The 56,464-nt window shown below is 32.5% G+C and overlaps 5 protein-coding genes and 1 pseudogene across 9 annotated transcripts; 1 reads left to right on the forward strand and 5 right to left on the reverse strand.

Moving 5' to 3' along the window:
• Window positions 1–7,485: 7,485 nt before the first annotated feature.
• On the reverse strand, window positions 7,486–14,855 carry LOC7455766 (peroxidase A2). Of its 3 annotated transcripts, none has more exons than XM_002299116.4 (5): window positions 14,584–14,855; window positions 14,303–14,494; window positions 13,897–14,065; window positions 13,633–13,806; window positions 7,486–7,871 (listed from the first exon to the last, which is right to left on the reverse strand). In XM_002299116.4, exons 1-5 carry the CDS (start codon window positions 14,794–14,796, stop codon window positions 7,588–7,590), a joined length of 1,032 nt encoding a protein of 343 aa, XP_002299152.4. In that variant the 5' UTR covers window positions 14,797–14,855; the 3' UTR covers window positions 7,486–7,587. The 3 variants fall into 3 exon arrangements, with proteins under 3 accessions (XP_002299152.4, XP_052312837.1, XP_052312840.1); XM_052456877.1 differs by lacking the exons at window positions 13,633–13,806; window positions 13,897–14,065; window positions 14,303–14,494 and adding exons at window positions 8,136–8,304; window positions 8,541–8,732; window positions 8,821–9,038 and having other exon boundaries at window positions 7,486–8,045; window positions 14,818–14,841; XM_052456880.1 differs by lacking the exons at window positions 13,633–13,806; window positions 13,897–14,065; window positions 14,303–14,494 and adding exons at window positions 8,136–8,304; window positions 8,541–8,732 and having other exon boundaries at window positions 7,486–8,045; window positions 14,584–14,853.
• A 3,691-nt stretch (window positions 14,856–18,546) lies between these two features.
• Window positions 18,547–20,016, reverse strand: LOC18094296 (peroxidase C1A-like; annotated as a pseudogene).
• Window positions 20,017–21,336: 1,320 nt separating this feature from the next.
• Window positions 21,337–26,962, reverse strand: LOC7455767 (zinc finger CCCH domain-containing protein 14). Its single transcript, XM_002299117.4, has 3 exons — window positions 25,452–26,962; window positions 24,507–24,567; window positions 21,337–22,278 (listed from the first exon to the last, which is right to left on the reverse strand). Exons 1-3 carry the CDS (start codon window positions 25,534–25,536, stop codon window positions 21,510–21,512), a joined length of 915 nt encoding a protein of 304 aa, XP_002299153.1. The 5' UTR covers window positions 25,537–26,962; the 3' UTR covers window positions 21,337–21,509.
• Window positions 26,963–27,006: 44 nt separating this feature from the next.
• Window positions 27,007–31,168, reverse strand: LOC7455768 (uncharacterized). Its single transcript, XM_002299118.4, has 4 exons — window positions 30,553–31,168; window positions 29,482–29,706; window positions 28,128–28,511; window positions 27,007–27,705 (listed from the first exon to the last, which is right to left on the reverse strand). Exons 1-4 carry the CDS (start codon window positions 31,072–31,074, stop codon window positions 27,241–27,243), a joined length of 1,596 nt encoding a protein of 531 aa, XP_002299154.4. The 5' UTR covers window positions 31,075–31,168; the 3' UTR covers window positions 27,007–27,240.
• A 4,122-nt stretch (window positions 31,169–35,290) lies between these two features.
• LOC7455769 (protein NRT1/ PTR FAMILY 7.1) lies at window positions 35,291–40,632 on the reverse strand. 2 transcript variants are annotated; one of them, XM_024601175.2, is made up of 6 exons: window positions 40,267–40,632; window positions 38,105–38,161; window positions 37,750–37,900; window positions 37,404–37,621; window positions 36,749–37,308; window positions 35,291–36,481 (listed from the first exon to the last, which is right to left on the reverse strand). In XM_024601175.2, exons 2-6 carry the CDS (start codon window positions 38,138–38,140, stop codon window positions 35,626–35,628), a joined length of 1,821 nt encoding a protein of 606 aa, XP_024456943.1. In that variant the 5' UTR covers window positions 38,141–38,161; window positions 40,267–40,632; the 3' UTR covers window positions 35,291–35,625. The 2 variants fall into 2 exon arrangements, with proteins under 2 accessions (XP_024456943.1, XP_024456938.1); XM_024601170.2 differs by lacking the exon at window positions 40,267–40,632 and adding an exon at window positions 38,422–38,589.
• A 6,225-nt stretch (window positions 40,633–46,857) lies between these two features.
• Window positions 46,858–51,613, forward strand: LOC7455770 (enoyl-[acyl-carrier-protein] reductase [NADH], chloroplastic). Of its 2 annotated transcripts, none has more exons than XM_024597920.2 (13): window positions 46,858–47,103; window positions 47,858–48,135; window positions 48,412–48,521; window positions 48,626–48,681; window positions 48,764–48,848; window positions 48,940–48,987; window positions 49,379–49,453; window positions 49,531–49,642; window positions 49,742–49,793; window positions 49,880–49,931; window positions 50,022–50,079; window positions 50,989–51,087; window positions 51,182–51,613. In XM_024597920.2, exons 2-13 carry the CDS (start codon window positions 47,859–47,861, stop codon window positions 51,340–51,342), a joined length of 1,185 nt encoding a protein of 394 aa, XP_024453688.2. In that variant the 5' UTR covers window positions 46,858–47,103; window position 47,858; the 3' UTR covers window positions 51,343–51,613. The 2 variants fall into 2 exon arrangements, with proteins under 2 accessions (XP_024453688.2, XP_002297662.3); XM_002297626.4 differs by having other exon boundaries at window positions 46,859–47,103; window positions 47,822–48,135.
• The last annotated feature ends 4,851 nt before the right edge of the window (window positions 51,614–56,464 follow it).

Here is a 56,464-nt window from a genome sequence, read left to right on the forward strand (position 1 = left end):
TATTATTTAATATGATATCAAAACTTTAATAATCAAGTGGTCATGAATTTAAATTTTATTATTTTTATTTTATTAAAATAAATTAATAAAACTAAGCACAAGTGGATGTTATAAAACCATTCAATAATTTAATTTTTTAAATTGAGATGATTCTTTGACAAAAATTAAAATGAATCTAGTGAATAAATTCTCAATTTTTTCATCTTCTTCCTTTCAGCTTTTATGTCTTTCCCCAATTCTATAACACTTAACAATGTTTGACAAAAAATGCTAAAAAAATATATTTTTGTTTTAATTTTTTTTAGACAAATTATATATATATATATATATATAAAATCTTTTAAATTTGTGAAAATGAAACTTGAGGATAGTTAACGTGTAATTCTCTACCAATAATATATATTCATAAAAGAATGTGAAAAATAAACAGGGGATATTTGTTATTTGATGAAAATGATTTTCGTTAAAACAATGTGGAAGAAATTATATTTATTCTAATGAGAAAATTGATGCTGCTGTATTGTCATGATATTGTACTTTTTGAATATTATCTATGTTCCGACTAATTTCTTATGTTATTAAGACAAGAAAAAGGTAAAAATCACTCATATATTTATTAATATTAATTCTACCATGCGCTTGCTTTGGAAAATTAATAAAAAGAGCCGTGAGGCTTTTATTACATAGAAAATACGAAAACAAAAGGCCTTTTTATAGAACAGCTACTCCGCTTCTCCCACCCTTTACCAGCTTCTTCTCAAGCCCTCCGTCGAACCTTTTCTCTCTTATACCTTATGCCGCAAGCATTACATAAAGTCTTAAATAATGAAAAAAAAAAAAAAAAACATCAGCACTGCCACTCGAACACACACACACACACACACACATATAACCAGATAATAAAAAAAATATTATTGCTTGCAATGTAAATTTTTGGAAATTAAAGGAGTCACCCTGGGTCCGAGGGGACCTCCGCGCCACATAGGAGTGTTCTTTGTTCTGCAGAGAGGATTGAGGCATGTTTTGCGAGGATGGCTGCGACATATTTCACATCGGCACCTGTGTGTTCCTGGAGATTTTCCACTCTCAGCGTCCCTGGATGAGGAATCCAAGAGGATGTAATTGTTCAAGGTAGCTGGTGGAAGCAAATCGGTGTTGAAGTAGCCACCGACTTCTAGTATGGAGCTAGTATTTTGATCAGCAGCGGCAGGGTTCAACACATTATTATTCAAGTTGATTGCATGGGGTTGGCTCCCCGTCTCCTGTGTGGATGGGACGGTGGTCCTCCCATTGCCCAATACATGGGAGGAGGAAGGGGGTCCTCCGACCATCGTGCTATCCTCATCACAAATTGTTCCAGAATGATATATATCAACATGTCCATGGTTAATCTCCTGTTAAGGCAATTATTATTATTATTTTTGTTGTTGGTCTTTTGAAGATTTTTACAACATAATTAAACTTGTGAACGCAAAATGAAAATGAGAGTGATTCAAGAAAATACAATTTTATGTCAGTAAAACAATCTATGTTTTAGATTTTCATAATTAATTAAAGGCTTTAATTTATTTAATTTATATTTTCAAAAATTAATATTCCGAGCATTTCGGTAGTGATTTATAGTAAAAAACACAAGATGATGAGAAATTTGTCGTTCAAGCTATAGCTAATTAATTACGTACTTCCATTAATGATTATTTATAAATTCATATTTTAAAGAAGGACAACTACAGGTTTTCTGGCACAAATTAACTATATTGAAAAATAGTATAATTAACTCGCAACATCATTTTTAATTATATGTGTTCAAATTGACTAATCAGCATCTAGGATTATGTAATCTTTCTCCATATTCATTTATGGTTTTTTAGGATATTACTAATATATTTTTAGTTTTTATATTTGTAGAAATAAAATTGATATGAAACTTGCAAGTTATGCTTAAACAAATGACGATTCTTAAATATCATTAAAAAACAAACAGATAATTGATGTGATTTGACGATGATTTTCATAAATAAATTATCATGAAAGAAAATTATATTTCTTTTGATGTAAAAATCAATTAATAATCGAAAATTAAGATCAAACATCGATATATCATCATTTTAACTATATATATCACACAGTTAATCATATTGTTTGTCAACTGATTTTTTTTTTTTTTAGATTAACTAATTAAGGGAGAATATGATTTTTTTCCCAATATATTTTTATGAGAAAGTTAACTAGAGATAAATATATATATATATATATACCTCATCACTGGTGTTGGGGCCATTGAAGTCGAAGTTGGCAAGGCTAGGAGTCGTCACGGGGACTACTGGAATATTGAATAAATCACTTAGTTTTATTTGATGATTTAATTCATAATGATTTGCTAAACCTAGTTTCAGGTTCAGATCCACCATGTTTCCTGCATTGTTCTTGTCATTGAAGCCACCAATATTTGAGGCAGTTGCTTGATGGAATCGCAGAGAATCCATGATCAGTGTTCCAAGTCTTTTTGTCTGTAAATAAAAACAACCACGTCCATGCAAAATTATCAACCAAAAATACATTATTTTAATTTATTCATTTAAACATATAATTAAATTTGATCTAATCTTGAAAAAGATCAAAATCCAATCTCCAAATGCGACAATTCATAATTAGAGAAAAAAACTCTCTTTTTTCAACGGTGACTAGTAAAAAAAAACCTGAGTTATGAACAAGATAAATACCCTACACATACATACATACATACACAATGCATACATATAAAAAGATCATTTCTACATACAGAAATTAGCAATTCTTATATTATATGTTTGGAGAGGCGGAGTGAAGATTACTACAAGATCAATCACACAAATCCTTTGATATGGACAAAGGCACTCCTAGAAAGAGCACTCAGAGAAAGTATGGTAAGAGGGTGAGGGAGAGGGAGAGGGAGACTTACAATTAGCAAAAGTATCAAACTATTGTGGAAGCAAGAAGATTATTAGCTTACTAGTGGTGTGAGGTGAACAGCATTCTATAGGGCCATATTTATAGGGCAAATTAGGGACATCAATGTGTATATATATATATATATGGAAGGTTGGAAATTAAAGGAAAAACAATAAAATATGATGCAGGATATAGTGAAAGATATAAAATAAGGGTTCTCAAGTTTTAGATACAGAGAAAAATTGTTTAATTTATTATGAAATTCAATAATTTATAAAACTGACTTTAGAAATAATTCAACAATTGTTTATATAACATGAAAATCAACCTAACCCATATGGAAAAAAAAATTAAAAACAAAAACTACCTAGTAAAGATAATTAAAAAATATATATATAAATAACACTACAAATAATTAAAATTTAAAATCAACTTCTTTTAAACCCAATTTAAAATTCTTCATCACCCTTTATAGAACTTGAATCGAGAATTTAACCACGATTCATCAATTAAATTAAAGATTATAATTATTTTTATTAAATATTTGTAAATATTTAAAAAAACACCGACACAATATTCCAATATTCAGTAGGTGAATAAACATCATTTTATCGACCAATATTTACATTGAAAATTATCAACCAAAATATTATTTGTCAATATTGTTTTCGTTGTTAGAGAGGATGGTGTATTCCATCTTTATTGAGCTAGCTATGACCAATCGGCAAATAGAGAGAGATAGAGGCTTTAAATTGTTCAATTGTGCAAGCTATATATGAGCAAAAATAATTAAATTTCCAATTTATTGTTAAGACCCCAAAATGAGGTCACAATTATTTCAAGAAATTTTAAAATATTACTTGAGATATATATATAAAGATGAAAAGGAATTATATCCAATCCTAAGATATTTTCATCAAAAAAAAAAAAACTAATTCTTTCTCTCTCTTATTGCCCTCTCATCTTTATATCTATGTCTTTTTTTTTATATAAAGTAATTAATTATTGATAATTACTCCTTAAGTATTCTAAAATGTTCTCTAGACTTCGTTATTTTTCTTCTTCTTTTGGAAACTATAATATCTAGAATATGTCTTCTTCTTAAGGATATTCTAGTAAAAGGACAACACAACCACTAGGCCTAGCTAGCCAGATTAGGAATATAATTAATCCATTCATGTTTATCTAGCAAATTAACAACAATTAATGCATACTCACTAATTAGGTTAGATTACCTCATATGTTTAAGAAACAGCACGATTTTCCAAAGCAAGACGAGGATAGATATAGCATATTTAACGAAGATCTACGAGATAATGGTTCAACTACTTTTATCTTCCATATATAGTGTAAATGAATTTTCTTAAAAAGAAATTAAGCCGTTAAGTACTGATGCTTAGTTATAAAAATATAATTTTATATTATCTTTGATATAAACAAAATATTAAATTTATTTTTTTATATATATAATTCACATATAATCGTAGCTGTATAGTTTCACAAGTATGAAAACACCCTCAAAATGGCCTCCTTTACCACCCCATGTCAAAACACGTCCACAAAATTAATTAAAAAATTACTTATTAATATCATATGACAAATTCTGGATTGGTTATATGATATTAAAAATTCAATAATTAGATGGGAGAGTCCATGAAAGTTTAAGTCTAAAACACTTTTATTTGAAGAGAATATATTAGAATATTAAATTTTTTTAAAAAAACCTTATCCAACATCTAAGATTTATGAATTTAAAATAGTTCTTTAATGAATAATTAAAAATATAAATCCATCCTATTATTTTTATCATAGAAAGACTCTTCTCAATCATTAGATGAACTCCCTCGATAAATATTTTCACCAAAAAAATTATTTTTTCATTCTTTCTTACTGATACCTTTGGGCTTTGTCCCAGCTAGTCTGTTCCTGCAGTCGGCTAAGATAACAACAAGTAGATTCATTGTTGAATTCCCCAAGCAATAATATCTACATAAGGTTAAAACATCTCTATTTTAATGGATCTTTAATCAAAATACAAGTAAAAAAAAATTATCATTGCTTAATTATTAAATCAAATAGCTAGATTAAAGGCTGAGAATTGATCCATGATTAATTAAGTAAAGTTACAATGAAAGGATATCAAATTTATTTGCTTATCTTGTAATGATATTTATTTTACTTTAATAATTAATAAATTTATAGAAATAAATATTTAAATTCTTGAGGGGAGGTAATATCATATCGATTCATCATTTTTATTTTTAGAATCTTATTTTTTTAATTTTTTATATTCAGATCATCACTTGTTTTTTTTTTTATTTAAGTATCTTGTAAGAAAATTAAACAAAATTTTTCTTAGATTCAACGTGGTTTTTATAATTATATTATAAAATTATTTTATTTGTGATAATAAAATCATAATTATATTTACCGATCAAATAACATTTTAATCGACCAAATTAACCCTATAATTTGAATCAGTAGCAAGACCAGATCTGACAGCTATTATCATAGGGTGATGTTCAAACCAGAATGTGCCAAGTAAGGTTGTCAATTCCGTTCCGTTTCATCCGGAATGGCCGAAACGTTCCATACCAATTCAAAAAACGGAACAAAACGGAACAAATTTCATCTCATTTTAAATCTCGGTCCGTTCCGGATTTTTCGGCTAAATTCCACCCGGAACGTTCCTGTTTCATTCCACATGTTCCGTTCCGCTCTTGAAAAGCCATTGAATCAAATTGAACCTTGTTCAATTTAATTAATCAAATCACCTAATTATAAAAAGTTCTTTTTCATTACAATTTTCAATAACAATGATATTAATAATAATATTGAAAATTATTATTACTATTTTCATTAACAATGATATTAATTTTTTAAAATTAGATTTATCACTAATATATATGATTTATATTCATGTTGTTTTTTTCATGTTTATACTTTGTAGGAATTTGAGCAAAACAAAGGATGCTTTAGATTCCATTAGCCTTGATAACATTAACATAACTTTATATTTAAAATATTTGTGTTAAAACATTTTACTTTCATAATATTTTGATATTTTGTTTAAGTTGAATTATTTTAAATTAAAGATCTATTTAATCTTGATTATTTAGAAATATTTTAAATTTTAAAATTATATTTGTTTGGCATTGTGTTTGTATTGCATAATTTATAATTAATTTATCTTGAATTTGAATTATATTTATTGAATATATATATATATATAGTACAACCCCGAAACGGCACGCTAAAATACTCTAAAATTAAAATATTCTATTTCAATTAAAAAAACAAAACACTTATTAAAACGAAATTTACATCCTTGATTTAATCCTGTCTTGCACAGAACAGATTACATAAAACAAAAGACTAAAATGAGCAGGACAGCACTATCGGAACTCTTATCAGAAGCGCTCGGATTTCTTAGCGACTGAATTGATGGTCTGCCATTAACCAGGCTTGTCCTGGACGGCTGAACCTGACTTGACGCTGGGTGCCGTCAACCACACAAACATTTATATTTAATGCTACGTGATTCAACAAAATTAATTGCAACATGACACTGGAAGAAAAAGGACAAACAAAATTAATTTAATGCGAATACTCTTCTATGCTCAGAAATAGAAGGGTCCCTCCCGTGGTGAAAGTGATTACTGAGATAATTTCCAATTTGACAAACGGACAGAACCTTGGAAAGCAGTCTTTCACCGGCAAACATATTTCTGGGTAATGGCAATAATTGTCCCCCAATTATCACATGATTTTCAGCTTGGTCCCCAAACAAAAACAATTCCCAATTGGATTTGTTATCTATCAAACAATACCCAATTAAGGTTAATTGGATAGTTTTCAAAATAGGTATAAAACTTGGCTTGGTAAGTGACTTGCTGATTTAGAGTCCGACTCGAGCTATATTTTACTTCGAAATATTATGTTTTTTAAATTTAAACGACAGTCTTTTTTTTTTTTTTTCCCTTAAAGAACCATAGCTTTAATTGACTTGTTAATTTATGTGTCATTCTGTGACTCGGTTTTTGGCTGGGTTAACCCCTGAATTGGGTATAATTATGGTTTTCAATAGATTAGGGACTTGATATGACATGTTTTTATTTACAGATTTAATTTAATATTTAATGATAATTTGGGGAGAAAAACCGAATTAATAATCAAGAATCCAGCCACTCCTTCTAATTTTTATCCACCCAAAGTACGTTAAAAGGCATATAATATAATTTAGCTCATCTCTTCTTCAAAAATAAGCAGAAGTAAAAATAGCAATATCATCGTCAATTACATCAGAAAAGATCACATGAAAAATTAAAAACAATTCATTTTAGCACAGCTGTTAACATGGAAAAAAACAAATTATTTTTTTATTAAAATAATATTGTTTTATAAAGTTAATCTAACCAAGTTTAGAATAGATTCTACAAGACCCAACTCGGATTATATTTTTTCTGATTTAATTTAAAACTCAATCACAATGAGGTAAGGATCATAAATTTATCGACTTAACATATATGCATTTTTTAGTGTGTGAGAAAAATGTCAACAAGACTCCATTTGGTATTCATTTTTCATCACTCTGATATTTATTACAGTGCATAAGATCGCTTATTATCACCTGCTTCTTGGCATGTAGCCTATCATTCAAATTGAGCTAACAAGCATGCTATCTGGCCCAGCCAAGTTTGCATTGACTACACTGCAGTTCAATCTGATCTCCCCTTCAGTTCCCGTCAGAGGGCTGAGATTTCCCATTCTTATCATGGACTCCACAAAGCTTTCAAAGAAAGCTGTTTGATTAGCACTGAAAGCGTTAACAAGTGCAATGACATCATCTGCCCCGGGAGTTGAAAACAGTTCTTGATCAGTCTGAAGCAGGCCTCGGTTACATTGCAGATTGGAGTAGTAGTTACTGTCAAAGGCATCAGGTGTTGTGAGATCAAGATCTGTTATCACACTATCATTTCCACCTTGGGGACATAATTCCTGAAGAGCTGCTAGAAAAGGCGGGTCCAATGTTGGGTCAGGAGCACCGGTGCCATTGAAATCATACAATCGGAAGTTGAATGTAGAACATTTTGCCCTTCCAAATGTGTGAGCACCTGAGAAGATAAAAAGGAAATTACATCAAAGGAGAATCAATTATAACAGAGTTTTACAGTTTAGAGTCGAGCCTGACAAACAATACTTACCAGATAGAGCTACCAAATCAGTATTATTATTAAGGCCGACATTAGTGAAGCTCTCTCTGAGTTGATCAAGGGTTAAAAAAGGGGCTGGAAGGGAAGCATTTGCTGCAGCTCGGCTTGCTGTTGTGCTATCTCTTCTTCCTAATGGAACTGTCCAATTTGGACCTCCTGCCTGCAACCATGCATAGTTAGGGAATTAGTACTTTTCAACTCTTAACGTATTTCTATCTTAACTCCTTCTGTCCAAACCGTCATAAAGTCATGTAAAAAATTAAGTAAATCTCAGCTTCTTTCTTTCATTCAATTACGATAAACTATGATATTTGTGTTCTACGTTCTTTGACTAGAATTAGACAACAAGATATTTATTTTATAATTTGGGGGGTTCAGGGGATCATCTTAAGATACCAAAACAACAGATTCTTCAGCTGCAATAGTGAGTATATCAGCACAGGAAACAGTAGCAGGACAGGCACTCTCCAACAAAGCCTTCATTCTATCAACGACTTCAAAACCTCTTGCAGAATTGTTGTTCCCTGCGGCTTCCTTTTCGCTCTCTATAGTATCAGTATTGTCCAACAAAAGCGAACCATCACAGCCCTGAAAATAAAATAAAAAACTTGAGAATCACAACTTAGATAGACGGTTTAATATAATTAAGCAATATAAGATGTTTCAAAGCAATTACATTAACAAAGCAGTCATGGAAGTGGAGCCTGATGAGGCTGCCTCCAATCCGACGATCGCATACCAATGTCTCCGTAATGACATTACGGATAATGCTGCTCACATTTGGACATGTCCGGTCATAAAATGTTGGAGTAAGCTGGCCATGAGCCAATGTTCCTCCAAGCAAAACTACAAAGAAAAAAGCTGCAACTATAGCCTTAGAAAGATGCATTTTTCTCCAATTTCTCCTATGAAAATGTTTTTGTCAATGTTAAAACTTGTATGGGAACTCAACGATGTTATAGTTTATATAGTGATAAAGAGGTTTGGAAGCTAAGACGTGGTTCTTTGAATTTTTTAACAAGAATAGTAGCTACACGGAGGTGGGGTGGGGTGTGGTGTTTGAGATTGTGATGTATAGTATTTAATTTTTAAAATGTTTTTTTATTTTAAAATATATTAAAATAATATTTTTTTATTTTTTAAAATTTATTTATTATATCAATAAATCAAAACGATTTAAAAATATAAAGAATTTAATTTAAATAAAAAGAATATTTCAAAAATTTTGAAAATTTCAATTGAATAGTTGTCGATAATGACATGTTTATCGAGTGATATTAGGTGATGATCACAAAAACAGGTTGGTGGGCTACAATGTTGAATAGTAAATTTATTAAATTCAACTTTAATATGCCTGACTTTTATTTGTGGATGTTGGCAAGCTTAGCTAAAGTACAATAGAAGGATCTAAATTCTACCATCCTAATGAATACATCTAGAGCTTCAACTTAATGATTCCCATTATTATGATGGATTTAAATAATCTTAAATTGCGTAAAATATGCAGTGTCTTTACCGTCTAATACATGTTTTAGAAAGTTTCGAGAAAATAGCATTATTCTAAAAAGATTTTGAAAATATTACAGGTCAAATCTGAGAGGTTTTTTTTTTTAAAAAAAAAACAAAACCTTAGTTCTCATCACCTATAGTTTTTTAAAAAACTCTTCAGTTTTTTTATTAGTTGTCCTATTTCTGGAATTTCTTTTTTTGTGCGAGTTTACTAATTTATCTTTAAACTATGCTAATTTTTTAAAAAACAAGAATTGAAAATATGCCATTTGGATTCCTATTGCAGGTTTTTGTTCAGACAATTAGAGTTTTTTTAAAATAAAAATATAGCTTAATTCATTAAGTGTCATAAATCATAGGACTACTGAAAATTTATATAATCATTAATTTCAGAACTTTAAAAAATAAATTAAAATATAAGTAAACTTACCTAAACATCCAAGATTAAAATAAAAAAGAGCATGATATAACTCCTTGATTGTAAAAGTGTTATTGGAGATTAAATTTCCTCGATCAATACCTTAATAAAGAAAACACAAGAAAGAAGTTTCCTCGATCAATAGATATTTATCAAATAGCCCAGGAATATTTTTTTTATTTTTATTTTATGACTATGCCTTTTGTACTAGCTACTCTTCTATATATGCATATGGGGCCTATACATGTATAGTTAGCTAGTTTCTACCAATGGGACCACCTGCGACATGAAATAGTAATTTTAAACATTTTTCTTGTAAAAACAATATTATTGCATTACCATATATCTTTCATGGCTTGATTGTTATATATATTTTGTTTTGAATATTTATTTTTCAATTTCATCTCTTAAAATTTAATTTTTATATTAACTTTGGTCCTTATTTTTATAATTGTTATTTGCTTTTTCCTTATCATTTTTTATTGAAATTTTTTATGTATCAAATTTGGTCCTTATTCTTTTGATTTTTACTTATTTTATTTGAAATAATTTATGAAATGTTAATTATTATTATTTTGATTTCTTCATCTTTTTTTTTTTTAGATTTGATCTCTATTATTTTGATTATTATTTATTTTATTTGAGATAATTTATGAAATTATATATTTTTTTTCAATTTCATTCTCATTCAACTTTTTAATTTATAAGATTTGTTTCTCATTATTTTAATAAACTTGAAAAAAATAAAACATTAATAAGTTATTTTGCAGCTCATTTTCCATGACATAACCAAACACTGGAAAGTATTTTCCAATTTATTTTTCATTATACTACCAAACATCGAAAAATAATTCACTTTCCCAGAATTTACTTTAAAAAAAAAAACTACTTTCCAGCAAACAAACAGCCAGTAATGTTTCTTTTCTTCGCGTCTTATCTAGATTTCTGCTTCTCGTGATTAAACAGGAAAACTACCACCAGTTTATCTCATGACTCGCTAATTTGGGGCTGTCCTGAGCCAAGTTAATGGAAAATGCTGTTTTTTTTTATTTATAAAAATTATATCTCTTTTTTTAAGTTTAGATTTTGACTTGATTTGAGTCTATCCTCACCCACAACTCAAATTGTTACTGCAATAAAATCTTATAACTATGATTAAATTACATTCCTGATCCATGATTTCTTAGTGATGTTTTAATTTTAAGTTTAGCTAACGAAAGGTAAAACATCCTAAGGAACATCCTAAGGACTGTATTTTATGAAAACTGGTTTTCTGAAAACCTCTTTACAAAATTTCTATTTACCAACACATATAATTCTTGATTTATTTAATTGTATATATGCATAATCTTTTTAATCTATACTTAATTTTTTTATGTGCAAAAATACATTGAAAAAGTCCATATATATAATTTATTATATATATAAAAAATATAACTTACAACAGAACACGAGTAAAATAGCTAACAAACCAGAAATGGAGCATTTTTGTTACAACGAAAAAGGGGAGAAAAACACTGTAACATGTAATAATTTTCTTTAGTGTATTTAATTAAATGTTTTTAATTCATATTGAAGGTAGTTTAATGACGCTCCTTTCCACTTTTATCATCCTGCAACCTATAGATAGGGCGTTTTCGAGGAAGTAGGCCCCAGCCTCTTAATTAGATCGATATCCAGTAGGTAATGAAAATCATCTTCCGGAGCATAAAAAAAGAATTGTTCTTCTAAGGTCCCGGGCTTATCCAGTTGTGAAAAATATTGCAATAATATTCTTTTCAAAAGAAAAAACTAAAAAAAATACTAATATTTAATGAAAATCATTTGTTTAGTATTTTTTACTCATTTTAGTTTGAAAGTAAATAATGATTCGGTTTAGGATGTTAGAAAATCAACAAGACTCCGTTTGATATTTAATTTACATCAAGTTTTCATCACTCTAATATTTATTATAAAGAATTAGTTTTTACTCTGATATATATTTAATTTTTTATATATAAAAAAATACATTAAAAAAATTAGTATTTATAATTTTTTTATAAAAAAATATCTAACATGCAGAAGAGTGAAATAGCTGGATATAATAGAAATTGAGCATTTCTGCCACAACAAAAAAAGGGGAGAAAAACACTGTAACATGTAATAATTTTCTTTAGTATAGTTAATGCTACATAATTCAACAAAATTAATTGTAACAGGACAAGGAAAGAAAAAGGACAGACAAAATTAATTTAATGCGAACGCTCTTCTTTGGTCAGAAATAATTGTCCACCACCTTGAAAAGCAAATGGAAAAGTCCACAACCTTGAAAAGCATTATTTCATCAGCTGACAGATTTCTGGGTAATGGCAATAATTGTCCCCCAATTATAACATGATTCCCAGCTTGTTCCCCAAACAAAAACGATTCCCAATTGGATTTGTTGTCTATCAAACAATACCCAATTAGGGTTAACTGGGTAGTTTTCGAAATAGTTATAAAACTTGGCTTAATATGTTAATTTAGTGATTTGTTGACTTATAGCCTCACTTGAGCCATGTTTTACTTTGAAATACTATGTGTTTTAAACTTAAATGAAATAGTTTTTTTTCCTCAAAAAACTGTGGTTGTTTTAATAAATTTGTTAATTTACGTGCCAACCTGACCTCGGTTTTTGGCCAGGTTGACCCTCGAATTGGGTATAACTATGGTTTCAATAAATTAGAGACTTAATATACAATGTTTTTATTTACAGATTTAATTTAAGATTTAATGATAATTTAGGGGGAAATATGTTATTTGGGAAAAAAAAACCGAATTAATAATCAAGAATCCAGCCACTCGTTCCAATTTTTATCCACCGACAATGATAAAAGCCATATAATATAATTTAGCTCATCTCTTCTTCAAAGATAAGCAATAGCAATATCATCGTCAATTACAGCAGAAAAGATCACGGGAAAAAAATAATTCATTTTAGCACAGCTGTAGTTAACATGGAAAAAAGCAATTTATTTTTTTATTAAAACAATATTGTTTTATAAAGTTAATCTAACCAAGTTTAGAATAGATTCTACAAGAATCAACTCGGAATAATATTTTATCTGGGTTTAATTTAAGACTCAATCACAATTACGTAAGGATCATAAATTTATCGACTTAACATATATGCATTTTTTAGTGTGTGAGAAAAATGTCAACAAGACTCCATTTGGTATTCATTTTTCATCACTCTGATATTTATTACAGTGCATAAGATCGCTTATTATCACCTGCTTCTTGGCATGTAGCCTATCATTCAAATTGAGCTAACAAGCATGCTATCTGGCCCAGCCAAGTTTGCATTGACTACCCTGCAGTTCAATCTGATCTCCCCTTCAGTTCCTGTCAGAGGGCTGAGATTTCCCATTCTTATCATGGACTCCACAAAGCTTTCAAAGAAAGCTGTTTGATTAGCACTGAAAGCGTTAACAAGTGCAATGACATCATCTGCCCCGGGAGTTGAAAACAGTTCTTGATCAGTCTGAAGCAGGCCTCGCTTACCTTGCAGATTGGAGTAGTACTTATTGTCAAAGGCATCAGCTGTTGTGACATCAAGATCTGTTATCACACTCCCATTTCCATTTTCGGGACATAATTTCTGAAGAGCTTCTAGAAAAGGTGGGTCAATTGTTGAGTCAGGAGCACCGGTGTCATTGAAATCATACAATCGGAAGACGAATGTAGAACATTGTGCCCTCCCAAATGTGTGAGCACCTGAGAAGATAAAAAGGAAATTACATCAAAGGAGAATCAATTATAACAGAGTTTTACAGTTTAGAGTCGAGCCTGACAAACAATACTTACCAGATAGAGCTACCAAATCACTATTATTATTAAGGCTGACATTAGTGAAGCTCTCTCTGAGTTGATCAAGGGTGAAAAAAGGGGCTGGAAGGAAAGCATTTGCTGCATCTCGGCTTGCTGTTGTACTATCTCTTCTTCCTAATGGAACTGTCCAATTTGGACCTCCTGCCTGCAACCATGCATAGTTAGGGGATTAGTACTTTTCAACTCTCAACGTATTTCTATCTTAACTCCTTTTTTGTCCAAACCTTCATAAAGTCGTGTAAAAAATTAAGTAAATCTCAGCTTCTTTCTTTCATTCAATTATGATAAACTATGATATTTGTGTTCTTCGTACTTTGACTAGAATTAGACAGCAAGATATTTATTTTATATTTTGGGGGGTTGAGGGATCATCTTAAGATACCAAAAAAACGGATTCTTCAGCTGCAATAGCGAGTATATCAGCACAGGAAACAGTAGTAGGACAGGCACTCTCCAACAAAGCCTTCATTCTATCAACAACTTCAAAACCTCTTGCAGAGTTGTTGTTCCCATTAGCTTCCTTTTCGCTCTCTATAGTATCAGTATTGTCCAACAAAAGCGAACCATCACAGCCCTGAAAATAAAATAAAAAACTTGAGAATCACAACTTAGATAGACGGTTTAATATAATTAAGCAAATATAAGATGTTTCAAAGTAATTACATTAACAAAGCAGTCATGGAAGTGGAGCCTGATGAGGCTGCCTCCAATCCGACGATCGGATACCACTGTCTCCGTAATGACATTACGGATAATGCTGCTCACATTTGGACATGTCTCGTCATAAAATGTTGGAGTAAGCTGGCCATGAGCCAATGTTCCTCCAAGCAAAACTACAAAGAAAAAGGCTGCAACTATAGCCTTAGAAAGATGCATTTTTCTCCAATTTCTCCTATGAAAATGTTTTTGTCAATGTTAAAACTTGCATGGGAACCCAACGATGTTATAGTTTATATAGTGATAAAGAGGTATGAAGCTAAGACGCGGCTCTTTGAATTTTTTATTAAGTAACTTAAATTGTATTAAAATAATATTTTTTAAGTTTAAAAATTTATTTTTTAAATTAGCACATAAAAACCATCTAAAAATATAAAAAAAAATCAAAAATATATTTCAAAATTTTTTAAAATTTCAATTGAATTGTTGTCCATGATGACATGTTTGTCAAGTGATAATAGGTGGTGATCATAAAAAAAAGGTTGGCGGCTACAATGTTAAATAGTAAATTTATTAAATTCAACTTTAATATGCCTGACTTTTATTTGTGGATGTTGGCCAGCTTAATTAGCTAAAGTTCAATAGAAGGATCTAAATTCTACTCTCCTAATTAATATAATTTTATAGAGCTTCAACTTAATGATTCCCATTATATATTATGATTTAAACAATCTTAAATTTCGTAAAATATGGGTGTCTTTCCCATTTAATACATGATTTAGATAGTTTCAAGAAAATATAATTGTTTTAAAAAGATTTTGAAAAATTGTACAACCCTTAAAAAACCATAATTAACACATATGGTATTCAAAATGGGTTTATACGTTGCAAATATTACAGGTAAAAACTACGAGTTTTTTTTGTTTTTTTTTAAAGAAAACCTTAGTTCTCATCACCTATAGTTTTTTAAAAACTCGCAGATGGGGAACCAAGGTTTTTTTCTTGGTTGTTCTGTTTCTCGAATTTTTATTTTTGTTTGTGCGAGTTTATCTTTAAATATTTATGCTAATTTTTTAAAAACAATAAAAGAAATGAAAATATGCCATTTGGATTCCTATTACAAGTTTTTGTTCAGATAGGTAGAATTTCCCCTTCATTAAAGCATGATATAACTCCTGTTAGAGAATAATATAAATCATATTTTAGGACCTTACCTAATAGTTTAAGCTATTGAGTTGAGATAGTTCTTTGACATGGTATAAGAGCTTTGATGACCAAGCGGTCACGAGTTCGAATCTCACCATCCCCATTTATTTAATAAAAAAATTAAGCACAAGGTAATGTGGGCCTGTGCAAGTTTGAAGCCCAAAAAGCTTTCACTTGAGGGGGTGTATTAGAGAATAATATAAATCATATCTTAGGACATTACCTAATAGTTTAAGTTATTGGGTTATGATGGTTCTTTGACATCCTTACTTGTAAAAGTGTTACTAAAGATTAAATTTCCTCGATCAATAATACCTTAATAAAGAAAACACAAGCAAGAAGTTTCCTCAATCAATAGGTATTTATCAAATAGCCCAAGAATATTTTTTATTTTTATTTTATGACTAGGCCTTTTGTGCCACTACTCTTCTATGCATATGGGGCCTATACATATATAGTTAATTTCAACCAATGGGACCACCTGCGACATGAAATAGTAATTTTAAACATTTTTCTTGTAAAAACACTGTGCATTACCATATATCTTTCATGGCTTGATTAATAGCAAACTCCTAGTTAATTTAAGCCGACATTCATGCACACCTTGCAAGCTTTTATTGTTCCTTGCATCCGGAATCTAGCTATAAAGTGAAAGAATTAGTCATGTTCCTTTTCCTGAAGTCTTATCTAGATTTCTGTTTCTGAAAACTACCACCAGTTTAACTCGATAACTCGCTAATTTGTTTATTCAGACCTACAACTCGAGTCTTGATATTACTCAAATAGAATCTTATAGCTGTGATTAAATAAGATTAAATTACAATCTTGATCGATGATGAAGATTTTCTTATTGATGTTTTAACTTTAGGTTTAGCTAATGAAGGGTAAAACATATTAAAAGTGGAATTCTAGAAGTATAGTAGTTTATCTTAGATACATAGACACCTTGTTTGAAGGTTTATATTAAAATATTAATGTCTACAAAAAGGAGAAAAAGATTGTCAACAGATCAAATTATGAAGGAAGAAATTTAAAGCAGTGCTGCCACTACGAGTTAATTTTCTTGCACTGGGAAGATTTCAATACCCGTGAAAAAAAGTTGAAAATTACAGGGATTCGAATTCATGCATGCACCTTCAAAAAAGAAGGGATATATATGAACACGCCTTTACTTGGAATCTGGACTAAGACTTTTAAAAGTAATGTTCTTTTATAAAAATATGCCGTAGAAATTAGAAAGTTCTTCAAATGGTAATTAAATACTTGAAAATGTGTTAGAGAATAATATAAATCATATCCTGGGACCTCACCTAACAGCTTAAGCTTTTGGGTTGAGATGGTTCTTTGACATGGTATCAGAACCTTGATGATCAAGTGGTCTCGAGTTCGAATCTCATCATCCTCATTTATTTGATAAAAATTAAGCACAAGGTAATGTGGGCCTGTGCAAGTTTCAAGCCCAAAGGGCTTTCACTTGAGGAGGTGTGTTAGAGAATAATATAAATCATATCCTGGGACCTCACTTAACAGCTTAAGCTTTTGGGTTGAGATGGTTCTTTGACAATGAGTAATTCATATTAATTTTTGCAGGGGCCGGGGCCCTGCCAGCCACCCCCTGCCTCTGCCCTGCATAGAAGAATACGAAAACTGAAAATCTGGATAAAAATTATAACTATGTATTCATTTTTTTTAATTTTTTTTATTGATATTGAATTGGGCTTATCCAGTTGTGAAAGTTATTGTAGTGGTATTATTTTTTCAAAAAAAAAACATTTTTTAATGTTTTTACTCATTTTAGGTTGAAAATAAAAGAATAATTCGGTCTAGTATGTTGGGGTGTTGAGAGTTTAGTTGTAGTTATTTTTTCAAAGTATTTTTTATTTTAAAAAGTATTAAAATAATTTTTTTTATTTTTTAAAAATTATTTTTAATTTCAGTGCATTAAAAAGATCTGAAAATACTAAAAAAATATTTATTTGAAGTAAAGAAAAAAATTAATTTTTTTTTTAAAATATTTTTAAAATACAAAAACAAATATAGTCCACAAGACTCCATTTGATATTCAATTTACATCAAGTTTTCATCACTCTAATATTTATTACAGTGCATATGATCGCTCATTATCATGTCCTTCATCGCATGTAGCCTTTCATTCAAATTGAACTGACAAGCAAACTATCTAGCCCAGCTGCCAAGTTTGCATTGACTACACTGCAGTTCAATCTGATCTCTCCTTCAGTGCCTGTCAAAGGGCTGAGATTTCCCGTTCTTATCATGGACTCCAAAAAGCTTTCAAAGAAAGATGTTTGATTAGCACTGAAAGCGTTAACAAGTGCGCAATGACATCATCTGCCCCAGGAGTTGAAAACAGTTCTTGATCACTCTGAAGCTGGCCTCTCGTTCAACTTGCAGATTGGAGAAAGTAGTTACTGTCACAGGTATCAGGTGTTGTGGGATCAAGATCTGTTATCGAAGCAGGCCTCTCGTTTTGCACTGAAAGCAAAAGGATTTTTTCTTCACCGCATATTATTTGTAACATATCTATATCTATTCGAGTGGAAGCTTTTTTATCATGCAACTTACTTGTGTTTAATTTTATTAATTTAATTAGAAAAAAAAATGTTGAGACTCGAATTCCAAACCATTTAATTATTAAAATTTTGATTTAATATTAAAGAGTTAATTTAACTTAAAAATTTAAATTGTTAAATAAATTACTTTTTTTAACAGTATTGAATGGTTGAGGCTGGGTACTGTTTTCTTTTTCAGGAAAAAAAAAGGTAACGAGGTAGAGAGACCAAATCAGTATTGTTACTGAGGCTGACATTAGTGAACCTCTCTCTCAGGGTGTCAAAAGGGGCTGGAATGAAAGCATTTGCTGCAGCTCGGCATGCTGTTGTGCTATCTCTTTTTCCTGATGGAACTGTCCATTTTAGACCTCCTGACTGCAACTACGCATATTCAAGGGACTTGTAGTACTTTTCAACTCTTGAACACATTTCAAGTTTTCTTTCTTCCAGTTATTATAAGCTATGAATTATTAAACAAGGGATTTAATTTTTTATATATATATTTTATTTTGGGGGGGTTTGGGGGATCATGTTAACATGCCAGAAAAACAGATCTTTCAGATGCAATAGTGACTATATCAGCACAGGAAGAGGAAACAGTAGCAGGACAAGAAGGCTCCAACAAGGCCTCCATTCTATCAACAGCATCGAAACCTCTTGCAGAGTAGTTGTTTGCATTAGCTTCCTTTTCGCTCTGTATAGTATCAGTGTCGTCCAACAAAACTGATCCATCACAGCCCTGAAAATAAAAATCAACAAATCTTTAGAATCACAAGTTGCATAGATGGTTTAAATATTCTGCAAAAATCGAACAACTACTTCCATTAAAAAAACATGCTGGAAATTTGTTTTAAATAAACAAATTATTATTGGTGAATGAAAAATTAATCTTAAATAATCCTTGATTCTCTCATCTAAAATATTCTTGTTTTTTCTAGATTTAATTATTGATTTATTGTTTTTAATCAATTCTTGATAATAAGAATTAATTCTTTAATTTTTTATCTTTTAAAATTCATTATAAAAAGAGAGGGATGAATTAAGAGTTTTTAACTTCATTTTTTTAGATTTTACACACTCTTCTCCACTTTATTTTTTATGTTTTAATTTTCCTTTCAAATCTAGAATTTATATTCATCTTTTTTAAAGATATTTGAATTACATAATATTTAATTCAAAAATCTTATTTAAAAATACATCTAAATCAAGGTGATGTTGTTGGAATCTTATGAGATATATTACAAACAACCTAGATGTATAAATAATTAAAGGCAATAAAGTTTGAAGAACAAATAATTCATCATTAACAAAAAAAAATTATTACATTAAAGTTCTTCAACAAAAAAATATTATTTTTATTTTAATTCGAGTATAATTATTTTTATTATTAGTATAAATACTAGATTTTTTTAAAAATTTATATTAGTTATAAATTTGAATATATATTTAAATGGAAGTGAAGCCTAACGAAGGGGGCGGCAATCCGAGGATCGGACACCAATGTCATCTTAGTGACACCTTGTCTAATTATAAAATGTTGGACTTAACTGACCGACCATAAGCCAATGGTAGAGTACCTCGAAGAAAAAATGCAAAGAAAAGGGCTGCAAGTGCTATAGCTTTTGAAAGATTCATATTTTTCTCCAATATTTTTCACTGTTCTAAGCATGGGAATTAGTCTTTGAAGCTATGATTTATGCAGTGACGGAGAGGCTTGGAAGCCAAGACACGGTTCCTTGAATTTTCTTGGTACGACCGTAGCCATAACGACATGTAAGTGAAGTGGCATTGATTTTCTTAGGTGGTGATAAAAAATTAAAAAAAAAACTGTCGGTGGATATATTTATTGTTGGTAAGCCAATAAATTTCCTTGGACTTTTCTTACATCTTATAGCATTTTTCAAGGTTGTCAATTCTATTTTATTTTGCTTGAAATGATCAAAACATTTCATATCAATTCAAAAAACGGAACAAAATGAAACAAATTTCATCTCATTTTAAATCTCGGCTTGTTCCAGATTTTTCGGCTAAATTCCACCCGGAACGTTCCTGTTTCATTCCACATGTTTCGTTCCGCTCTTGAAAAGCCATTGAATCAAATTGAACCTTGTTCAATTTAATTAATTAAACTACCCAATTATAAAAAGTTCTTTTTCATTATAATTTTCAATAACAATGATATTAATAATAATATTGAAAATTATTATTACTATTTTCATTAACAATGATATTAATTTTTTAAAATTAGATTTATCACTAATATATATGGTTTATATTCATGTTGTTTTTTTCATGTTTATACTTTGTAGGAATTTGAGCAAAACAAAAGATGCTTTAAATTCCATTAGCCTTGATAACATTAACCTAACTTTATATTTAAAATATTTGTGTTAAAACATTTTACTTTCATAATATTTTGATATTTTGTTTAAGTTGAATTACTTTAAGTTAAAGATCTATTTAATCTTGACTATTTAGAAATATTTTAAATTTTAAAATTATATTTGTTTGGCATTGTGTGTTGTATTGCATAATTTATAATTAATTTATCTTGAATTTGAATTATGTTTGTTGAATATATATATATATATATATATATATATATATATATATATATATATGAACAATACAACCTCGAAACAGCACGTCGAAACACTCTAAAACTGAAACATTCCATTTGAAAAAACAAAACACAGAAATTGACAACCTTGGTGCCAAGAGCCAAGAAGCTGGTATTCATTCCTACACTTGCCGGAAACAATAGACGATGGGTGTCCTCATCCCCCAGCTTCCTTTTAACCTTAATTTCATCCCAAAATCAATTTAATTTAAGCAAACATTTATTAGCCTAGCAAGACCAAGTTTAAGCGATTGAGCCAGCAAAAAGACAGGTAAACTATGTGTCCCACAAAGAAAACCTAAGTTCAACCTGGCAAGCAGTGTCCCGAGACTTCTGTAACAATAGCAGACCAGCCACCAAACATGGAACGAAAAGATAAATAAAATTGCGGACAGAAAAACCTAGAGATGGCATTTGTCAATCTTTGAATCCCAAAATACTCAATAACCACGCCAAATAAGCAAAGGCTATAACAAGAGTATGTCCTAACACAGGAAGAAGAAGAAGTAGAAAGAGACAAGGTGGCAAATGGGAGGTCACATTCCCGACTTGCGCAATTCCTCAGCACCATGTGCAAAATGGCACCTATCCCCAAAAGTGCAAGATCCTTTGTTAAAGTTCTCACAGATCTTGGTCTTGAAGTTGTTTGATCCACCAGAAGAGTGCATTGCTTGGTTTTTTATGGGAGGCCCAGAGGCTTGACCGACATTTGAAATAAGCTGGCGAACCATGTCACTTGCTTGACTGATCTGATCAAATGAACCCTCGAGCTCTATGCTCCTCTTTTTAGGGTCTGCCTCATGATCCCTTATGGAAAGCTTGGCTCCAGTAACACGACAAATATGCTTCGAGTTAACACCGTTTTTTCCAATGATGGCTCCAGCAAGTGATGCATCAATACTGATCTTAGTAGTTGCAGAGGACCCAAAGCTGGCTGCAGCACCATGACCTTGGTGTGGATGCTCCATGTGTCTACTCATCCTGCCTGGAATTGGCCCCATGGCACGAGGATCCTCATATGATGGAGCAGCAGAAGCCTTCCCAAGCTCCCACTCACCATGGGCAAAGTGGCATTTATCACCAAACTTGCAACCTTCAACTGTGTTGTATTTATTGCACAAACGGGACTTCACAGATGGAGGAGAAGAGCGATCTTGATAAGAAAGGGTTGGGACACCTTGATTTCTGGATGCTGGTGGAAGAGCTGGGCTGCCACCAACATTAAGCATCTGAGACACAGCTTTGAAGCCACCAGGAACATAATGCAAGAAATGGCATCCCTCACCAAATGGACATCCAGAAGTACTGCAAAACAGAGGCATAGTAAAATGACCAGACAATGAGAACTTTTTCTGCAGACCAAGTGTATTTAATTACAAAGCTACAATTACCAAATTAAGTGTTGTAAGAGAATTAAATTAGATGTCAAGACTCAAATTCAAAACAGGCGCACAATTATTTTTAAGAGGGAGGGGGCGGCACAGAACAAATCAACAATGAGAACTGACATAATGATTAGCTTGTGCAAAGATCTCTAAAGCACAATAACCAAGCAGAAGTACAGCAAGAGGTAATGAATGTCATGGCAGAGTGCCACCACCAGTCAATGAAACGTGCATAAAAGTGAGCAACCAGCTTTTCATTCAACAAAGACTGTTCTGATGCACCAGGGAAAAAGTTGCCTTGCGTTCGGAAAAAGGTAGCCAAATCCATTGGCTCATTGACATTCCATTGATGCCACTAAAATCTAGAACATATTCCAATTTTATTAACACAGAAAAAAAATGAATTAACCAACATTTGCATAATGAAAAAATATCCATCCTATATTTTTTTTTTAGAAACACTGTTAAAATTGAATAAATAAATCATCACCTTAAAAGAGAATATATTTCACCAATCCAATCATTAAATCTTAATAAAAAATAATCTCAGGCAACCAAATCAAGCAGTGAAGCATAAAAAAATAAAAATAAAAACAAACAAAGCACCAAGAAGCACCAAGAGCATTGCAGCCAGGTAGGTGAGGCAGATTAACCAATCTCTATAAAAAAATAAAAACAAATGACAAAGTGTTTGCAAATTTGGAAAGCAAAATTACAAATCTAATTCAAAACACAGATAGTTAGGGAAGACCTCAAAAGAAGTGAGTAGAAGAATTTATCTAACACAAACACAGAAATTAACATCAATTGTCAATAAGTTTACCCTTATCACACGAAAAAAACAGCTAGTTAAAACAAAGTGCAATATTTGTTATCACGAGAAAACACAACATCTCAGAGAATGATAGGACACATCAACGGCTTGGGAAACAGTTGCAGCAAAATTCAAGAGTTGAAAAAACAAAAGACCTATCACGCAATGAACAGATATCTCAAATTAAAAGAACAAATCATTGTGCCTAGCAGCATTAAAACTAAAAAATCACAAATCTGTGGCTCTATCAGATGCATTTACAGTAACAGAGATCAATATTGCATCAACTCCTAAAACTAAAAGCACCATAACTTGAATCCTCCAAATCTAGAATTTCCTACTCATTGCAACTAGAACCACATCATGCTAATTGTAAATCAACTCTCATGTGTGCTCCCACTTATCTCAATGCCATACCATCCCCCTTAACACCCCCCCCCACCCTTCCTCCCCCTCCCAACTAAAATATCTGTGAAATAATAAAAAATGTTGAAATATTTTCACCACCACCAATCTTTCCAAATTTATCCTTTCCCAAATTCATTTAATCAAGTTCATCAGAATAACATACTGAAATCAATGGGTCAGCTGCTGTCAAAAAAACAAAAAAAAATCTTTCAACATGTAGCAAATGAAGTAAAAAAATCAGGCTGCTATTTTCTTACAGAAAACAATTGAAATGCAATGAAAACATTTTAAAGAACACAAAACAGAGCTAAGATTAAAAGATTATTTCATCCCAAGAAATTTTTTATTTTGACAAGGAGGCATGTAAAGGGCAAAATAATCCTCGTACCGTGATTGTTGCATTCATCAGTAATGTAATGAGCATACAGAACTTTGAAAGAAAATTGACACAACAAACAAAAATCAAAGAAGCCGCAAAACAATGATCAAGTGTATAACACATGGAATTACGCTCATGTTCAACTGTCATGTGGAGCCTGTTTCAGGTTATATGAGCCAGTTGCAAACTACTCATCAATGTATGATGCCTTTTACTTGAAAAGATTAGAGCAAATTATAAGTGGCCATTATAGGTGGGCAAGTTTTGCATCCTGTAAAACTTCTTTCAGTTTACATATGTCGGAGCAAGTAGTTATCCAAAAGTACTCTCTGTAATCAACCGTTTCTGTTCAATTGTCTTGGTTATCATGATTAGGGGAAAACCTGTACCACAACTTTAACTTTCCAATTCATTAGTCCAAATCACACTAATTTCAAACTGAAATTAAAAAAAAGTGTGTAAGAGAGCTTATTTTACAATTTATACAGATTACAAATAGATGTAGCAGCATTTCGACTATTTATTTTAGATAGGTTAAGATTTGAACCTGAAAAACTTTGTGCATGGCTTCGATTTGCTTCCTATACCAGTTGAAAAGGACTCCATTTCTGTTGCACCAAAATTAATTAATTTCTCTCAGTTAAGATTTCAGTTATTTATTAACCTTCAAACTTTATGAAACTCTCTCAACATGTTACTCTTTCTGATTGCCATCAATAACATGACGATTTTATATGATACAAACAATGCAAACAAGTGAAATTTTATTGAAATATTATCAAAATGGATAAGCACCTTGGCCCCATTAAATATTCAAGTACAAAAAACAATCCAATAGCAGTTTTCAAAACCAAAAAGCACCCAAAACATTTCTATCACTCTTTTCTTTTCTTTTTTCAATTTCCCACCCTAGGAAGACAATAAAGCGAGAAGACAGTCTAAAATCTTATCTTTTTAAGCTTTTAATTACCCATTGAAAAAACCAGAATAAATAAATTAATTAATTAAATCTTCAGTTGCAGAAAGATTTCAACCCCGCATTTTACTTTTCTTCTTTTGAGCAATTTCATGGAAAAAAAAAGAATGCCGAGCAAATTCACATATCAAAGTACAGGAACAACAATCAGAGCAATCAAAAAGCAACAATAATAACATAAACATAAGCAGCCACCTATTAAATTCCCAAAAAAAAAACCACTAACCACATTAAAAACTCCACTAGAAATTTAAAACTATATACAATTAACCTAAAAACACAAAAAAAATAAGCTTTTTTCAGAATTGAACTCTTAATTCCCCTCGGAAACTAGCCCAAAAACAGTATTAGCACACTCAATTTAACTACAGATTTTGTTCATTTTAGCAGCCTATTTTTTTATTTTTCATTTAATTCAGAGTCATTAACTGTTTAGTAAACTCTGCGCAGTTCCTTAGTACCCTAACTAACTAAGCACAAACTCTACCAAATATAGGATTGAAAGTGAAACCTTACCTTGTCTGTTCTTTTTGTGGCCACCATTGCCATTAAAAGCAGCGTCGTTTCTGGTTCTCTTCCGGTGACCGCCGCCAAATTCCATTCTCTTAAGTAATTTTCAGATCCAGCAATTCACTAACTAAACTACCACTAATCCAACTCGCTCGGTAAGCTACGAAGGGAAGAGAAATTTGAGAAAAAAATTGCGAAACCCTAGAGAGAGAGGGAAATTGCGAAATCTAGGGTTTCGAAGAAGAGAAGGAAAGAGCGGGGGTGGGAGGGACTTCAAAGGGAAATAAATGAGAAAATTAAAAAAACAAAAAAAAGCGGAATCGAAAATTAGGTTTAAATGGGGTTTATTTATTTTTTTAGAAATTTGAATGAGAAGAGAGGAGAGGCGCACGTGATACGCGCGTGCGTGAGGTGATGTTAGAAATTTGTGATGACCTGCTCACGTGTACTACTTTTCTATCGTCATGATAAAATACAACCAAGAGTTTATTAAAAACTTGATCCCTGGAGCTTGTTAAAAATATTTTTTTAGTCCTTATAATATTAAAAATAATTTAATAGTTTAAACTTTCTCTGTTTAGTAAAAAAATTTTAATGCCTTATTTTTTAATCAGGTTTTCACCTTAACTATTTTTTTTCTTTACTCTGTTTTTCACAATTTAAAAAGAAATTAAGGGTTGTTTGGAGTTTTTTTTTAAATAGATAGAGAAAAATAAACTAGCTTGTATTAAATGACCTGTAAATAAATTAGATTAGAACATGAATGGAAGTGCTAACTTATAAATAAATTGAAAAACATAAAGATTAAATATATTATTTTTTATTTAAAGGCTACAAGAACTGGTCTATACAATCAAATCAAAATAAAAGGTAATAAAAGGGTATAATTGATGTGTAAATAAATCTATGTATTATATGTGTATAAGTGTCTATTGCAATAATTATGGATGGCAACAGGTAAATATGCGTCGAGTTATTGATATTTATACCCTATGATTTATTTATTAAGTAAAATATTCAGATATTTATAAATTATTCATCCGGTCATCCCTATCTATCAAAAAAAGGAGTCAAGTGTTACCTGATTAAATTCCTTTGAAATAAGAAATTAAATGAATCATTGACTCAACCAAACTCAAATAATCCAGTGAGTTAACCTGATTAAATTTAAGATACTTCACAAGTCAAACTCAGTCTTGGTGTTTTAGATCTAGCAACCCAATAACCTGTATCCTGAACCAGATCAATCTCAAACCGAAAATAAAAACCATGATATGGATGATTAAGCATTATCAAATGGGGAGAAAGCTCAGGTCGAATTTTGATTTGGAGAGTCCTAAATAATATCGAAGAAATCGTGAAAATAAAATCTCAGACCTCTAGCTCGTGTTGTTTGCGAAGGCTCTCCATGTTAACTACAGATATCTCAAGTCGATAGAGGTTCAAAGCATTTTCTGAAAATTTGTTCTAACAGTTGTCCTTCAGAGGTCACATTTATCCTTGCGCCCTATTTGTATCAAAACTCAGTAGCCATTATATCCCTACCATTTGATTCAAATCATTTTGCAACTCAACTCAGTAAAATACGATTGATTCTTGAGAGGTTTTCCAACAATACAGCGTGATTTTATAGTTACACTTTCAGTTATCCTCCAAAGCAAAATTGAAATTACCTGTTAAAGCTTTGTGAATAGAACCAGGTGAACAAACAAGCTTGTCTCCTTGACGCTGTTTCCTCTAATGACTAGAGGAAGGGGGATTATGACGATAATGCCGATTACAAGAAAACAAGTAGCTAGTTAGCTCGGAAATCCAGGAAATGATGCAATTTCTGAACAAGCAGCTCATAGGTTCCGAAAAGGGGCTTGCTTTTAATGACCCAATCCTTCTCAAAAAGACCTGCTTTGTTACTTGTGAACATCTCATCGTGGAAAGTAGACACAATGCTGTAGACTGAAGTCCTTAGCACATCCGCCATGGCATAAGCTTTTGCATGTTGAGGGCCACCTTGTTTTTTCGTTGTCACAACATCTCTTCTTCCTGTGTTTGGAGTATTCCATTTAATAGCAGCTGGCCCCATCAAGTGTTGGGGTTGCAAGCTTGTCTTCTTCCCCATGAAAGCTTCAACAGCGAGCAGGCTAGAGATAAGTGTTGAGGTAACAGCAGCATTGCTACCAGTGAGTTGCGCAACCCCAAATCTGTCCTCCTCGTGCGACCATGCAGTCAAGGAGGCAACTGCCCTGGCGCACCATGCATACTTCTGCAGGAATTGAAAACAATTATTAAATTGTCTTCGAATTCACACTGGTAAAATAATTTTTACATAAGGTGGCAAAATTTTCAGTCACAGGCCACCTGCAGTAGAAGAGATTTCTTCCATCAATAAGATACTCAGAAACAAAATCTACAGTCTGATTTTGAAATCAATTTTGAACTCTCTTTGAATGTATCGGATGCATTGCAACAGGTTTTGCTGCATCAGACAAGAAGCTTGCTAACTCCGTTATAAATGAAAGTTAAAAAACAGAGATATTAGCTTACCAACAAGAATATTGATATACTAAAACATTGACAATGTCATCTGTAACAGTGATTTGTTTAGGATATAATAACTGTAAAATAACCACAGCAAACATTCAAAAAGCAGAATATTTCAATGTCATCAGCAACAATGTTCCATACCTGGAAGTTGTTTAGTGGTTCACAGTGCCTTGAATCCAGTTGAGAGTCGGTCGGCGACTGCAATTGATTGGATAGTTGGTGTGCCTTGTCTACAAAACAACCTTCCAAGCCTTCACTCAAGTTAGATGCAAGCTGTTCCAAAGGCCTCAAGCATGCAGCAACAACTCTTTTGTAAGTTTCACCAGTTTCTTCAAAAAATGCAGCTCGGCGCCAAGTATCTACATTATTCTCACAAACCATACACAGATCAAGATATGCAAGATACTGTGGAAGGGAATCTGGAATGCTCTCCTCAAGGGCTGCAAGGAGAGGCTCGCTGGGATTTGTCTCTGCTGCAGCAGAACCTTTTGGCGGTGCAAATAAGAACCTTTTTGTGTGTAGCACCTTCACAGTAACAGCAGGGTGTCAAAAGAAGTAGGGTTTGGGAGAAGATAAGACAATTGTGGCTAATTATCTACACAAAACCTACTGCACCATGATTCAGACCAAGCAACACACCATAACACAAACACATTGCCATCTGCAAAGTTATTTTCATTGCAGGTATGAAACAGTGAGAGGATTCTTACTATTGAAGAAGTAAGAAATGTTAGGAAGCAGTAACCAGAAAAGGAAGTCGTGCATACTACACATGCAGCAGACTGAAATAAATAATAAGATGAAAAAGTCATTCCATATGGTGCCCTATTGCAAGAATATTTCTAATCTGATCCATAAAGATTAAAAAACAAAAGGATAAAAATCCAGGCAGCTTGAAGAAGGATCAATGAGTGACAATCACTACTGATACAAAGGTTTGCTATTTTATGTTCTGTTTAGATTGATAGGACCATTAAAGAGTTATTCTCTCATTGAAGTAGGATATTCAGAGGACGCATTTGAAGACAAATGAATGCTTCAATGGCTGCTCTCAAAACTCAAACCTGTACTAGTGTCATCGGAAATCCAAGATGTTTATCATTTATTGTGTTCTTTTAGCTTCCTCAAGAAAAAAAAAAGAACAAAAAAATTATCATTATTTTGTTCTTTTAGCTTCCTTAAGAAACTAAATTATGTGAATACCTTTAACTGTCCAGGCAAGAAAAATATGGTTGGACATTCAGTTAAATTTTCTCCAATGCATCGAAGTGCTGGACATTCTCCACACACACACACACACATAAAAAAATAAACAGTTTTTTACCAGTAAAGGAAGATATACAAATAGACATCAGATAGCTAGGAGTGATAACTATAAAGCTTGAAAGCCAAAGTCATGTGGCTTTTTGATTCATGGACTAGTTCAAGTCAAGTTATCTGTAATGGTTTTTTTAAAAACAGATGACCTAAAAACAATAAGGACATTTATACTAACCTGATGTAAATGGTGACTCAATTCCCAACAGAAAACCACAGAAAAGCTCCCAATATACAGAATGATCTGCTCAGTGATGAACTGCCCCATGGTCCCTCCACTCTTAAATTGCTCTGGAAGAAACACTTGCAGCACAGATAAGAATAGGTAAGCCACATTTGAAAGCTTTAAAGCTCGTTTAATAGCCAAAGGAAGTCCCATCTTGAAGCTGTAGAAAAGAGGACGCTGTCCACAATGCCAATAATAAATTAGCAATCACAAATCCCATAACTAAAAGAGCAAATGCCACCAATAGATTATCACACAAAAAACAACCAATTAAACAACAACCAAATCTCACTTGAATAATTAGAAAATCCAGAACTCATCATTTTTATGAAAACACACTTGTAAGCACTCTCAAAGTGAAAATTGTAACTTGCTTCCTTAAGAGACACAAAATAAGTTTCCGAAGACAGCTAACAAAATCTTACCCTTTACATTCATCAATCCCATACAAGTACTCAATCAAATATCGAAAGCCCAAATCTCAGTCTCAATAACATACTTCAACCTTATAATTACAGTCACTATTCTTACATAGGTCTTTCGCATCAAAAACCCACAATCCATTTTCAATAACAATCCAAAACAAAAATCAAGAACACAACTTTATAAGCAAAACATCACATTAACAACCAACCCACCATAAGAATCTTCAAAACAAACTAGAGAAATTAACAAAATGCCACACTCACTTGCATTGATCTTCCACATGCTCAAGAGCCCATATTCTTACATAGGTCTTTCGCATCATCAAAACCCCACAATCCACTTTCAATAACAATCCAATAAAAGCATCAAGAATACAATTTTGTAAACAAAACATCACATTAACAACAAACCCAGCATAAAAATCTTCAAAAAAAAACTACAGATATTAACAAAATGTCACACTCACTTGCATTGATCTTCCACATTATCAAGAACCCGTATCTCATTTTCAATAACAATCCAATTCAAATACTAAGATCAAAACTTTATCAGCAAAACAAACATAGCAAAAAAAAAAAAATAGCTACAGTCACTGACCTGAATGATCGGAAACTCCAAAACCCATCTTTTTTTATAAACATCAAACAACCCATACAAAACCCCAAACACAAAACCCCTAAATCCTAACCTCGCAATCAACTCAAACCCATCAAAACCACACAAACACACCACTGACAAAGCCCCAGATATCCCAGCAACCACCACAAACACCACAAATCTCGCCGAAACCAACGCACGACGGCGGAACTCAGGCTCCGCCGGTGACGACACAAAAGCAAAGCGGACGAGACCGGCGGCGAGCTGGAGAGGAGAGGCGTAGGGAAGAGATTGTGGAGATGAGAGGATAGAGAGAGAAGAAGAGAAGAGGAGGTTAGAGAAGGTAAAAGTAAAAAACTTGAGAAGTGAAAAACATAGTTGGGATGGTGAAAATTTGGGAGTGGTAAAAAAGGCGAGGAGGAAGAGTTTTGTGAGGAAGTAAATGGTGGTCGAAGTGAAGGTTTGCCAAATTAGAAACCCTAAGAATCTGTTTTTCGACACCAGTTCTGGCGGCGGAGACATTTTTTCTTGCTTTTTGATGGATTGGAGGAGAAGAAAGGGGGGAGAGAGGGGCTAGTCTAGAGAAGAGTGGAAGAAGCGGGAATGTCAGCTCGAGTGGAACACGGAAAGGGGCCTTAAAGGAGGGCTTTTTATTTTGGGTTGCGTTTTGTTGAAGCTAGGCCCCAATTACTAGATAGTTTTTCGTTGATGGGCTTTAGGCCCAATAAATCCTTGCTTTGTTGTACAAAGTTACGAGTCAAGCTTGTAAGGATGATCCGATACATAGGTATAAACACGGTCTAATATGATGAGTTGATTTGATAAACTAATGATTTAAAAATTTATTTAAATATAATTTTAATTGATTTTAATGGTGGCATAGCTAAATTTAAGTAATATACCTGAATAACTTATAATTTAATTAACCTAGTTAAATTCAGTTCAAATATAATTAGATCAAAACCAAAAATGTATTCTTAAAAAATAATACGACATCATTTTAGATAAAAGAAAATATTTAAATTAACTTAATGGTCTGTGCGCTGATGAAAAATCAGTAAGTCATGTTATTTTTGAAGTCTAAACCCTATAATTCAATGGTAAAAAAAACTTATTTTCCTCATTTGATTTATTGAGGTTGAACTATAAAGCCATGTATTATTATACAGAGAGGTTAACGTAGAGGTACATCATTAAGATTATCAAAGAGAAAACGTTAGTGTTTTTTTTTTTTTTTTTTTTGTCATATATGAATAATAGGATTAGGATGTCGCAATCATGATAAATGCTACTGCTATGATCATTGAGATTGAACTTTAAAGTCATCATATATATATATATATATATATATATATATATATATATATATATATATATATATATATATATATATTCTCAAGTTAATAACAATATTTTTAAAAAATATAAAAAAATTATAAAAAGTTATAGAAAACAGATTAAGTATTTTAGGTCTGGCGACAACTCAACTCTATTGAGTCATGCCGGCAATAAAGCCCAATGTTATTGAGTTTTGTTGGATAACAAGACCCAACTCTATTGGATCCTAGTGGCAACAGGACGTAGGCTAAGAGAAAAGAAATAAAATCAACCTAACCTCAAATGAAAAAAAATTATTATCGCCCAACTTTTGTACAATATAAAAAAAATCTCATCAATTTATTTATTTTTTACCATATGAAAAAAATTAAATAAGAGAAAAGAAAAAAAATCTAAAAAGAAAAAAACATAAATTTAGACATATCCAGGTCTGGTCGAAAGCCGGACCCAATAGCTATGTAACTTGTGCTCCGCCGCGAGTCAAATATTTTTATTTTTTATTAAAAATTATCTATACAAGTTTTTTCAACATATTTTGGTAGTTCAAAAAATATAACAAATCAAAAAGTTTATGCACACATATAATCAAATAAATTAAGAATTATGTGCGTTAATAAATCAATAAAAAATAATTAATGGCACCTAAAAACAAAACTTGAAAAACCAAGAGACAAATGTAGATCAAGATATTGAATCTTGAAAAATAGAACATTAAATTGATTGAATAAAAAAAAGAATAACATGTAAGGCTACACATATTAAGGTCTCTGGGTAGGATAAAAAACATATTTAAAAAACAAACGGGTCTCTTTTGGGTTTTTGACGGGTTGCCCGAGTTTCGGGTTGACTCGGCGGGTTAACCAGTTTACTCTAGGCCAATTGCAAGCCTGAATTTTGAATGAAATAAACTCGACAAATGTTATTGGACCCAGGTGGGCATCAGAGCCCAGTGCTAGTGGGTCCTGCTAGGCAGCATGGCTCAACATTATTGGATCATGCTAGCTGGGCAGAAGGACCCAACAACATTGGGTCCTGCCGCCAAGCCATACTTAATAATTTTTGACACAGAAAACAAAAAAGGCAATGCCCTCCGGCTACACTTTTTGACTAAAGAACGGCAAAGACAACGTCTTTATAGTGTTACAGTGTTGTCCACAGTGCAAACACCCTATGTATATATTGTAGTCCACAGTGCAATGAATCTATATCTATAGTAAATGTACAATATTTTTCTCACACCTTTTAAAGTATAGTATAAAAAAAGTTTCAACAATTTATTTTCTTTTTATGAAAAAAAAATTTACATAAAAGAAAAGAAAATAAATATAAAGAGGAAAAAAAATTGAACTTATCTGGGTCTGGTTGAAAGCCGGACCCAATAGCCATGGGTCTGGCTACGAGCAAGACCCAATAACGTTGGGTTTGGTTACCAAACCAGACCCAACACCTGTTAGAAGCGATTTGGGTCTCGCTTGATAGGCAGACCTAATAGCGTTGGGTCTAGGTGCCAAGCCAGACTCAATTGTTTTTGGCACAGAAAACAGCAAAGACAACGCCCCTAACAATAATTTTTTACTAAAAAACAACAAACATAATGCTTTCATGATGCTACAGTGTCGTCTAGTGTATAAACACTTTATATCCACAATGTAATCCCTGGAATAATACATGTACATAGTAAATACACAATGTTTTTTCCACTTAAGTGAATTTTTTTAATTTTTTTTTGTTTTTTATGAATAATGGGATTAGGATGTAGCAATCATGATAAATGCTACTGCTATGATTAATGATAAATGCTACTGCTATGATTATGAAATGGGATATGCTATAACAGATTTTGCTTTTTGGTTATCATTTTTTTTTATTTTAAATTTTTGTCCAAGACTGCAATAGCTTCGATATGGATAACTCATTCATGAACATTTTTCTAGCTTTATGGAGAATTTCTCAGAACAATGAGTGATATTTTGAAAATTCTTCCATTGAGAAAATTCCCACTGAAATTCTTTTAGCTTAGAGAGAAATTGAGTGCACCAAATTGCAGAATGGTACAGCCATAAAGAGACCCTTTAATTCATGGTGTCAACAAGAGCCCATCAGACCAAGTAAGAGAATAGTCAATCATGAAATAAGTACATGCATGCATTTGGATCTTAGTAGGTTCTTGGATCCATCAGTTATCAGTGAGCAAGGTGAACTTGCCCTAGTCCCTAGGTAAGGTTATTTTTCTAGCACTTCCATGATGACCAGTTGCTGTCCATTCCTTAAAGAGATACGTTTCTGATCTGTTCACAAATCACAACATGGGGTTGTCAAAGAAAATGTTATTCTTTTAGGTTATGTACAAGTCATTCTAGAAAGGAAGTCCCTCTTATCTTCTGCTTTGAATTTCTCTGTTGTTCCTTAAAGGCTGTATGCTTTCAGGAATCTGCATAATTGGCTTCAGGGAAGGTAGGAACTAGCCCTAATGCTCCATGTCATATCTTTCTGCTGCCACAAGAAACAAACTTGTTAGTTCACATCAGAGGCAGACACAAAATATGTTGAATTTATGGCAGTTTCTTGTGTGTTTGCATGTTCGCGCACGCGTGCGTGCTTGTCAGTTTCACGGGTTTAGCCTAGTGGAACGGGGAGAGCGCGCAATGTGTGGTTGATCTAGAACACTAAATTCATCGATCTGCCCTGATCAATCTGTTGGTAAAATGCTGTCATAATTCGACAAGTATTAGACTTATGTGGAGTTTCATAACTGTTGATTGCAATTATTCTGGTGAGCTGATACCAAAGATAAAGCAACATGGATAGAAATAATTTGATGTAAAGATAAGGGCAAGGCAGCACTACTGCATAGCAGCATAGGCCATCTGGATCAATCTCTTGTAGTTCTATGAGAAACTTGTCAATTTCCTCTCCACAACTTATGTCTCCTTACAAAACATGATGTGAAATCCACTAAAAAGACATGGAAGCTATTGCAGAATGGAGCATGACGCTCAAATTCTGTGTTCTGTGTCAATTTAGTTCCACTTGTTGCAGGCTGAGTGAGTCCTGATCCTAAGGCTTAGAGTGGATTGTTTCTTGATGCTGATCTGCTTCCTAGAATTCAACATATTGCATCTGGGGTAGGTGCAGACTGGCCAAAAAACACCACCTCATCTTATGTCAAGATGTTGGTGATCTAAGGGTGGGTCATATATATTATAGTGCACTTGTTCTTTAAACTTGTTTGGATTAAGCCTACAAAGGCTCCGTTAGGCTATAAGCAGTGCACCTGGTGGCGAAACGCAGGCTGCACTAAAGGTGCACCTTGTAACCAAACCGGTTCTAAATATGGAATATGAGCAATTTTAAAGAAAAGGGCAGGACAGCCAAAAGCAGTGTGAAAGTGAAGAGAATCTGATGAGCAAGCATGCCCCACAAGGAACATAGAAATATTACATTCCAATCAAACTTGGATAAACATAACCAAACATGACAAGATCTGATCAAGATCTGCAAAACTTATTTATAATAAATATAACCAAATCCTACAACCAGGAGAAAAAAGCAATCATTCCTTCAACAAGCAAAGGTCAAGCTTTGTTCTTGTCGAAACGAGCCTTCCGAAAGTACTCATTCAAATGTTAGAAAGGATAATGAGAACTAGGAATAACCAACAAGCATATGATGGTTTGAGAACACGGGGAAAGAGATCTTGGCCTCCAAATTTGGTTCAAATTAAGGTGGAGCTAATTAAACTTTTGCAAGCACATCATCTTCTTGCTTTTCCATCTCAATTCCCTGACTGTCATCAATGTTGATAGGCTTGTACCACTTGGCACAGAACAAGTAAATCACGAAATCAAAGGCTGTTAACACTGCAATCAGGAAGTAAAACCTGTCCATGTGTCCTGTGTTCAAGTCATCTGGGATCCATCCAGGCTTGTCACCTTTAGTTGTAATCTTCATCACCATATTAACTAGCATGCTACTGGCATAGTTGCCAAGAGAGATTGAAGCCATGCAAAGTGAGCTTCCAAAACTCTTGATCCCATCTGGTGCTTGGCCATTAAAGAACTCCAATTGACCTATATACATGAAAACCTCGGATGCACCAACAAGAACATATTGTGGAATTTGCCAAAATATGCTTAAAGAGCTGACTTTGTGCCCTTCAATAACATTCTTGAGCCTTTCAATCTCAGTAGCACCCGCTGCAAGCATTGCTAGCATTCCAATGACGAGTCCAATTCCCATCCTCTGAAGCTCAGTTAACCCCTTAGGATTACCACTTAACCTTCCAGCTAATGGCACGAGGATTTGACGATAAATTCCAGTGCAAACAAGGACACTGCAGATATCGAAGGCAGACATGCTAGCAGCTGGGAGGTGAAACTTTCCAATATAGGAATTCATGACATCTCCTTGCTCAACAAAGAGGGATGCCATCTGAGTGAAGACAACAGAGTAAATAATAGTGCATAACCAAATAGGTAACATTTTAAGAACACATTTGGCTTCCTCTACTTGAGTTATTGTGCAAAGCCTCCATGGATTCTTTTGGTGACTCAAATCATCCTCTGTCATTGTTGCTGCCTTGTCCAAAAACCTAACAACATTAAAAAAGAAACAAAATCAGTAATCGTAAATCACTTACCAGTCCCTTTCATGGCATGCTCAAAACTAAAATTTATGGCTATCGACCTTGGAACAAACCTTATTTCCATGTGGTTTTGCCTTTGACAAAACGACCACTTCAGTAGTTGATCTATATGGGTTAGTCTCATAGGAGGAAAATATGGATGATTGAGGCTTTAATGAGCTACTAACACACTTTAAAGAATCATTAATTTATAAGAAGGATTTCAGTACTTACTCAAATTCTTCACTGTGAAAAATCTTCCTGCTCCCTTTGATAGCAGATTCTGGTCCTTCTAGTTCATACAGTTCATCAGCTTTCACCGGGATAACATCCCATTTCCTAGCTGCAGCCACAAACACCTGAGCAACTCGCGGCAAAGGGTTGCCGCAAGGTTTTACGTACTTGTAACCAGGTGCCCCAAACAAGAATGATACCAAGGCTACGACTGCAGAACCTAATGATAGCAGGAAGCCTAGTGTCCATCTGCCATGATCCTCAAAGTACACCAAAAGGGTGTTTGAGAATAAAGATCCAAAGTTGAGTGCAAAATAGAAATAGCAAAAGAAAGCTGCCTTGGAATTTCTTTCTTTCGGTTTCGACTCGTCAAATTGATCTGCTCCAAATGTCGCTATGGAAGGTTGATGTCCACCATATCCAAAGGCTACTAAGTATATAGCCAAGTAGAAAACAACTTGTCCCATCGATGTTGCCGGCACACAGGTTAATTTTCCATCACCACATCCATCTGGTTTGATCAAGAAAAACCAAGATGATACCGATACGAGCACCAATCCCTAATAAACACACACACAATGGTTAGCATATCACATCAAAGTTACAAAACAAATTCAGATTTCAACTTCTAAAACGGATAACATATATTACGCACCGAGACGAATATTAGCTGAAAGATTGCACAGGTCAAGTATCTACCCCAGTATGAATCACTGAGGAAAGCTCCTACGAGTGAGCACAGATAAACTGTGCCAGTCCACTTGCTGACATTATTGGCAGCATCAGCATTACTTTGACCAAGAACTCTTGTTAAGAATAGAACCAAATTCACACCAACTCCAAAGAAAGCTAGTGTAGCCAGGCATTGATTTGCTGCAGCGGAATGGAGTGGAAACAAAACAACAAGATTAGTCGATCGCTTACATTCTCTTACAAGCCATAATTAGTTACGTAATAAGAAGTTGAAAGTTTTTTTTTTTTTCTCTTTTGGTTATGAATACCTAGCAAGATGCTTGCAGCTGTCCACCCTCCAGTTCTCTTCCAAATAAGGGAAGGCTTTCTGTTAGCAATCTCCTGTTCTTCCTCAGTTCTGATTCTCTTCACAGCTACATTTTCCCTAGAGATGATACTACTTTCTCCTGTCACCTGCTTCTATTTATTTATTAAAAAAAAACAAATAATATTGTTATTAATTATAACTCAGTTGCACATAACTGGCCAATACCGAAAAGCGAAAATTAAAATTCAAAAACATGAAATTAAATTCTGTACTAAATGAAACACGGTAGGATCAGGGTATTTAATTACAAATTCTTGAAAATATTTTTATTAACATAATTTTAGTATTTTACGAACCTTTAGCACAGCGTTGGTGGAAGAGAACGAATCCATAGCAGCAACTGAATGTTTGTTCTGCAAAATAAGATCAGAAATCGATCAGAGATGGAACGAAGATATGAGAATTGATGATCATCAAAATTTGAAGGAGATAGAAAAGAGACATAGATAATAATAATGTAATGGCAAGCAACGTAGGACGTCAAGACTACATGCATGGCCACGTTTAACAAAAAGAGAAAATAAGAAATAAACTAAAAGGAAAGGGGGAAAGAAAAAAACTCAATCCTTAAAATAGAAAAGGTAAGGCTCGAGACTGTGCAAGAATACATTACCAGTGCACGATAACTTGTTAGGACTGTTGATCTTGGCCCAGAGGCTGAACACAGGGTTTTAAACTCCTCAAAAGAAACTCACAAACATTCAAAAACAAAAGGAGAAGTACTAGAAGAAGTTTAATGCAGATGAGGAAGATGGATAAGAGTGTGGTGCAAGAGAGTTCGATTTATAGGAAAAAATTGAGAGGAGAGGAATAGAGTGGAGGTTGCAAGTCATTTTCAGAATCCTTTATTATTGCTATTGAAGAAGAAAATATGGGTGGAAAATGGAACAGGGAAGAGAGGTCAACTTAGAAGAGTGTGTGCCACAAATTTGGTCATTTCTTCCATGATCAGATCATAGCCAGTGGGATATTACTTTCATGGGAAAATTAAAGATGCCATCTCCTTCCTTAGAAAATCTTTACTTTTCTCTGAAATTTGATAGTCTTTCCTTAATTTCACTTTCTTCTCAATCTTATCCATTTATAAATTCCAAATAATTCATCACCATGCATGAGTAACAGTCATGAACACTATACTTTCTGCCTTGGATTGAAAAACCACCTCCAGTGAGGCCATATGGTGCAAAAATTTCTCAATTTCGTTATTTATATGAAGAAAAAATCATATCTAAGAAATTTTCAAAATTTTCTCGTGTCAATTGTAAACATCAAGTGAAACACAAAAAATATTTTTCACATGTTATTTTTATTAAATTACAAGAACACGTAAATAAAATATTCATATTAAACTCGGCATAACCAGTTAGATCATTAATTTAGAACAATGTTATCTAACTTAGGCTAGATATAAAAAAATAAGTTGACCTGGGATAATACTCTCACCGAGTTGAGTTTTCTAAAAAACAATTTAAACAGTATCACACTCATCTATATATGACCCGGCCATGTGTTTGGTTTATTTTCAAATTAGATTTAATAATTATGAATAAATACACCCACATTTAAAAATAGATCAAAGTTATCATCTGCCAAACAATTATTAATTAAAATAGATTCATACAATATAGTTATAACATTCAATTTATTTACATTTGTTTGAAAAGGGATACATGAGTTTCCTTAAAATATTCTCTTCTTGTCAAAAAAAAAATCCAAAAGTCAACCTGTACATGTATAGTTGTGTATAGTCTAGAAAGAAGACAAAATTTCTTTTCTGCCACATTTTGAGAAAATAGGACTGTGCAGTAAGAGTAGAACAGTTATCCAGCAAAGGTATAGCGTATAATCAAGGACTCGAAGAAATAAGCTTTATAAGCAATTCTATTTTTTAGCCTTGTTGTTAAGTGTTCTTATCAATATAAATTATAAACACAAAACATATGCCATTGAAGTAATATTGACGCGTAAATCATCTGCAAGTCTACTATTTTGATGCCATATAATTCGTATTGAAGATCTCATCAGATTTTTAATGTCCATGAAAGGTTCTAGTTTCTTACTTTTCTTGCGATTTTAGATTTTCACGTCAATTTTACTTATCCACGTCCATGATTCTTGATGCAATTAGATTATCTATTTTTCTTTGATTAGATATGTAATTAACACCTACATAATTTGACTGATTAATTACCATAATATTCTATGATTTATCTAGGAAAGAAAACGCCTAATTAATAACAAAAGTAACATATTGCAAGTGGATATATATAGTCACATCTATCCATCTATATAAAGACTACTCTATTGCATTCTATAACCTAGCTAGGGCATGATCTTTGACAACTCTCTGAGTAAATAGATCAGCTTGAAGTATTTGATAGGCAACATGGGACCAAGCTAATATTTGAGTCGAAGGAGAATAATTAATGTATTATCACGTAATAATGCAAGAACAAACCTTTTACGAAACCTGATCACAGACAACTTAAATTTTTCCGGGACTGTGACTGGTTCTTGGGATGGTGAAGAGCGTGCGGTACCAATGATTATGCCGGACTCCGGCGACGGTGAAGAACGTGTGTCGATAAGACTTGCTGCCGGTAAGCTAGAAAATCCGAGAAACCCTATTGTCATTTATGTTTAAAAGATGAGCAAAGCTGGCCAATGGCCTCAAACACTCTCAATATTCAATGTGTCAATGCAATGTTAGCTTTGATAAACTATTTTCTTTCATATCACACACACACACGCACAAACCAAACCCTAGCTAGCAAGTGTTGATAGCCAATAAAACTATTGCTGTACTCATTAACGGTAGAGAGAATGGGAGAGACAAGGAGTGTTTATATAGTAATGGGATTATCTTAACAAGTAATTAATCCTTAAATAATGCTAAGTTTGTTTCATCAAGTCAAGGATAATTAGTCTTCTATATTGATAACTAATTCCTAATAAAACTCCTCCTCCTACGTACTCCTTTTCAACTTCTTTGATCACACAAAAATAACGGATCTTTTCGTTTAGATGGGACCATAACATTAATTAATTCTAGTTATCTTATTTATATATCCATTTTAAAAAAGAGATAGATAAATAATAAAAGAGAAAATCAAATCTAGAATCCACAAAAAATAATAAAAACATAAATAATTACTCTCCTTTACATTTTATTTTATTTTGGATTTAGGGTTTGTCTTGGGTGATCGATACATGCCTTAAGATACAAGTTTTTTTACATCCATTAAATACATTAAATACAGATCTTATAATGGTTGATAATTTTTTAATAAGTGGAGAGATGTGTTTTGATAAGAAAAGGAAAATTAGTTTTTTTTTTATAACCATGGATGTTCAAGCTAATTTACACACATTTTAATTAATTTTTAAGGATCTTAAAATTAATGATCAGATAAACCTCAATGATCTTAAAATTTATGTTACTCGAACTAACGATAATCTAAAATTAAAATTAAATTAGTTAGTATTTTGATAAGCCAAGAGATATACATTGATAAGGAAGAAGGCAAATTAATTATTCTTTGTTTGTTAGAGAATTGTTTAAAAAACTCCAACGGTCATTTTCTTTATCATCATGAACGGTCAAGAGATTATTATTAATTAAAATCAAACCTATTGGAATTAGCAAAGAGGTGGACCCATATCAAAAAAAAAAAAATAGAAAAGGTTGGAATTGGAAGTTTCTTAAGAAAAAAGATGTAAATGTCGATTAAGTTATAAACTCATTAGCGGAGTCGGTTTGGTTTTAATCCCCCATTTGATATTGCGATATTTTTTTATTTTTAAAATGTTTTTTAATCTAAAAAAACATTAAATTAAATTTTTTTTAAAATATTTTTTTATAATTTTGATATGTTGATATTAAAAATTAATAAATAAATAAAATAATATTTTGATGTGTTTTTAGTTAAAAAAAACACTTTTAAAAAATAGCACACAAGAAGGAGAAAACCAAAGTTGATAAACTCATTCAATGTCATAAATTAAATAGGTTGGTCCAAAAAAGTGTCTCTTCAATATTTTTTTAAAAAAATTCAAATGATGTCATTTTGTAAAAATGAAAAAGTTAACCAAAATTTAAAAGGATTTTGATTAAGCTTGACTAAATTAACTTTCGATTTAATTCAATAGTGGGAAAAACTCACTATTAAACCATGTATTCTAATAGGATAGGAGTGTGCTATATATAATTTTAAGAAGAACAAAATTCATCACGTTGCTGCTGTGTCCTGTTCCTTGCAGCAAGTGATTTGTTATTCGACTAGGAGGGTGCTCGATGAACAATTTTCAACAGGGACTCGCCAAGCCATGTAGATAAGCTGGTAATGAAAGAGATATTAGGCAGATATTTAACAAAATGGGCTCGGATTTACTTGATAATGCTACTCAAGATGAATTTTCAAAGAAAAATATGAAAAAGAATTTATGGAAGGAGGAGGAACTTGATTTCAGGGCCAGAATCAAAGATGAAAAGGTGATAAGGACCGGGCCATATACATTACACTGTGCAGCCATGACTTATCAAATCAAACAATTTCTAGGGTAGTGTCCATCTCAATTCATCTTATCATTAGATAAGCTGTCTCCCACTCAGACCCGATCTTGATTCTCATGACTCATGAGTCTCGTCTTAATTTTCTCACTGTTTGTTGCAGTATAAAAAACTGTCTTTCACTTGTTAATTATGACTCATTTCCTCTTCAAAATCTTGGCAATTTGGCTAGTCTTTTTCTGGCAATGTGTAGCTCGTATCTTCGTCAACCTTGTTTCTATCAGATCCCAGAGGATAGCAATCTTGTGATTAAACTTGGGATTTCTTTCGCAACATTTGAGGTTGGAATCTTGAGAATTGTTGGATCTTTCTTAAACAAAAAAATTTAGTAAGAGTAAACCGAGATTAGTGTTTGATTAAGCGGTTGAAATCATGTTTAGCTGAAATATTATCGAAATAGAGTTTCGAGCTCTTTTTTTTTAATGATAGAATTAGGATTAGATAGTGCAAGAAGGCCGACACATTATTATATTGGCTTAACAAAGCTCTTAACCACAATTACACATAATTTGACAGAGTTTTACAATGAGATTAGTGTTAATCTTACAAAAGATTTGTTTTTTTATAAATAAATTTTATGAGAATATATATTGTATAAGATTAGCATTATTTTTTTTATGATTGATAGTTGCTGCAATAACTTCAAGTATTTGGTGATCACTCCCTAAAGAAATTGTGTAAAACTTTTTTGTTATAGAAATTAAATTAATATTTACCAAGGTCATCTTGACTTTAAGTCATATAAAAAAAAATTATAATTTTATTATGCGGTTGCTGTTATTCGATGGTGGCCAATGGCATATTTGAACTCCAAGTCTTCACATGATGATGACTGTATTGAAGCAGGATACACCATAGACTAATTTAAGAAGAAGAAAAAACCTATATTGCCCATTTTTTATGACTTGTAAATTAGAATTCGAAACCTATTTTTCGAGTTTTTCTTCCCTAATAGTGAGCAGATTTAGGCTAAATTTATTAAATCTGGAAAATCAGACGATTTAATCTGAGTTGAATCGGGTCAACTAAAATAATATCATTTTAAAAATAAAAAATAAAGTGATATTATTTAAAAAATTAAATTAAAATTTGACTAAATTAACTTATAAGATGTCACATCAAATTAATTTTTATTTAATTTAATTTAAAACCCGAGTGAAATTAGCATGGAAATATATTAATCTCTCAGCCGCATAGGCTAAGTTTAATGACATTTACTAAGTCACTTTCTTGTAGTATTCTCTTACTCCCTTCCTGTTTTCTAAAAAATAATACATAAATATTATCTCTATGTATAATTAAATTTGATTAGACACTAATCTAAAGTTTAATTTTGATATGAAAAAGTTGATCCAAAAATATCACATGACATGAAATTGGGAAAAAAAAAAATATGTGCGTGGGTAAGAGATAAACAACTACATTAAAAGGTAAGAAATAAATTCCATAGCCTCTTTTTTTATGCGTGTAATTCATGCATTTTGCTGGTATCATTTTTTCCACCTTTATTGAAATATTGTCATAAAGGTCATAATCATTTTCTAATGTCCATTTCTGACCTCTAGATTTTGTTGGCTACAGAACCTAGTGGAAATGTACAGATCATAAGATTTTTGTCCGAAACAATCATATTACAACACTGAGAAAGATTTGGTGACCTAGGAAACTACAAAGTGGTGCATTTGAAAAATCAACGAGATCAGCTGATTTGTGTTTTACAAACTCATTAATCACAGCTAAATTTACGGGTCAAATGGATTAATCCAGGTAATTAGTTGAGTTTTAATTATGTCACTTTCATCTTGCTAATATAATTTGATAATATTAATTTTTACTCAATTTATTTAAAACTCAACTCAGACTATATCTTGGATTATGGATTACATGCTTGATCTCTCAGGCCAAATAGAATTTAATAAGACTAATATATATATATATATAAAGACTCAATATGAAAACTAATCTAAAATTTTTAGTGATGTTCATGATTTATACTATTTTTATATTGAATGTAGTGGGGATGATATCACAAACAATAATAATCATATTGATGATTGGAAATGAATATGATAAAGTCATGGGTGGATGTGGATCTTGATCAGGAATGGAAATTTCCACCATGAAAATTTTATACAATAATAATGTTAGACTTGAAATCAATGGATTTGATAATAATGGGTAGCTGATGTGTGTTAATCAAGTTAATTTCAAGTTAAATTTTAGTTATAATTATGATTTTGTTTTAACTCTCAAAATTGAATTGCCTAAACACTACTAGGTTCCTTGTATGCGAGATTTTGTTTTGGTTACACGTTGAAAATATTTTAGAGATGCATTAGTAGAGATTAAATATTTCTTTAGATGATTTTAAAAATATATTTTTACATTGATTTATATAGCGTTTAGGAACGTAGTGCAAACCGTGTTTTCTTAAAATTTAATTTTTTTTTTCTAAAAGTTAATTTTTTTTAGTATGTTTTGCATCGTTTTGATGCGTTGATCTTAAAAATAATTTTTAAAAAATAAAAAAAATTATTTTGATGCATTTCGATACAAAAAACACTTTAAAAAACAACCACAACCACACTTCCAAACAGTAAAAAAAAACTTAATAATTTTTATTAAATGTTGGCCCTAAAATTCAAAATTTACTAATAAATTAATTAAGTTAGCCCTCATTGAGCTAAAGATTAGGTGCCCCAAATCATTCTATTAATTTTTTAAAGATTATTTTTTCTCTCAAAGATTAATGTGTTCTTGGATCAGTGTCCACACACACAGAGATTAATTTTTTTATATTTTACTTGTTCAATACAAATACAAATCATCACAACATAAACAATACATTTCTAAAAAAAGTTTTTTTTAATGATATAATATTATTTAATACTAAAATATGCACTGTTCATATTGCATGTGTCATCCCCATGTTTCTCTTTATGATTTATAGGTCACTCTTCCCATTTTGGAAACAAACACATACAAGAAAACAAAACGAAATGATTCTTGCAGGCAGCCTAGCCTCTACGAGATATGACCCTCAAAACCCAGAAGGTAGACTGCTAAACAGTTCATCATGTGATCTTTGTTTCCAGTTAAAATGGCGTTGTCAAGGGTGGAAGCCACTGCTCAAGCTGTCCCTTCCTAACAGCTCAATTAGGTAAGTGACCCCCCTCTCCCACCATCCTTTGTTTCCAGCAAGAAAGCAGGCTTTTGCTCTCGTGGTCTTCGGACACTCAACAAGCTTTATGATTCCTTTCCTGTAATCATTCTCCCAATCTCAAAGAAGAAACTGAACTCGATAGCCAGCCCGTTTGAAGGCCTAGATTGATATTTGGGTGGGATTGACATGTACATCAGCGAGGAAACTTATCAGTTCAATTATTAAATAATTAATATTAAAATATAAAACTAAAAAAAAATTAATTTTAAAAAAATCAACTCGACCAAGACCAAGGTTAACTTGTTGACCTCGCGACCATGAAAATTTGATTAAGATAACCGCATAGAAAAAAAAAATGATAGGAAAAAAAATCAAATTTAATAAAGAACCTATGAAGAACACCAAAGTCAACCCTTGAAGGATAAAAAAATAAAACAAATAGCAATAAAAAAGTAAGACCAGATTTGATATAAAAATAATTTGAAATCAAATATTAAAAAATAAAACTAAAAAAAATCATAAGAAAATGATTAAAAAATAAATAGAAATTAAAAAAATAATAACTAAATTTGATATAAAAATTAAATGAAATCAAATGAAAAATTAAATGAAATCAAATAAATAAATTAAATTAAAGAAAAAAATATATAAAAAAAAAACTGAGGTGCAATCAAATAAATGAAGAGCTAATAAAAAAAAAAAAACCTTTCCCCTTAGTTAATCTTTTAAATTTTTTATTGGGTTTGGGCTTAACTCAACATTGAATTCGTCATGACAAAACAACCAAAAAGAATCTAGTACAGCTCAAATATTTTTTCTTCGGACAAACCTAGGCCTATCTTGGGCATCTACAAGTTCAGAGTTATCAATGTAGGGCGAAGCTTACAAGCCCAACACATCACACTAACTTTCTCATCTGCCACATTACAGATTACCAGAATCCCACCAAACCAACACGGCGTTTTATGATATCTCAATCACTGCTAAAATCATCATATGACCCCTCCTTTTCATGTACTTGATCAAATCAAGTTCTAAACTTTAAATCATCTCAAATTAACCCCTATAGTTTCAAATAAATGCAATCTTAAATCCTCTTTCCAACTGCACTATACCACATAGAATTTACCTGACTGGTACACAGATAATAAATTAGGATAAAGGGACTAAAATCACATTAAATTAAATGTTAAAGGGTTATTTTAACCTAATCTAAAATAGAGTTTTATTTGATCAAAGTTGAGAAATAGAGGGACCAGACTTTATTTTAGCCTCTTAATCGCACCAGCCTCCAGGGTCCAGGCTATCTAACTAGAAAGAAACAGCAACTAAACAAACAGTCAGTTTTCGACGATTACAATTTTAGCTGCTGCGACTAACGAAGTTCACTTACCCTCGATCTCATCGAAAACCCCACAAAAACCCATTTCTTCATTCTCAAAAAGACTAACTTTCCTTTGTAACTCTGACCAAAAGCAAAAATCTCTTCTTTATTAGCTTTTTAGAACAAAACCCTTTTTTATTAGCTCATCTTTCACATCGGCTCTCAACATTTTCCGAAGGTAGCATATGCATTGGCCCTCGCTTGCTTTCTCTCTTTGTGTATGCTTTTATTGTTTTATTTCTTGCTTGTATGCTCACCTCTTGGTTTTTCTCTAATGGGGTTGGATTTGTGATTAGAATGTGAGATTTGAACTGATTGGGGTGAATGGTTTGGTGGATATTGATGTCGAAGTGCTTGTTTCTATGTTATGTGATGTTTGTGCATGACTTGAAAAATGAAAGATGGGATCTTTTTAGATTTTAAGCACACAGTTTAGCTTGTAGTGCTGCCGTTTAGCTCATATTGTTAATTATCTTGGTACAATCTTGTCTTGTTGCTCCATTAGCTCGGGGTTCCAGTGAAGTATTTTGATTTGCTATTCAATTTTATTTTTGTTTTTGGGATTCATAGATTTTGTTTTCTTGTTCATCATAGGAGTGAGAGTTTTTTAAATGGATGACCAGAAGTCACAAGAATGGAGAGTACAAAGGAAGTTTTAAAAAAGAGAAAAAAATTGCATTGAAAGAAAATAGTGATTTTCCTGAAAACGTAGCAAGCAAATGCATGTAACACAGAATGTTTAACTTTAGGAATTAATATGCTATGATTCATGACTCGTGATCCGTAAATGGATTTCTACCTTTGGCGTGCTTGGTCCAGGCAGGATTTTGAGATGATATTGTAGAGATGGATTTTATGTGATGCAGCATGGAGAATGATCTCTATATATTCTGCAGGTCTCTGTTTTCTTCTAAGAAGTTTAATTTATTTAGAATGGCGGCAACTGCGGCTTCTGGCCTTCAAATGGCAACTGCAAGGCCCTGCATTTCCTCTTCTCGCAGAATGGTTAAGGCAGGTGCTGCTATTCTTGGCGCCAATTCTAAAGGGGCTTCATGGGCTAAGCTTGCGAGTGGTTCTCATATATCATATATCCAGCCTTTTAAAAGGACACTCATGTCGTCTTCAGTTAAATTGAATAAGGTTGTGACAAAGGCAATGTCTGAATCTAATGAAAGTAAGCCATTGTCCGGATTGCCAATTGATTTGAGAGGTACTGTTGTTTTTCTCTTGTTTCTCTTTTGTTGGCTAGAATGCTCACCTCCTTGCCTATATATGCTCTTAGCATTATGTAAGCAGCATCTATAAATCAATTTTTTCCCTCAGTAAATGACGGAACCAACATTTATTTTAAATCAATCAACATTTGGCCAAATCTCTACAGACACTGAATTTTGAATACTACTATAAAGGCCACATTCTGCCATCTTTTGAATACGTTCAATACTTCTGCATATCTGTGATCAACTAAACTACAAGTAATATTTAGGTAAACGGGCATTTATTGCTGGTGTGGCTGACGACAATGGATATGGTTGGGCAATAGCAAAATCTCTTGCTGCTGCTGGTGCTGAAATTCTGGTTGGAACATGGGTGCCTGTGAGTAAATCAATTCTTCGTTACAAAATTTCTTTCTTTGTTTGCTTAGATTTTCTGTGCCATGTAAAAGTATTCTGTTAGTGACTAGGAAGCTTCTGTTGCAGGCTTTGAACATTTTTGAAACAAGCCTGCGAAGGGGAAAGTTTGATGAATCTCGCGTGTAAGATGCTAGCAACTTTTAAATTATGCTCTGATGTGTGTGTTATAGATTGTATCTACTAACAAATTATTTGATTCTTCAGGTTGCCAGATGGTTCTTTGATGGAGATCACCAAAGTATATCCCCTTGATGCGGTGTTTGACAACCTTGAGGATGTACCTGAAGATGTAATGGACAAGAAGAATATAGCCTATTTACTGTACACAATATTGGTCTAACATCTTTTGATATAACATGCTTTTATGTATGTTCTTGCAGGTGAAAGCAAATAAGCGTTATGCTGGATCCAGCAAGTGGACCGTTCAGGTATGGACTCCTAAATTTCTTTTTCCCTTGTTATTATGGTGAATGCTTTCAAAAGCCACCCATTGACATTGTATTTGCATTCCTTGATATAAATTGTTTATGTCGTATTGCTTTGCCCAAAATTCCGAAACCTTACTCATAGATCAGATTTCATTTGTTCTCTGACTGAAAGATTTGATAGTTTGTTGTTTAGTTTTGTACCCTAGAATATATAGGGTGTCCAGATGTTTTGATGTCATATAAAAATTTCCAGACAAGCCATAATTGTTTTTAAATTTCAACAATTGACATGCTCTGTTGGTGGTTTAGCCATCCTCAAAAACATTTTAACTTGTATAATGGGCTGCAGATTTATATATCCACTGAATTTCCATGTGTTGTTTTTTTGCAGGAAGTTGCCGAATCTGTCAAACAGGATTATGGCAGCATCGACATCCTGGTGCACTCACTTGCCAATGGGCCTGAGGTAAAATAAATTCTCATGTTGAAATTTGTGTGCATTGTTATCTTTTCTACATAACAATGAAATCATCTTCTTAATAGGTTACTAAACCCCTTTTGGAAACATCAAGGAAAGGATATCTTGCAGCCATATCTGCATCCAGTTACTCATATGTTTCTTTACTCAAGCATTTCCTTCCTTTAATGAATCCAGGCAGGCCTTCTTTCTTCTGTAATGTTTCAGCATTTTCAGTTATATCTCTAATTTCCTTACACATGCAAACATGATTTAAACAGATTTCTGCTGATACAGGTGGTTCATCAATTTCTCTCACATACATTGCCTCTGAGAGGATCATACCAGGGTATGTTTGTCTTGACATTTTTGTGCATCTTCTGGAGTCGCAGAATTATCATTTCTCATAGTTGATAGTTTTTTTCTCGTATGCAGATACGGTGGAGGCATGAGTTCTGCCAAAGCTGCACTCGAGAGCGACACACGTGCAAGTGTTCATTTCCTTTCTTACCTGGGTGCATGATTTATGAATATACAAAACAATTGTGACTGTCATGACTTAATTATTCTTGTACAGGTGCTTGCATTTGAAGCAGGAAGGAAAAACAGAATCAGGGTCAACACAATATCTGCTGGTAACTTTGCCCCACAATTTTCTATTAGTTTCTTATCTTTTTCAAGGAAATATAAAAATCCCATTCGACCCAAAGTAAGAGCATCCAAAGAATATAATTTGGTTCATCTTGTTAAGTAACACAACTTGATTGGAATATAAAGTTCTGTTAAGGGTTTTCTTCTCTGAAACCCCTAAATATGCAACTGTATGAATTCTCTGATGTATTGGTTATTTTAATTCTCAACTTAGGGGGTGTTTTGGATTGTGGTGTAGGGTGCTTTTTAAAATAGCTTTTTGCTTGAAAATGCATCAAAATAATTTTGTTTATTTATTTTTGACATAAGCACATCAAAACCATCAGAAAGCATAAAAAAAGCATCAATTTAATGTTTTTTCAAGCCAAAAACACTTTCAAAAGCACCTAAAAACAGAAGCAAAAGTTGTGCTAAACACCCCCTTAGTGCTTTAGATATGTAGCTCTCAATCCATGCACAAAAGCTATTACTAGATGCTTAAGAACTTTTACCAGGATACATCTCTTTAGATACATTGATTGGCAAGTAAAGTACCTATCTGTTCTGCCCCATTATAGATGGGTACCCTCCAATGCACTGTGACATGGTAGAACCATCCAATCAGTGTTTCCATCTGGTCATGGTTTCGACTTCCAAGTTGCGTGTAATTCTGCATGAATTAGATCCACTTTTAGGGTAAACAGCTTGGGTGATGGTTATAGCTGGAAGAACAAATACTTCATTTTTGCTTTAGCACTGTCCTTTTTTCTTTGTGCCCATTTTCGGATTAGTGCATTTTAAGTTGTCGCTAAGTCACTTGGGGTCAGGGTTGCCTTGATATCAACAGATTTTAGTACCTTTTATAAGTATCTCCTTTGTTGTCATTGCCTCAACTTTCTTTCTTTACCGCACAGGTCCACTAAGAAGCCGAGCAGCCAAAGCAATTGGATTTATTGACACCATGATTGAATATTCATTAGCCAATGCACCCTTGCAAAAAGAACTATCTGCAGGTAAATTTGAACAGTTCCCAATTTCTAATTTTTATGATTCCTTCATTTTCTTCAAATGATGGTCATTACTAAGTTCAAAAAACTGATGGAACAGATGAGGTGGGTAATGCTGCTGCCTTCTTAGCATCACCTTTAGCTTCTGCCGTCACTGGTACTGTTATGTACGTTGACAATGGCCTCAATGTAATGGGTGTTGGTGTCGACAGCCCAATATTCAAAGACCTTAACATTCCAACAGACAAGCACCAGGGATAAGTGCAGGTTGATCCATCAAGTGAAACTTTGATTACTGATAGTGCTGCCTTCTTAGTGGCATTGCCCTCTGACGGCCTGGCCATCGGCCCCAATTTTTCCATGAGACCTTGTTTTTAGTAGGGGGGGGTAACAGTTTCAGATAATGTATGCAATGTTCAACTTTTATTTCGTGTAGTGATTGCTGCTTGCACAGGTTGTAACAGCTTCTTTTAGGTTGTCCGTATGGAGACTGGAAAATCTTTTTTGATAACAAATTTCTTTTCATCTTCTATTTTGGCAGTCTCCATGCAAGTAATCCCCTCAAGCTCATGCTGCTAGCTAACATTGATATTAAACCTAGACCTGGCACCCACCGACCTGAAATCTGCCCTGTGATCTAGAACTTGACCCGGACCAGGTTTCACCAATTCAACGGACTACAGTAGTAGACTAGAATGGCACCATCCCTTTGTAGACCGACTAAAAACAGAATAAGATGAATGGAATGGCAAAAACTCTTTTCAAGTCTAAAAGTGAGGTTGACTCGAGTCAAACAATTAATTTACTTAACTCGTGATGGAAAAAAAAAAAAAAAAAAACTTGTCATTCTCAAGAGATAAAAATATAACAAATGTACTAAAACAGAATGGTGGTGGTGAATAATGTTAAACGTTAACTATGGATTGGAGTTTTTTTTTTTTTTTGATATTTTAATTTTTATTTTCATCAATTGAGTCTTTTAATTGCAAAGTTAATAGCTAATTGCTTTGTATTTGTTGGCCTAAGATAAAATTAAAAGAAAAATAACATAAAAAAAGTTGCTGAAAATAGATGGTGTGTTTAAAGTTGGCGTGAAAAGTACAGCTTAGTACTTCAAATTTTAAAATTTGAACTTTTTGGTCCCTTATGTTTTTCTAAATTTAGTTTTGATACAAAACTTTATTATTATTATTTTCAAGTCCCTGTTTGTGAAGGAAAGAGAAAGTTTCACTTGATTCTAGCGTATAGAAAGAAATTCATTGTTTTTAGATATTCTAGACACAAATCAGTTTATCTTGGTGTCCATAGGTTCTATTTGAATAGAGTAGCACTCGATGGTAGTTGTTTAAAAGCTCAATATTTTCTAAAAAATATATATCAAAGTTGAGGAAGAAAACTCTAATCCAGTTTAATTTTTTATTTTTAGACTATTTTTAAGATTTCTTGGGTTGAGAAATTAGTTTATAGGTGTTTTTGAGGTGTTGTTTGGTTAAAATGGGTTATAAATTGGGTTTTTATGGGAAATATAGGTCTATACTAATTTTATGGTCATCATAATGATGGTTGAAATCTAAGCAGACAAGTGTGTTGTCTATTGTTTTTTTTAAAAAAAAATATAAGCCTAGGTGCACGAGCTTGGGCCATCAAGCCTGCACTCATGAGCTTTTTTGAAGGCCTAGACGTGTTGGGCCACTAGGCTCGCAAGCCTGGACTCTTTTTTATTTTGTTTTGTTTTTTATATTCTTTGTCCTGGTTCACAATAAATTTAAGAAAAAAATCAAACCCGGTTTGGCCCTTAGCATGGATTAAAGTTTTGACATGTTAAGACACAACATCCGAGCCCTTTTTATACTGCATTTTCCCCTTAGTTTTTAGAGAAAAAAGTGCAACTTAACCATTTGTTGTCATTATTATTATTTTTAACTTGAAAAAAAAAAACAATTTCATCCTTTTTTTTTATCATTTAACTTAACAAAATTATGCCTAATTGAGATCATGTCCATGACCTGAGTTGTAAATTTTGTTAGTTAATTCAAGTTGACCGTAATCGATACAATAAGATATATTTTTTTAAATTTATCTTCAATTCTTTTATAACTCTTCAATTTACTTCCAGATTCAATTCAATTTGTGATCAATTAAGATTGAATTGAGGCACATGAGAGTTAACTCGTAGTTTTAAACTTGATCTGAAAAAAAATTATAAAAAAATGTTAGAATCACATCATTTTGATCAAAATGTTTTTTTTAAGTCAACAGGTTGATAGCTTGGTTTTGACCGAGTCAACTAGTTTTTTTTTTCTTCAACCTGAATCGGTTCAGGTCTCAAGTTGGTTGGTTCCTAAATCTACTTGTTCGGCTGGTCCAGCTTTTAAAACAATGAACTAAACAAAGCTCACTTCTTTAAATAAAAACTCCATCTTTCAAGAAACCTTTAAGAACACATCAATAAAACCCTAAACTGCTTTTTCAAGGAATCAAAGTCTAAGGGCTACTTGGGTAATGACCCAGGGTCTTCATTTAACAAAAAATATCAAGAATAAGTAAGATATATTTGTCAATTATATTTTATGAAATAAAGATTGCCTCCACTTAATAAAAGATTCTAAGTACGAAATGAAGATTGGTCAAGGCCCCACTTGTCATACATACATAATAAAAAAAATATTTCTTAAATATTTTAAAAGGACTTATTTATAATTTTACCTAGGTCCTATATTGACCTTAAGTCGGCTCTGCCAGGAACAATAGCCAAGAAAAGTTAGAACTAGAAGAGAAATTTGTTATGGGTTTGAGAAGAAAAAAAGAGAGGCATTGTTTTTGTCACTCTTTTAAGCATAAATAGATAAAATCTCACTGAAAAGTTGATTACTTTTATGTGTTGGAGGAGTTAATTTTTGGTATTGATTTAGATATGGGCAGCAAAGCCATAGAAGTTGAATCTTTGCTTTCTTCAATTGAAATAATTGATAGTATCCAATATATTATAATTGAAATCCTTGTATTGAATTATCTCAATATGATTATGATCAAAAAAGAACATTCATGCAATGGCTTACTGCTTTGCAAATCTGATGGTGGTTATCATGTTGATGATAACCTATATTTGTAATCAATTATGAAGCAATTCAAGAGACTTACTTCCCTTGGATATATATCTTCAGGTTGCTTCAAAGATACCTTACGACAAGGTTAACTCAGGAATGGATTTTCTAAAATTTAAATAAAATGTAGTTTTTATAAATTGGGATTTCAGTAAAGAATCCAATAGAGCAAGTTGTAGGTGAAGAGTTATTTTTGTGGTTAGCTAACATATTAACGGCTTCTGTCAAGTCACAAGCAAATGAGGGTATTACACCTACAAGTTTTGTAGATCATTTTATCAAAGAGTTTGGATAGTCAACTAGGAGGATGTCCCAGTTTCAATCAAGTGGAAAGATCTAGGTCTCGATGCTTCGCCTGTTTTTAGGAGGTGCATTGGGCTTAGTACGTTGTAAGTTTTTGTCACATATCATTTTCCAATGTTTATGTGTTGCTATTCTAAATCTCTTTTTTTATTAACGTGGGTGTCCAGGCTAGCTTGCGTATAGCTCGACTAATCTTATGAGCTCTGAAATTAACGACCATGTAAGCCTCCAGTGACCCTGAGATTTGTGGGACTTGAATTGGTTACCTCTAGGGAGCAAACTTAGAGCCTCACTAGTTGAGCTACAACTCTCAGGGTTATATAAATCTTGATTGTTCATGGTGCATGTAAGTGGGATACGTTATGAATGAACTGTTGATAATGTTTCATTTTTGGTTTTGATTTTGTTTTTTTAATGTTGTTTTGTTGAGGTTGCGACCAATGAATGTTGAGATGAAACAAGTGAAGGTCGTGGTGTATAGGAAGCACACAAGGGCTACTAAAAAATCTTAAACTTAAGAGTTGATATTTGATATTTCCTTTTAGATTATCTTTTATATTTATGGTGATTGTAAGTATGGTAGTAAGGGTGTATGTATATTGTAAATCCCTGGAAAAAAAACTTATAAAATTAATGATGGGAATGTTATGCTAAGTGTGTAAAAGGAATATTTAACTCATAGGGATGGTGATAAATGAGAAATTAAAATAAAATGTTTATGTATAGGTTTTAAAAAAATGAATTGTGAAAAATAGTTGAAAAATAAAAAACACGGAAACATAAATTAAAACTAGATGGAATAAATAAATAATGAAAGAATTATGGTGAAATTTAGTATAATGAAATTAGATATGCCGTGGTTTCAATTCAACGGAAACAAGTCTCATGATTAGTTAAAAATTTGCCTGGGAACATGAAAGGTTTAAAGGTGGGACATAAAAGGAATTAACCAAATTGTTTGGAATATATTTATAGCATGACGGCTATAATAAGAAAAGGAAAGAAAGAGAGAAACCTGGAGAAAATTCTAGAAAAAGTCTTAGAATCCTCAGGAAAACAAGAAATCTAAGGGAAAATCTTGAGAGTATGTGAGGATTAAGACTATAATAGTATGACAAATCAAAATGTTTTTCGTTTAAAAATATATTAAAATAAAGTTTTTTTATTTTTTAAAAATTATTTTTAATATTAGCACGTCAAAATGATTTGAAAATATAAAAAAAATTTATTTTAAATAAAAAAAATATTTTAAATTTTTTAAAAACACGATTTACGTGTTTCCAAACACAACACTTACAACCTCATTCTCAAACACACTGTAAGTGTTTTAAATACCAAATTAAAGGAAAATAAGTGAGAGGAAGTAAGAAAAGGAAGAAGGAGGTTCGGCCAAATGGGAAGGAAGGAGAGGAATTATTGGAAATTCATTTGAAAAGCATTTAAGGCTCACAAAATCATCTGAAAAGGCGTTTTGTACTCACTTCAACAAAGATTATATGGAGTTATGCAAGTTGTTATAACTTAATTTTTACCACTTGTTTTTAATTTAATTTTAAAAAGGTCAATCTTGAAATTAAAAGATCAGGGTCTTGAATTCAAAATTTCAAAACTTCAAGGCCCAAATTGAAAATGGGCATTTCAAGGACCAAAACGACGCCGTTTCAAACATGCACTGTTCTTCTTCTTCTTCCTCCTCTGACGCTGCAAACCCGCTTGCAAAGAATGGAAAGAAATTGAAATGCCGGCATCCTAGTCCTACCAAAACACAAAGATCAATCCCTATCTTCATGAAGATCACAATCCCGGGGAGATAAGGATCTAATCTCGCGTCGAAGTCCCAGCAAAAGACTAACACCCCCAGACTTATCCTCCTCCCAGGAAAGAAGAGACGTACTGGGGAACAACCATTTGTTCTGGCCTTATAAAAAGGCCAGCAATAGGCCAGAACAAGGGGAGGCAAATCCAGAAGAAAAAAA

Source organism: Populus trichocarpa, chromosome 1 (genome assembly GCF_000002775.5).
Source record: "Populus trichocarpa isolate Nisqually-1 chromosome 1, P.trichocarpa_v4.1, whole genome shotgun sequence".
Lineage (NCBI taxonomy): Eukaryota > Viridiplantae > Streptophyta > Magnoliopsida > Malpighiales > Salicaceae > Populus > Populus trichocarpa.

Excerpts from the sequence above, each read along its gene's own strand:
- LOC7455766 (XM_002299116.4), bottom strand. The coding sequence starts at position 14,796 with ATGCATCTTTCTAAGGCTATAGTTGCAGCCTTTTTCTTTGTAGTTTTG. Across the intron at positions 14,066-14,302 it reads CTGAAGAATCCGTTTTTTTG|GCAGGAGGTCCAAATTGGAC; the intron begins GTATCTTAAGAT and ends GCATGGTTGCAG. Across the intron at positions 7,872-13,632 it reads AGATCTTGATGTCACAACAG|CTGATGCCTTTGACAGTAAC; the intron begins CTGATGCCTTTG and ends ATCTCACAACAC.
- LOC7455767 (XM_002299117.4), bottom strand. The coding sequence starts at position 25,536 with ATGGAATTTGGCGGCGGTCACCGGAAGAGAACCAGAAACGACGCTGCT. Across the intron at positions 24,568-25,451 it reads CCACAAAAAGAACAGACAAG|AAATGGAGTCCTTTTCAACT; the intron begins GTAAGGTTTCAC and ends TTGGTGCAACAG. Across the intron at positions 22,279-24,506 it reads CCATGCACAAAGTTTTTCAG|TACTTCTGGATGTCCATTTG; the intron begins GTTCAAATCTTA and ends TCTGTTTTGCAG.
- LOC7455768 (XM_002299118.4), bottom strand. The coding sequence starts at position 31,074 with ATGTCTCCGCCGCCAGAACTGGTGTCGAAAAACAGATTCTTAGGGTTT. Across the intron at positions 28,512-29,481 it reads TGAGTCACCATTTACATCAG|GTGCTACACACAAAAAGGTT; the intron begins GTTAGTATAAAT and ends GTTACTGTGAAG. Across the intron at positions 27,706-28,127 it reads AACCACTAAACAACTTCCAG|AAGTATGCATGGTGCGCCAG; the intron begins GTATGGAACATT and ends CAATTCCTGCAG.
- LOC7455769 (XM_024601175.2), bottom strand. The coding sequence starts at position 38,140 with ATGGATTCGTTCTCTTCCACCAACGCTGTGCTAAAG. Across the intron at positions 37,901-38,104 it reads CCACCAACGCTGTGCTAAAG|AAGCAGGTGACAGGAGAAAG; the intron begins GTTCGTAAAATA and ends ATAAATAAATAG. Across the intron at positions 37,622-37,749 it reads AGCTGCAAGCATCTTGCTAG|CAAATCAATGCCTGGCTACA; the intron begins GTATTCATAACC and ends ATTCCGCTGCAG.
- LOC7455770 (XM_024597920.2), top strand. The coding sequence starts at position 47,859 with ATGGCGGCAACTGCGGCTTCTGGCCTTCAAATGGCAACTGCAAGGCCC. Across the intron at positions 49,794-49,879 it reads TCTGAGAGGATCATACCAGG|ATACGGTGGAGGCATGAGTT; the intron begins GTATGTTTGTCT and ends TCTCGTATGCAG. Across the intron at positions 49,932-50,021 it reads CACTCGAGAGCGACACACGT|GTGCTTGCATTTGAAGCAGG; the intron begins GCAAGTGTTCAT and ends ATTCTTGTACAG.